This window comes from Saccopteryx bilineata, chromosome 2 (genome assembly GCF_036850765.1).
Source record: "Saccopteryx bilineata isolate mSacBil1 chromosome 2, mSacBil1_pri_phased_curated, whole genome shotgun sequence".
Classification (NCBI taxonomy): Eukaryota; Metazoa; Chordata; class Mammalia; order Chiroptera; family Emballonuridae; genus Saccopteryx; species Saccopteryx bilineata.
Genome location: NC_089491.1, coordinates 315,795,313 through 315,865,533, shown reverse-complemented (window position 1 = coordinate 315,865,533; position 70,221 = coordinate 315,795,313). Strand labels below are relative to the sequence as shown.

General features: G+C 46.9%; 4 protein-coding genes across 7 annotated transcripts; all 4 read right to left on the bottom strand.

Moving 5' to 3' along the window:
• Positions 1-17,936: 17,936 nt before the first annotated feature.
• Positions 17,937-21,826, bottom strand: S100A5 (S100 calcium binding protein A5). The gene is made up of 3 exons (XM_066255206.1): positions 21,786-21,826; positions 19,898-20,049; positions 17,937-18,219 (listed from the first exon to the last, which is right to left on the bottom strand). The coding sequence occupies exons 2-3, from the start codon at positions 20,033-20,035 to the stop codon at positions 18,076-18,078; spliced, it is 282 nt and encodes a 93-aa protein (XP_066111303.1). The 5' UTR covers positions 20,036-20,049; positions 21,786-21,826; the 3' UTR covers positions 17,937-18,075.
• Positions 21,827-23,941: 2,115 nt separating this feature from the next.
• LOC136323371 (protein S100-A4) lies at positions 23,942-26,109 on the bottom strand. Its single transcript, XM_066255205.1, has 3 exons — positions 26,037-26,109; positions 25,015-25,170; positions 23,942-24,236 (listed from the first exon to the last, which is right to left on the bottom strand). Exons 2-3 carry the CDS (start codon positions 25,153-25,155, stop codon positions 24,072-24,074), a joined length of 306 nt encoding a protein of 101 aa, XP_066111302.1. The 5' UTR covers positions 25,156-25,170; positions 26,037-26,109; the 3' UTR covers positions 23,942-24,071.
• Positions 26,110-27,608: 1,499 nt separating this feature from the next.
• S100A3 (S100 calcium binding protein A3) lies at positions 27,609-30,251 on the bottom strand. 2 transcript variants are annotated; one of them, XM_066255204.1, is made up of 3 exons: positions 30,189-30,251; positions 28,406-28,551; positions 27,609-27,965 (listed from the first exon to the last, which is right to left on the bottom strand). In XM_066255204.1, the coding sequence occupies exons 2-3, from the start codon at positions 28,544-28,546 to the stop codon at positions 27,801-27,803; spliced, it is 306 nt and encodes a 101-aa protein (XP_066111301.1). In that variant the 5' UTR covers positions 28,547-28,551; positions 30,189-30,251; the 3' UTR covers positions 27,609-27,800. The 2 variants fall into 2 exon arrangements, with proteins under 2 accessions (XP_066111301.1, XP_066111300.1); XM_066255203.1 differs by having other exon boundaries at positions 30,080-30,201.
• A 15,473-nt stretch (positions 30,252-45,724) lies between these two features.
• LOC136326316 (protein S100-A2) lies at positions 45,725-49,142 on the bottom strand. Of its 3 annotated transcripts, none has more exons than XM_066262091.1 (3): positions 48,991-49,142; positions 47,445-47,598; positions 45,725-46,167 (listed from the first exon to the last, which is right to left on the bottom strand). In XM_066262091.1, the coding sequence occupies exons 2-3, from the start codon at positions 47,583-47,585 to the stop codon at positions 46,015-46,017; spliced, it is 294 nt and encodes a 97-aa protein (XP_066118188.1). In that variant the 5' UTR covers positions 47,586-47,598; positions 48,991-49,142; the 3' UTR covers positions 45,725-46,014. The 3 variants fall into 3 exon arrangements, with proteins under 3 accessions (XP_066118188.1, XP_066118187.1, XP_066118189.1); XM_066262090.1 differs by lacking the exon at positions 48,991-49,142 and adding an exon at positions 48,662-48,682; XM_066262092.1 differs by lacking the exon at positions 48,991-49,142 and adding an exon at positions 47,791-47,812.
• Positions 49,143-70,221: the final 21,079 nt, after the last annotated feature.

Genomic DNA, 70,221 nt, shown 5'->3' with positions numbered 1-70,221 from the left:
CTGGAAGGAGCCGGGTTTGAGGCAACAACTCATTGCATTCAGCCAATAATAAGAGACGAACCAGACTGAGTATATAAGCATTTCTTTAATTCAGAAATACTGGTACCCTGGAAGGCAGGGGAGTCCAGTCCACAAAGCTGCCTTAATACTCTCTTGGTGCTGGCAGGTTTTATAGGGTTCAGGGAAAAAGAAAAAGTAAAAAATCCATGCAGTTAGTCACGTAACAATATGCAGGAGGTGGGTGTTCAGCTGCAGAAACATCTCCTCTGCAAGTTCTTCTGATGTAGCACAGGCCTAATCAGCATGATCCTATCTGGTGTCCTTAGTAGATCTTTAAGATAGCATAGGTCTGGTGTCTCCCAGGAACAGCTGGGACCTGGCACCTGTGGAACCATCTGCCTCTGGGAATTATCTGTGGGAAAAAAAAACCTCCCTGTTTTCTTAGGATACAAAGTAAAGATTTAAGATGGTGAACTAAGTTTAAATTAATTTATAGGCCTTAAATTTTCACAGTAAATCCTGTGGCTAGGCTTTTATAAACAACTATTGTGATTTAAACTCCCCTCATAGTCAGGTCCCTCACCAATGTAAGCTTTCCCTGACATTCCTGCAAAGGTAAATTTTTTACTACATTTCAAAGTAAAGGCCAGGAAGCCTTTAAGAGAGATGAGTAAGCAGATTAACTATTTACTAACCCATACGTATCTCTTATTCATTACAACTAAAAGACTACATATTAACAAAGCCAAATTTCTCACTTTGGGGCTCTCCTATCACATTGTACTCTATTAATTGTACAATATTATTATGTCTGAAAAACAATGTACATGCCTTAATTTAAAATACTTTAAGCCGCCTGACCAGGCAGTGGCGCAGTGGATAGAGCATCGAACTGGGATGCAGAGGACCCAGGTTCGAGACCCCCGAGGTCACCAGCTTGAGCGTAGGCTCATCTTGTTTGTGCAAAAGCTCACCAGCTTGTACTCAAGGTCGCTGGCTTGACTCAGTCTGCTGAAGGCCCACAGTTAGGGCACATATGAGAGAGCAATCTATGAACAACTAAGGTATTGCAACACACAATGAAAAACTAATGATTGATATTTCTCATCTCTCCGTGCCTGTCTGTCCCTGTCTATCCCTCTTTTCTGACTCTCTGTCTGTGTAAAAATAAAATAAAATATAAATAAATAAAATACTTTAAGCCCTGGTCAGTTAACTCGGTTAGAGCATCATCCAGAAACACCAGGGTTGCAGGTTTCATCCCCAGTCAGGGCACATACTAAGTTGAACAACAAATGAAAGCTCTCTCTCTCTATCTCCCTTCCTCTTTCACCCTGAAATCAATCAACTAAAAAGAAAAGAACATTTAAAAATAAATAAAATAAAATACTTTATTGCTTCATTTTCAGAGAGATGCATCTTTACAAATTGTAGATCAGTCTATCCACAGTAGACAGAGCCTCGACATGTGTTGGCAGGTTCACTTGGAATGAAAAAGAGCTAACGAAGTAAAGGACACCAAATTCCTGGGATTCCTTTGTCTACTTTAAAGACCAGTAAGAAGTTGTTACAAAATGCAATTTTTTTCTTCTCTTAAAAAAATATTCAGTGAACTTTTGCCTGACCTGTGGTGGCACAGTGGATGGATATAGGGTCAACCTGAAATGCTGAGATCACTATTTCGAAACCCTGGGCTTGCCCAGTCACGGCACATACAACAAGCAACCAATAAACAACTAAAGTGAAGCAATTATAAGTTGATGCTACTTTCTCCCCCTGCCACTCCTCTCTCTGTAAAATCAATAAATAAAATCTTTAAAAAGTAAAAAGATTCAGTGAACTTTTAAAATAAATTCTTTTACAAAAGATTTTTTAAAAATAAAATGTTCTACTGCTAAAAAATGCTAACCATCATCTGAACCTTCAGTGAATTTTAGTCTTTTTTGCTGGTAGAAGGTCTTACCCTCAATTTGTAAAAAATGCAGAAAAATGAGGTATGCCTATACTGGACATTCTTCAACATCCCATTGAGCACTAGTGTACTATGGTTCTTCAGATCTATGGCCTCTTTCTGGGAAGGCAATTGGGCTATGCATTTATGAGATATCTTATTGTAGCTATGAAATCCATTAAAACCAAGTATCAAAGTAAACTGAAATGACTGCCTCTGAATTGCTATGGATAAGAAGTTTCCCAGGGCAGAGAATGGATCTCATCCATCACAGCCGCCAAAGCAATGAAGTTAGTTCCTGGCACACAAAAGGCACTCTCTGAGTACATACTTGTTGAATGAAAGGATAAATAATGGCAGAATAGGGACTCTGGCCAACCAGAAACAGCTCAAAATGCTGTGTAAAATATGAAAACCCTTTTAAAATGTATCAGTAAACAAGCAATTTAGTAAGAAATATTTATAGGTTAAATCTAAATAAAAATAAGAATTATCAACAAATATAAAACAAATTCTAAACCTGTAAGAATTTTTATGAGTTTGTCTGAGCCAAACTGTTGACAATTGCCAGGAAGCAAAGTCTTAAAGGATTGAGAAAGTGCTCCGGAAAAAGACAGGTCCACCACTTATTTTAGACATCCGAGTCAAAGGGAAAGACATAAGGAGGTTACATGACATTGATTGGTGATAGGTTAGGGAGGTGGGAAAAAGCAAAGCGGGGAAATCTCTGGGATTGGGTAAAAAGTAAAACTGTACATGTTGAAACTTCTTTTACAGAGGGAGGAACAGCATTGCAGAGTGGGAAAGAAAGGATAAAATTTTTAATATATTTTTCTGGAATAATTGTTTATCTATGAGAAAAAATTAGATTTGACTCCTTCATCACATTATAAACAAACTGTAAGGCTAGTAGCCATGGCCACCATCACAGCCACCCGACCCATGTAGGTTCACATTAGATTCATACAGATGGTAATGAAACAATGGAGCCAAGAACTGGTGGGCCATCATCTTTAATCCTAGCTTGCAACCGGCGGGCAAGTAAAAACACACACTGGGCTCCAAAACTCACTCATTCAGCGCTCACAAAGCTACTGACTTATCCGAGTTTCCTAGAATCAAAGGTTTCTAGCTCACCAGACTTATTCACCTCTGTTCCCCATCTCCTTCCTTCTCCCTGCACAAACTGGCTTCTCACTCAGCACTCCACCATCTTGGCTGCTTCTCCTGGCCTCCTCCATGTGACCTTTCTCTGCTCTCCTCTCTAATGCTAACCTCAGGAACCGAGAGAGAACAAGCTTCTGGTTTGCCCCCACTTTATAGTATAGATTCAAAACCTTTAATCCAATATACAAACAAGGAAGTCTCTGATACAAAGTCAATTATCTGAGGCATAACGGGATTCCTCATGAGAGTGTACCACCCCACATCAAAAAAGTTGGGCCTGACCAGGCGGTGGCGCAGTGGATAGAGCTTCGGACTGGAATGCCAAGGACCCAGGTTCAAGACCCCGAGGTCGCCAGCTTGAGCACAGGCTCATCTGGTTTGAGCAAAAACTCACCAGCTTGGACCCAAGGTCACTGGCTCTAGCAAGGGGATATTCAGTCTGCTGAAGGCCCACAGTCAAGACACATGTGAGAAAGCAACCAATGAACAATTAAGGTGTCGCAATGTGCAGCGAAAAGCTAATAATTGATGCTTCTTATCTCTCTGTTCCTTTCTGTCTGTCCCTGTCTATCCCTCCCTCTGACTCTCTCTCTCTCTGTCTCTGTAAAAAAAAAAAAAAAAAAAGGTAGGAAAGGCTTAGTCCCAAAACCAAGCCCCAGGCTACAAGGATCCTGCCTGCACACAGCCTGCCCCCAACACACATTAATATATATAATCACTCCCACTCCCATCCCAAGCAAGAAGGGCAACCAATACCATCACCTGGGCAACAGGCTTCCATGTGGGCAGCGCCATCTTTAACAAAGTGAGCATAATATATTTTATCTGCCTGCCATCGCCCAGGTGATATTAATGTGTGTTGGGGGCAGGCTGTGGGCAGGCAGGATCCTTGTAGCCTGGGGCTTGGTTTTAGGATTAAGCCTTTCCCACCCTTTTTGATGTGGGGTGGTACAATCCCATCATGCCTCAGATAAGTGACTTTGTAGTAGAGACTTCCCTATTTTGTATATTGGATTAAAGGTTTTGATTTCTACACTATAAAATGGGGGCAGAACAGGAGCTTGCTCTCTTGGTTCCTGGGATTAGCATTAGAGCAGAGAGGAGAGCAGAGAAAGGCCACGTGGAGGAGGCCAGCAGAAGCAGCGAAGATGGCAGAGTGTTGAGTGAGAAGCCAGTTTGTGCAGTTTGTGCAGGGAGAAGGAAGGAGATGGGAAACAGAGGTGAATAAGGCTGGTGAGGTAGAGATCTTTGATTCTAGGAAACTCGGATAAGTCAGTAGCTTTGTGAGCACTGAATGTGAGTGGGTTTTGGAGCCCAGTGTGTGTTTTTTACTTGCCCACCAGGTGCAAGTTAGGATTAAAGATGATGGCCCACCAGTTCTTGGCTTCGTCATTTTTTTACTGACTGTCCGAATCCAATACGAACCTGCATGGGCCAGGCGGCTGTGATAGTGGCCACGGCCACTGGCTTTACACTGCCCCACACAAACATATGGTGTCATTTCATTATATGAAACCCACAATAATGCAAAACCACCTATTGTTTAGAGATGAAAATATATATAGTAAAAATCATTAAAGAGAGAAGAAATGAGGAATGCAACATGCGATCCCACTGAGAGGGAAGGAGATGGGACAGAGAAGACAATCAGAGGGTTTTTGTTTTGTTTTGTTTTTGTATTTTTCTGAAGTTGGAAATGGGGAGGCAGTCAGACAGACTCCTGCCTGCGCCCGACCGGGATCCACCCGGCATGCCCACCAGAGGGCGATGCTCCATCCATCTGGGCCGTTGCTCTGTTACAACCAGAACCATTCTAGCACCTGAGGCAGAGGCCATAGATCCATCCCCAGCACCCAGGGCCAACTTTGCTCCAATGGAGCCCTGGCTGCAGGAGGAGAAGAGAGAGACAGAGAGGAAGGAGAGGGGGAGGGGTGGAGAAGCAGATGGACTCTTCTCCTGTGTTCCCTGGCCAGGAATCGAACCCAGGACTCCTACACGCCAGGCCAACACTCTATCACTGAGCCAACAGGCCAAGGCTGACAATCAGAGGTTTGAAAGATAATGGTAATGTTCATCTCTTAAACTGGATAGGTTTTGTGTTGTTACTTTTAAATCTTAGACATGTTATATAAATCATTTTGTACACTCTCAATATGTAATTAAAACATGTAAGAGGCCTGACCAGGTGGTGACTCAGTAGATAGAGCATCGGACTGGGATGTGGAGGACCCAGGTTCTAGACCCCAAGGTCACCAGCTTGAGCGCGGGCTCATCTGGTTTGAGCAAAAAAAGCTCACCAGCTTGGACCCAAGGTCGCTGGCTTGAGCAAGGGTTTACTCAGTCTGCTGTGGCCCCACTGTCAAAGAACATATGAGAAAGCAATCAATGAACAGCTAAAGTGCCACAACGAGAAACCGATCATTGATGCTTCTCATCTCTCTGCGTTCCTGTCTGTCTGTCCTTATCTATCCCTCTCTCTGACTCTCTCTCTCTCTCTCTCTGTCTTTGTAAAAAAAAAATGTAAGAGAAAAAGATGAAGAAGAAGTGGTCAAAGTTTGTCATGATGAGATAAGCACCAGTGAACTGACAAGCAGATGGAGCATTCCTAGTTCTGTTCCATGATCCTTCCTAACTTACAGTTTGCCCTGGATAGAGGCACTCCTTTTTCTGTAACTTCATCTTTTCACTTTTGAATGGGGTTAATAACACATACCAGACATAAATCTTTTCAGGATCAGAAAAGACAATGGTAATGAAAGTGCCTTATAAGAGTAAAAGTGCCATGCAAATGTAAAGTGGCATTGTTGACAGATTTGCTTGTCAGAGAACAAAAAGTTACATTCTGTGACTCAGTCCTAAATACCTCTTACTGGAACCCAACCCAGTTTTACTGGAACCCAACCCAGTTTACAGAAATTCTGGCCCAGCATGAGGTGCAGCTGTTTCAACTTCCCAGGTGTCAAGGTGACTAGGTTATAGATAAGATTAATGTCAACCTGACCTGGCAGTGGCGAAGTGGATGTCGGTCTGGAATGCGGAAGACCCAGGTTCAAGACCTCAAGATCGCCAGCTTGAGCGCGGGCTCATTTGGTTTGAGCAAAGCTCACCAGCTTGGACCCAAGATCACTGGCTCGAGCAAGGGGCTACTTGGTCTGCTGAAGGCCCGCGGTCAAGGCACTTATGAGAAAGCAATCAATGAAGAATTAAGGTGTTGCAATGTGCAACAAAATACTTATGATTGATGCTTCTCATCTCTCTCTGTTCCTGTCTATCCCTCTCTCTGACTTTGTCTCTGTAAAAAAAGAAAGAAAAAAAAAGATTAATGTCAATTATGCACAGCAAGGGAACAGGAAGCCTCAGCTAGGGGAATGGGAAAGCAGAGCCATCCGCACTGTCCCACTTGCTGGTTAATTGGACTACCTGGACCAACCTCAGGATGCCATGCCCTCAGCTCACATCTGAACCTCCCCCTCTCCTCTAAGCCCAGACCCTGCTTTACAGAGTGAGCTCAAAGGGTTCACGTCCAACTTCACAACAGCTGGAGGCAAATGCAATAAAAAATGACCAATCTGTGCTCCTCTTCCAATCCCACCCTTTGACAGCTGCACTCTCCAGATTCCACTATAAATGTTGCTTCCTCCCATCCCCCCAAAATTCCCCTTAAAAATCATACCATTCAAGTCAACAATAGATTTGCCATTTGTTCAGGGTTTTGTTTTATTGTTTAAATCCATGCTCCTGGCCCTGGCCGGTTGGCTCAGCGTAGAGCGTCGGCCCGGCGTGCAGGGGACCCGGGTTCAATTCCCGGCCAGGGCACATAGGAGAAGCGCCCATCTGCTTCTCCACCCCTCCCCCTCTCCTTCCTCTCTGTCTCTCTCTTCCCCTCCCGCAGCCAAGGCTCCATTGGAGCAAAGATGGCCCGGGCGCTGGGGATGGCTCCTTGGCCTCTGCCCCAGGTGCTAGACTGGCTCTGGTCGCGGCAGAGCGACACCCCGGAGGGGCAGAGCATCACCCCCTGGTGAGCAGAGCATCACCCCCTGGTGGGCAGAGCATCGCCCCTGGTGGGCGTGCCGGGTGGATCCCGGTCAGGCACATGCAGGAGTCTGTCTCTCCCTGTTTCCAGCTTCAGAAAAATACAAAAAAAAAAAAAAAATCCATGCTCCTGTTCCCTTCCACTACTGTGGATGCTCCTGGTTATTGAACAGGGGGACTGTGCGCGTTTGACTCTTTTCAAATGTTGTAAAGTACCATACCTCACTTCCATGGGTTTATGTAGAGACACCAAGTCCAGATGAATTTTGAAGGGTTTTATTAAAAGGAGGAGATTTCTTAATATGTCAGCTGCATATGACTAACACAGGGCATTGCAGACCCAAATCGTGCGTGCCAATACATTTCAGAGGCCGGTTATATAACCTTTGATCACATACAGTTGGGGGGAGCATGACATCATGACATAATTATTAACAAGCTGTTGGGCAGATAAAATATATTATGCTCATTTTGTTAAAGATGGCACTGCCCACGTGGAAGCCCATCGCCCAGGTGATATTAATGTGTGTTGGGGGCAGGCTGTGGGCAGGCAGGATCCTTGTAGCCTGGGACTTGGTTTTAGGGCTAAGCCTTTCTCACCCTTTTTGATGTAGGGTGGTGCACTCTCATGAGGAATCCCATTATGCCTCAGATAAGTGACTTTGTTTGGAGGTTCTAGCAGGGGAGTGCAGCACTCATATACCCTTGACCGAAGAATGGTCCTATCCTCTAGCGGGGAAGGTCGTCCTCTTCGACCAAGCACACAGCTTCAGGAGGGACACACATGGAGCGGTGAGGGAGGAAGGGGACACCCACCTAGCCAGCCAGTTAAGCCGAATCAACCCTGGCGATCAATGGGGTGACAGATGTCGCAGCCAGATCACCCTCACATCCTCAGATAAGTGACTTTGTATCAGAGACTTCCTTGTTTGTATATTGGATTAAAGGTTTTGATTTCTACACTATAAAATGGGGCTGACCGGGAGCATGCTCTCTCGGTTCCTGAGATTAGCATTAGAGAGGAGAGCAGAGAAAGGCCACATGGAGGAAGCCAGGAGAAGCAGCCAAGATGGTGGAGTGCTGAGTGAGAAAGCAGTTTGTGCAGAGTTTGTGCAGGGAGAAGGAAGGAGATGGGGAACAGAGGTGAATAAGTCTGGTGAGCTGGAAACCGTTGATTCTAGGAAACTCGGATAAGTCAGTGGCTTTGTGATCACTGAATGAGTGGGTTTTGAAGCCCGGTGTGTGTTTTTACTTGCCTGCCAGGTGCAAGCTAGGATTAAAGATGATGGCCCACCAGTTCTTGGCTCCATTGTTTCATTACCTTCTGTCTGAATCTAATGTGAACCTGCCTAGGCCAGGTGGCTGTGATGGTGGCCATGCCTACTGGCTTTACATTTGGCATAGTCGGCAGGATTTGATACAGATGAGTATGGAGCCACCACCACCTTTGAGTGGTGGAGTAGAGGGCTGGCTGCTGTTATGGTTCCCCATGGCTGTTCTTTTGGGGACTGTAGGCTGGCTGACTTTTACAGCCATGCATGAGGAAACTGAGAGCTCTGTGGAAGAGGTTGTCTGGGACCTGCAAACCAAGCAGTTTAAGGAGCTGGAGCAAGTGTGGGAGAAAGAGATGCCGATCCTGGAGTTGGAGCAAGCACCAGAGAAGGAGGCCGACCAGGTTCGTGAGATTCACTTGGAAATACTGCAGCTGCTGGAGGAGGAATCACAGGTTCGTGAGTTTCAGCTTGCCCTGGATATAATGGAGAGCCAGCAGTGGTGGGAGGCCGGGGCTGAGGCCGGAGCTGGAGCTGCAAGACCTGCTGTGCAGAAGGCGGCGATGGCCTGGAGCTCAAGCGCAGCGGCCCGGGGCTTGAGCCTGGCAGCGGAAGCTGGTGTTTTCAGTTCCTCCTTGGAGGATGAGGAGAATCAGGCTGGAGTTGTGACCTGCAGTCTCCAGAAGGTGAGAGGCCAGCAGCAAGGAGTATCTATTATACCCCTGGTAGGTCTGCAATTTTGGGACATAGGGGTGAATGCCATCATGCTCTCCGGAGCAGAGATGAAAATGCTGACTACCATTGCCACATGTTCCTCTTTGGGACAGTGTAAGACCTGCCAGGATGGCAGGGATGAGGGGGGAGGCTGAGGCCCCATGTGCGTGGACTGATTCCTGGACTATGACCGGGGTGGGCACTGGCTTCTTTGTTAGGTGGACTTACGGATTTTGGACAATGTGAAATACCCTGATGGGCTTGGGGGCCGGCTTTGCTGGAAGCACTCCCCTGCCCTGGGAAGCTTTTCTCATGGCTAGAAAGAAGGCCGAGGACATTTTGCGCTTTTGGCAAAGTGCTCAGAGAGTGGTGAAGTGTACCTCTGTAATTATTGAAATTGTATAATTTGTTATGTTGTTGTAATTTGTGTAATGTGCCTAATTTCCTTGCACAGGGATGCCGGTGGTGTAGATCATGGGTAGTAAAGTGAGCATAGGGATGGATTTTTGGGCAGATAAAATATATTATGCTCACTTTGTTAAAGATGGCACTGCCCACATGGAAGCCTATTGCCCAGGTGATATTAATGTGTGTTGGGGGTGGGCTGTGGGCAGGCAAGAATCCTTGTAGCCTGGGGCTTGGTTTTAGGACTAAGCCTTTCCCATCCTTTTTGATGTAGGGTGGTGCACTCTCATGAGGAATCCCATTATGCCTCAGATAAATGACTTTGTATCAGAGACTTCCTTGTTTGTATATTGGATTAAAGGTTTTGATTTCTACACTATAAAATGGGGCAGACTGGGAGCTTGCTCTCTCGGTTCCTGAGATTAGCATTAAAGGAGAGAGCAGAGAGGAGAGCAGAGAGAGGCCACGTGGAGGAGGCCAGAAGAAGCAGCCAAGATGGCGGAACGTTGAGTGAGAAGCCAGTTAGTGCAGAGTTTGTGCAGGGAGAAGGAAGGAGATGGGGAACAGAGGTGAATATGTCTGGTGAGCTAGAAACCTTTGATTCTAGGAAACTCAGATAAGTCAGTAACTTTGTGAGCACTGAATGTGAGTGGGTTTTGGAGCCCAGTGTGTGTTTTACTTGCCCGCTGGGTGCAAGCTAAGGTTAAAGATGATGGCCCACCAGTTTTTGTCTCCTTTGTTTCTTTACAGACTGTCCGAATCCAATGCGAACCTGCATGGGCCAGGTGGCTGTGATGGTGGCCCTGGCTACTGGTTTTACAGTAATACAATCAAGGACATTTACAAATCTTCAGTGTCTGTCTCCCCTCCTTTGCTTGGAGGTATGTTACTTTCAGAATTCCAGGAAGGGAGGAAGAGCCAAAATCAATGTAGGGTGATATGTAAATTTTGTCTCTTATTGAAGGAGGAAAGAAGTTCCTCAGACAACCTTTATTCTATAGTTAAAACCTAATGACCCATTGTCCTTGTATGTCAGGAAGCTTCTACATTCTTCTCCCTCCCCTCCCCAAGGAAAGGATGGGACAGAAAACCTGACCTTTCTTCCTCAAATATCAATATTAATTTTGCAACTTTTTGGTACCTTACCACACAACCTCTTGGCTTGTTCACTCACCAGATCCCTGGAAATGAGGGGGCAATGGCATTCTCTGAGCCCTGGCGGCAGTGGGTCTTTGCCCACAGAAACCCCTCCTCCCTCTTTGTCCAAAAATCTTCTCAGCTCTGAAAGCGAGGGAGGGGAAGGGCAGGCTTCAGATTTTATTTGTCTTTGCAAACAACCTTCCTTTTGTTGACTTGTTCATCATAGGTGTGGTTTAGATGTAGTTGAGTTGCTTTATTTGGAGGTTGACTGCTGGAAGCCAAAAGATTATTCTGCTGACATTCCCTGGACATCCAAGTCCTAGCTTCCTCTTCACAGAAAGGTCTCCTTGATGGCTAGGGTTGTGGTGCCACCACCATTGACCCCACCCTATGCCTTTAAGAAAACCAATCCCAATTCTCCCCACAGCATCCTGTTTTCTGACCACATGAGGGCGCTTGCTCCATGCCCCAAATTACTAGCCACTGCGGAACAGGAGGAGGTACTTTCCCAAAGGGAGTTGAATAGAACTAAGGCTTGGAAACGGCTGTGCAGACCAGAACCTCTTGCCCTATGTTGGTCAAATAAGTTTGTAAATATGATATACATGTTTGCTCGCTCATAGTTTGCATTGGGTGTGGGGACAGGCTATAAGCAGGCAAGGTCCTTCCTTATAGCCTAAGGCTTAGTTTTAAGCCTAAGATTTTCCACCCTTTTAATCCTAAAATTTTCTCAGAACTAAGCTTTTCCCACACCCTGGACTGTTGCATGATGTGGGGTGGTGCACTCTCATGAGGAATCTCATTATGCCTCAGATAAGTGACTTTGTATCAGATTGGATTAAAGGTTTTGATTTCTACACTATAAAATGAGGCAGAGGAGCCCATACTGGAGGAGAGCAGAGAAAGGCCACCTGGAGGAGAGGAGAAGCAGCCAAGATGGCAGAATACTGAAGGAGAAGCCAGTTTGTGCAGAGAGAAGGAGATGGAGAACAGAGGTGAATAAGGCTGGTAAGGTAGAAACCTTTGATTCTAGGAAACTCAGATAAGTCAGTGGCTTTGGGAGCCCTGAATGGAAAGGGTGCAAGCTAGGATTAAAAGGTAATGGCCCACCAGTTCTTGGCTTCGTTGTTTCAATACCATCTATCCGAATCAAATGCGAACCTGCATGGGACAGACGGCTGTGTTGGTAACTGTGGCTACTGGCCTTATACCCTAGGTTCCTTCCTCTTGTCCAACCATGCAAGTTTTTACTCCCTGCAGGCCAGAAGAGACAACTAGGGAAGGAAGGACTTCAAAAGGTGATGCTTCCAGCCAGTGGTGGGATTCAATTGGTTTGCACTGGTTCAGCAGAACCAATACTTAATTTTTTGTTGAGCTTGGCAAACCGATTCTTAAAATGGCACTTGTCATCAAGGTTCTCTCTAAGGTGGGGACCTGGGCAGCCGCCCAATGTGGAAATCACAAATTTACATTCCTTACTCTTTTTTTGTTTTGTTTTGTTTTGTTTTTTGTATTTTTCCAAAGTGAGAAGCCAGGAGGCAGACAGACAGACTCTTGCATGTGCCTTACCGGGATCCACCGAGCATGCCCACCAGGGGGTGATGCTCTGCCCATCTGGGGTGTTGCTCCATTGTGGCCAGAGCCATTCCAGCACCTAAAGCAGAGGCCATGGAGCCATCCTTAGTGCCTGGGCCAACTTTATTCCAATGGAGCCTTGGCTGCAGGAAGGTGTTGGGCCAATAAGTTTGTGATCTGTATTTTCTGTTTTTGTTCACTTTGTTAAAGATGGCCTGCTGCTCACATGATGATGCTCTCACGTGATACAGCTGATGTTGGGATCCATGGGAGTCCAAAATACCAGAATAACAGGCTTTATTGAAAGGAAGAAAGGAACCCTGCCGGACACTTCTCCCAGGGAGAAGACCACTGGTTTCAGACTAGGGGCAAATTATATAGTGTTTGGGAGAGCCTGAGGGGATACTGAGGCAAAAGTTCTGGTATGTCCGGAATGCTCCTCCTTGGGGGGCTTGTCAGCTTCTTGGAATTCCTCTGCCTCAGGAGCAATAGTCCAGTAAGGGTGAGGTCTGACAGATAAGCGGAACATTAAGAAGGCAGTTTGGAATTCACGTATCTATCAGCTGATTCTTTTCATGCTTGGGAAGGGGCTTGGTTATGCTTGAGACTTGTTTGGAGGTTCTAGCAGGGGAGCGCAGCTACTCGTATACCCTTGACCGAAGAACAGTCCTCTCCTCTAGCGGGAAGGTCGTCCTCTTCGACCGAGCGTGCAGCTTCGGGAAGGACACACATGGAGCAGTGAGGGAGGAAGGGGACATCCGCCTAGCCAGCCAGATCAGTTGAATCAACCCTGGTGATCAATGGGGTGACAGATGTCGCAGCCAGATCGTCCTCACATCCTGGTTATGCTAATGTGTTCTGGGGGAGGGCTTTTGTGCCAAAACATTTTAAAAGGAGGAGCTAGAAGGCCATTTTGAGAGAGAGACCACGTTGTTGTAAAGAAGAGAAGACTATGTTGTTTCAAGCAAGAGAGGCTACATGGTTGGAGGAGAGGAGACAGTCAAGATGGCCGGGTGCTGAAGGAGAAGCCAGTTTGTGCGGAGAGAAGGGAGATAGGGAACCAGAGAGTATAAGACTGGTGGGGGGGTTTTGATTCTAGGAAAACTTGGATGTGTCAGTAGCTTTATGAGCACTGAATAAGTGGGGTTTGGAGCCCAGTGTGTTTGGGTTTGCTTACTTGCCAAGTGCAAGCTAGGAATAAAGGTAACGGCCCACCAGTCCTTGGCTCCCTTGTTTCATTACAGTCTGTCCAGATCAAATGCAAACCTGCATGAACCGGGCAGCTGTGATGGAGGCTGCAACTACTGGCTTTAAAGAAGAAAAGAGAGAGATAGAGAGAGGAAGGAGAAGGGGAAGGGTGGAGAAGCAGCAGGTGGGTGCTTCTCCTGTGTGCCCTGACTAGGAATCAAACCCGGGATTTCCACACACCAGGCCAATGCTCTACCGCTGACCCAACCAGCCATGGCTCTTACTCTTTTTTTTTTTTTTTTTTTTAATATTTTATTTATTGATTTTTTTTAGAGAGAGAGGAGTGAGAGAGAGAGACAGAGAGAGAGAGACAGAGAGAGAAAAGGGGTAGGAGCAGGAAGCATCAACTCCCATATGTGCCTTGACCAGGCAATACCCAAGGTTTCGAACTGGCAACCTCAGTGTTCCAGGTCGACGCTTTATCCCACTGCGCCACTACAGGTCAGGCCGGCTCTTACTCTTTTTTAATATTCATCTGCACAACAGCATATTCTAAGTACCCATTAGTAATGGTCATTCTGTCCATAAGTAAAAAAAAATTGCAACTGAGATTACCAGTCAAGAAGCAATATGGAAATATCTTAAATAACAGTTTTACTGAGTTTTGACAGATATTATTTATATTTTTTCACTAATATTTTAAAACTCTTTTATATAACATAATCTAGTTTTGTGTACCTCTTTTATTGTTCTTATTTAAGTATTAAATGCATTAAATAACAAACTACCTTTTCATATATTCTGGGGGGGGGGTACATATATTTAAAATGGCCATTACGGCAGAGAACCAGTTGTTAAATTATTCAAATCTCACCATTTCTTCCAGCCTTTTCCTCATCTCCACCCCATGGAGGAAGATCTACTTCCACAAAACTGGGCCCCCAGGGAAGTAGGGAGGTAAGAGTGGGAAGGAGGACATGGTCCTCCTCTGAGGTCCCCAGACCCTGAAGAGAAACTTGCCTGGTTCAGACTAAGCCTGGAGGGCACAAAACTCTGACAAATGCTCCACAGTCTACCCCTTTGCCCCACCCTCATTGCCTGCCTAGAAACACTAAAGCAAACAACAGACTCATACAATTAGTCCCCCTTCCTGCTGCCGCCTGGGAGTCAGTCCTGGCTCCAGGGAGTAAACTGGGTGATTCTTTCTGCTGAGGTTGCAGGGATGGGCAGGGCTCAATGTTGACAGAAAGGCTAGAAGCTGCAGTTTGCCCAGACCCAGGGACCCCCACCCTGCCCCATGGTGTGTGGATACGTCATGATTCATGTTTGTGCAGCTGCCAGCTCCTCAGAACATCACCTTGACACAAAGGACCCTGTCCCTGAATGCAGGGACAGACTCCTAGAGTATGTCTCCCACCCTGGAATAGGGCATGGACATCTTCAGTGAACTCAGTCATCCTCAGTGGTCCCAGATAGAACACGCCCAGGCCAGGCTTTGGGTATGCTAGTTGCGCCCTCTCCGCCTCCACTTCACTGTGGTGAGAAAGTGGACTGGCCCCAGCCCAGGGCCTTTCTGGTCTTCCCTTCTCACCGCACCCAAAGCAAAACATGTCTTGAGAACCCTCCTAGGACTATCTCTGCTGCACTCTGAACCCATCACAGCCTGGCTCAAGCACCATTTCCCTTTCCAAGCCCATCCCAGAACCCTCTCTATGGGGGACCACTTGAGCCTTTCCTTAAGATGGCTTCATCCTGAGAAGACAGCTTTTCTAATTCACATTAAGCCACCTTATGAGCTAGCAGTGTCCTTGTCAGAGTTGGATGCACCATCTTGCGGACCTACCCACCAGCTCTGCAAGCCTCGTGAGTCACTGAGTCACTCCCAGAGGAGACTGAGCAACCCTCTGCTGGCTGGTTATGGCACCAAGCAGAGAAGGAAAGAGAAATCATTGGAAGCCAGGACACTGGAGTAGATTTGACAAAAAAATCATTTCCCACCACAGGATTTAAGTTAGGCCAGCTAAAGGGTTTATTTTTTCCCAATTTATTTTAGCCACTGAAAACTTCATGGTAAAGCATAGACAAAGCCCCCAGGAATATGACATATTCTTAGAAGTTCACTACCTGGTCCTGGTTCTGGTCCAGGTCTGCTGTCAGCACTCCAATTTTGGGCTTCTGCAAGAGCTTCTAACATGTTAGAATGAGAAATCCAAACTGAGCCTAGGTTCTCTTCTTTTATATGTGGCTCAGGAAGTGCTCACTTGTCACCAAAGATCTGAGTACACCTTCGGTTTACTTGGTTCCTGCCCCCACTCAAGTGGAATAAATGACAGGCTGAGAGTATCCCCCACCCCCTTGGGGGAGTAGATCAACAAGCTCCTTATGGAGCAGGAACTAGGGCCCCAGAATTGTGGATAAATGTGAGTCAGATGCACTTGGCACCTCTCACATCCTAATCTTGCTTCTAAAGGGCTAAAGGTAGCAGGGCCTTCTCACTCACCCACAGCCCCAACAGCTCTGTCCCCACTACCCTCCACTCCCTTTGAATACCCAGCTTGAGCCACCTCAGGCACACACGTGACATTCAGAGACATCCGAGGGCTTGAAGGGGAAAGGGGAAGCAGATGCTAGGGCCAAGAGCTCAGTGGGCTGAGGGGGACCGGAGCTAAAGAGAAGAGGTGGTTCAAGGATTCTAGGAAGCAAATAGGACCACAGCTGAAAACTGTCCTCCAGGGGTTCCAAAGGAAGGAGGGAAGTGTGGCGTGGGGGGAGGGGAGGCTGCACGCCCAGCCCTACACGCACAGCCTCACAGGACCACACACTGCCTGCTGACACACCCTGGACGCACCCTCTCGCATCCCAGAGGAGTTTACCGCCATGGCCGCCGCCCCATCGCAAGCCTTAGCCGGAATCAGCCCACTACTGACTCCGCACAGACCTGCCCAGCCTGGAGCCGGCACAGTGGGCCGCGCCAGGGCAGCCGAGGGACCGCCAATCCGGCCAGAACTCACTCTGTAGTTGCAGCCAAGCGGAGGGGAGGGTGGAGGGCAGGCACTGAGGAGCCTGCTTTACAGCACCGGCGGGGGCGCCACGCGCCACCTCACGGTTTGCACACCTACCCTGCCCATTCAACTTTTCATGCCTCCTGCCTCCCGGCTATTCTGGGGGCAGGGGACACTAACGAGTGTGATAAGGTGCCGAGGAACTGTAAAACTTAGTATTTGCAACGCCATTTTAAAGAGGGAAAGTCAGGCTTCTTACCCCCTCCTTTCTGTAGAGAATAGAAAGAGAAGAATGCAGGAGCTGGGTCATCTGGTCATAGTTTAGCTAATTCGTAGAATTCTCGGAAAGGATGCTTGGGGCCACTTGCCACACAGAGCAAAGAAGACAGAATTTATCTAAAAACCTTAGAAAACAATGTTTATGTAACTTAATCAAGAATTCCTATACTCGGACTCACCCTAAAGTCATGAGAGTGACTAAACCTCTAGACAAAGGCATCACGAGCCCCTCCTTACCCACCTCAACTGGTATGTGATTTGGTCTATAAAATCAGCCACAGAATTGTAGGGACTTTCTACATGATTTGAGACTGTGCCTGGTGTAGCTAGCCGGATAATTAATAAACTCCTCAAAATTTCTTCTGTATCCTGTCTTAGTGTCTCTGTGTAACCGCGGATTAAAAGTACACTACTTTACAACACAGGAAGATGAAGGACCCAGTGGAGACTACTGCTCGTTTTGCCTGTAGTGGTGACATGTGACACACGGGGGAGGTGGCAGCAAGCCAGAGCGGTGTGTATATGTACATGTGTAGGGGGAAAAGGGTGCCCCCCAAAAGGGTGTTTGGGCTTAAACCGAAATGAAGGAGGGGATGTAGACAATCATCTCTTCTACAGGATATGATTTTGCTGGCTATGTGCCAGCAAAAATAAAATTCTACCACCACCCAACTCCCTTCCTCCCACATCTGGGATTGCACCTGAAGCTATTGGGTGAATGAGCCCAGCCTGTAAGAGTTAGTTCTTTACCCTCCACTGAAAGGTGATGGTTGGGGTGAGACTTGTGTCACTCATGGGGAAATGGAGCAGAGGGAAGGGGACTGACTGCCCAGTTTGCCCTTCTTATCGGTGTTGTCAGGGTGGCCTCCTGTGAGCTGGTGACAAGTCAAACTGGCTGTCCACCACTGCCCTCAGAAACCACACCCCAGCCACCCCCAGTTTCCTCACTCTCTAAGGGCTTCCACCCTTTGCTGCTTCTTGGCAGCATCCATGGAAGGCAAGCAAAAGCCTGGCCCCACTTGCCCATTTTCTAGAAGGACAAAACTAAGCCCGGATAAGCTCAGTGGCACCTGCAGTGAGAAAACCAGGGAAGGGAGTAGGAGCCCAGGACCTTCACACCCAGGGGCTCTCAATCTACTCCAGGAGAAGTTCTGCCTTGCCTCACCCCACCCCAGTCAACATGGCTAAACATCTGCAAAACCAGCCTCCAGACACCTGAAATGGAAAATCTTTATTTCCTCTGCTAAAAGGGAAAGCTGAAGCAGGGTCCCTCTGGGAGGGAGTGGAGGGCCCAGGGCCTCAGGGCATCTGTGAGAGGAGCTGCAAGGGCTGGGGCAGGAGCTGAGCCCAGTCATTTGTGGTCCTCCAGGAAGAAGTCATTGTAGGCCATGCACAGCGTGGTCAGGAATACCGAGTACTCCTTAAAGTCGATCTCCTGGTCGCTGTTTTTGTCAAGGCTCTTCATCAGGTCATCAATGCTGCTCTCCTGCATCTTCTTGGAGGGCCCAGGTAGAGAGGCAGGTCACCACCCCTCTCGGACCCATCCCACCACTGCAAGGGTGCCTCCCATCCTCTGGTCAACACTCTGAGCATCTCGACCCCCAGTCTCCCCCCAGCCCAAGGGGCCTGGCACCAAGCAGGGACACGAGGACCTGACACCTGAACTTAAATAAACTACAATAGGAAGGCAAAGCCGGCCTCTCTTTTCCTCACCACTTCCCACCACCCAAACAAATAATAATCCAAATTTTCTATAACACCTAATAGTAACTGCTTGGTGACAATGTGACATTGACAATGATCCCAGTCTGACTTATTCTGTCCCTATAAGGCAGGGGTCCCCAAACTTTTTACACAGGGGGCCAGTTCACTGTCCCTCAGACCATTGGAGGGCCGGACTATAAAAAAAACTATGAACAAATCCCTATGCACACTGCACATATCTTATTTTAAAGTAAAAAAAAAAAAAAAAACAAAAACGGGAACAAATATAATATTTAAAATAAAGAACAAGTAAATTTAAATCAACAAACTGACCAGTATTTCAATGGGAACTATGCTCCTCTCACTGACCACCAATGAAAGAGGTGCCCCTTCCGGAAGTGGGGCGGGGGCCGGATAAATGGCCTTAGGGGGCCACATGCGTCCCGCGGGCCGTAGTTTGGGGACCCCTGCTATAAGGGATAGTTGAGGATTAACCCAGACTACACATCCTTCCATGAAAGCAATGTGTTGGAGCTGAGAAACCACAGTTCCTGTCATCTGCTAGGAGAATGTGCAGGACAGCTATGTGGAGAGGCATGCCTGGCACCCAACTGTAATCTCTGTCTCATTCCCTGGCCTTTCAGCCCAGCTCCACAGAGAGAATGGAGACAGAGCCCTAGAGTAACACAGGCAGAAAATACAGACATCCTGCCCGCCCCTCCTCACTGCCCTCTAATTTTCCCACAGGAGACAAAATGTCAGGACATACAGAGATGGAAACAGCCTCTCTGTGATGCAATCCTTGTCCCCAGTCTGGGCTCCTGTTATAGCCAGGCCCTCCCCAGGGCCTCTGACCTCCTGTAATTAACCCCTACTGTACCTGTGGCCCCTCCCTCTGCCCTCATTAACTCCAGGATACAGGGAACCTGGCAGGAAGGCCAGAGAGCAGACCTGGTGACACCCACACCTGCTTCAGTCCCCTGCCCATAGGGCACACTAAAGAGAGCTTCTCTCTGGGGAGGCCCACTGGGGTTCAGGGTATGAAAGGAGAAGTATCTGGACAGAATTTTAAAGGAAAAGGGGAGAGTGATGCACAGGCCTGGCTGCAATTCCAGCTCAGCCTCTCGCGAGCTGTGTCCCCGGATAAGTTATATGATATATCTGAGCCTCCATTTTTTTTTTAACTGTAAAGCCTGACCAGGAAGGTGGTGCAGTGGATAGAGCATTGGACTTGGATGCGGAGGACCCAGGTTCAAAACCCAAGATCACCTGCATAAGCGTGATCTCAACCAGCTTGAGTGCGGGCTCACCACTTTGAGTGAGGGGTCACTGGCTTGATTGTGGGATCATAGACATGACCCCATGGTCCCTGGATTGAGTCCAAAGGTCACTCTTTTCCCTCTCCCTTCCCATGGTGCCCACAGGGAGCACTTGAACTTTGGGGAGTGGGGGACAGGAAAGTCACCTACCTCGCCAAGACACAGCTCCTTCTTGATCAGCTCCTTTAGTTCCTTTTTACTCAGAGTCAGTTTGCTGCCCTCCCTACCCGAATATTTGTGGAAAGTGGTGACCATAGTAGTCAGGGCCTTCTCAAGGGGGGTCTCCATGATGGTGTGCAACTCTGGAGGGGACAGTAGGGGGCAGGTCACGTTTCCTGGGAACCCAGACCTTCTGCTGCCCCTCTCACTAGCCCAGCTCCCAGACCCCTCCCTCAAGGACCAGAGACTAGAATCCATGATGAAACTGAAATCCACTAACAAGTGGATCCAAATGTGTCAAGACGGGTTTTAGCCTGACAGGTGGTGGTGCAGTGGACAGTGTCGCCCTGGGATGCTGAAGTCCCAAGTTCGAAATCCCAAGGTTGCCGACTTGAGCACAAACTCACCAACTTGAGCACAGGGTTGCTGGCTTGAACATGGGGTCATTGACATGGTCCCATGGTCAATGGCTTGAGCCCAAGGTCGTTGGCTTGAGCAAAGGGTCACTGGTTTGGCTAGAGCACCTCAAGTCAAGGCACGTATGAGAAGGAATCCATACATCTAAAGTGCCACAACTAAGAGTTGATGCTTATCTCTCTCCCTTCCTGTCTCTCTCTCTCTCTCTGCCCCACCCCTCATAAGATGGACAAGCCACTGAAGGAGACAAACATCCCCTGCTTAGGGGATGTTGAAAAGAGATCTAGGGACAGAGAGATGACAAGATGACCTCCCCAAAAGAAGAACTAGTAACAGATGATGAAGCAGATAAAGAGTCAGGATTTTCTCCCTTCTTATCCAACCTGAGCATTCATTTACAGAGGCAGTCCTCACCCTTGTCACCCTCCTTTGCCTGGCTGCCTGAACGTCCTGTTATTTGGGAAGTGTCCCATTATAGAAGTGAGGAACAAGGCACAGAGAGAGTCCAGAGGTTGGAGGAGGCTAGAGCTGGAATTGGGAGATAAGCTCTCAATAGGAAATAAAACAGAGGTGATTGGACTTGTCCAGCTGGTCTCCAGTCTCTGGAGAACTACACACACAGACTGGCCACAAGGCAGCAAGGCAGGTAGCTCACTGAAATCTCCAGTATCATTCTGAGAGCTGGATCCAGAGATTGCACTGGATGGGGCCTTCTAGTCCATAACCACAGCTGCAAGAGGCAGTCGGAGTGCCTGTGACTCAGACTTGAAAACCACTTCCCCCTCCGGGAGGAAGGAGACAACACCCAAGAAATTGGCAGTTGCAGGTAAATCTGTGCAGAGTCCAGGGCAAGGTGGAAGACTCTGCTGGCTCTCACCTTCAGCACAAAGACCACCCCACGATTCTTTTATTTTTAATATGTATTTTTTAAATTTTTATTTATTTATTCATTTTAGGGAGGAGAAGAAAGAGGGGAGAGAGAGAAAGAGAGAGAGAAGGGAGGCAGGAAGCATCAACTCCCATATGTGTTTTGACCAGACAAGCCCAGCGTTTCAAACCGGTGACCTCAGCGTTTCAGGTTGACTCTTTATCCACTGCACCACCACAGGTCAGGCCACCCCACGATTCTTAAACTGGACCTATCATTCACCTCTCACCTCCCAAAACCTGGGCTTCTTCCCACCTCCCAGAGACAGCCAGGACTACAATGGAGGCAAGGGCCTCTGAGCAATGGCAGCAACATCCTGGCTGGTTCCAATCCTTACCTCTACTCCCAGAGCCCTTTCTCAGGAAATGCTAAAAGCCACAGTTCAAATTCCCTGCCCTCTCCTCACTGAGCACATGCCCACTCATTGAATTGGGCCTTCCTTGTGGAGATCACCACAGCTTGTCACCCTCTGGCCTCATCACCCAGCTTGTGCCACCATATAGAAAAGCAGGGAGATCAGAAAAAAGGACTTACCACGGAAGGAGCGAGCCAGAGAACCCACGTAGCAGAAACAAGCTCCCTCCCTCTGCTCTCTGCCTTTATTCCCTCTCTCCAGTCCCCAGGAAATCAGAGGAGGGGCAGGACCAATGAGAAGGGACCAGGGACCTGAGGAGACTCAGGTCAGAGCCTCCTGGGACAGGGCTGGGGGAAAATCCTTTTTGCCAATGTCACCTTCCTATTTCCAAATGTAGAGAGGACAGGGCACACTGAGCCCACCATGGTATAAACATCTTCAATGCTGGAAGCTTCGTTTCTCCAACCAAAAAACAGAATTCACCATCTGATGAATCAAGAGGGCAGAAGAAGAGAAGCCAGGCTGTCCTAGAAAGGAGACCCAGGAGGTGTGGGCCAGACACAGGGTATCTCCCATGCCCTAGGCCACTGTGCACCTGGGCTTTACCCCCACCAAGAGCAGAGAAGATGCACCTACAGATGGGAATTGGGGGAAGATGTTTCTTGCCAAGGGCATGATCCAGGTCATTTGTTAGCTAGTATGGAGCCTAAGGTTGTTAAAGGCTCTCAAATGAATGATTTCTTCCAAACCTCACTCAACATCATGGGAAAGAATTCTCATAGACTTTTGGACTGGAGGACTGAGAATCAGAGGTTGGAGAGGGGATCCAAGAAGGGTAGGTCCTGGTAATGAGGTAGAGTTTTTGGTTAGGGGGAACAGGTTCCACGTGCTGTAATGAATGGGGTAGGGGTCAGGGAGCGTTTCTTTATCCCAAGAGAAACTCATTGTTTTACCACCAACCAGTCCAAGTCTGAAAACAGAACCATAGGGCTTAGCACTGATGGCTGCTGAGCCCCACCCTAGCTTGTCTGTGTCCTCCCTGCTGGCCCCACTCCACTCCCACCCCCAGCTGGCAAAGCTAGAGAGGCAGCAGGGACTGGTTGCCTAGCAACAGGAGTTTCCAAAGTAGAGGGTGAAGCAGGAAAAGCTCAAGGGAGGCCCCTCCCAGGATGGTGGGCAGATTTGGGCAGGGCAGAGGGCAGACCGAGAAGGGGCAAGAGGCAAACTTTTTCCTGGACCAAATTCTCTAGTCACACTCTGAGGGAATATCTAAGTCACCTACCCCATTCTTCTGAAACATAAGAGAAAAACACAATGTGACGAGTAGAAAAAGAGAAAGCTTAATAGGTTAAGGGGACCAAACCCTCCCTGCCTCTGGACCTGCCCTCCACTCAGCTCTTCCTTAAAGGTCCCCACATCACCCAGCTGTGCCTGGAAAGCTCATCTCAGTCCCACCCACTGGAGGCTGGAGCCACTGGCCTTTAACCTAAGGAAAAGCAACATCATGCCTGATTTGGGGGGAGGGGTAGGGGGAAGGGAATGTCTCAATTTTGTTTATCAGATCATATGTCTGAAATTTCGTCTTCAAAATTATGACCACCTCCCACTCTCACCCTCATTCCCACCACAGCCACTGTCCACTCATCCCTTCCGAGGTCCTTTGTGCTCCTCTGAAGGAACGTGATTCCAAACCAATAACAGATCTCACTCATCCCAGTGCCTCTGGGGCAGAGACAGGACAGTATTCTCGGGCTATTGGTAAAGAAAGGCCTTGTCTCCTTCCACATCACCTCTCGGATCCGACCATGTCCAGGAAGGACTCATCCATCCCTGCGGGGTTTAAACCATTCGCTGGAAAGTGGTGGCAGGACAGGGCCTGGGCTGTAACTGTCAGGACTGAGCCCTCCTCCACATCCCACGCTAGCCTCCCCATGCCTTAGCCCATTCCCCCACCTCGCCCCAGGCCGCATAAACTCCATTCCAGACACCAGCTGGGAGCAGATATGACCTTCAACTGTCCCAGCCTCAGTCAGAGGTCCTGCCAGAGGAGAGGCAGGAGGGGCAAGTGCCCAGCTAAGATGCCACAATTGGGACATTCCAAGCTTTTGGGGAAGGGGCTTTATCTGCCTTTGGTCCCATCAGAGTCAACTCTGTCTGTCTCTCTCTCTCACACACATACACACACACACACACACACACTCACACACACACACACACAGAGTCACACCACATCCCTCCGCACCTCCACCAGTCTTCTTTCCACAAAACCCAGCTCAACTCCCAACACTCTCCACCTCTTCTCATGCCCCCAGTGTCTTTCAGACCATCAGCCTCATAGCTTCCAAGAATCTTTATTGAACTCGCTCAGAATCCTGCACATGTCTGGAAGAGCCAGGTGAGGTTTTGTGCCCAATGCACACAGGGAAGACCCCACCTGGCAGGCCCCCACTGAATCTGAGGAGCCTTCATTTCTTCCGGGGTTGCTTATCAGGGAAACCCTCAAAGAACTCGTTGCACATCATGGCAATGCAGGAGAGGAAGACACAGTACTCCTGGAAGTCCACCTCGTTGTCCTTGTTGTTGTCCAAGTTGCTCATCAGCTTCTGGAACGCTGCTTCATCTGTCCGTTTCTGCAGGGGGTAAAGGCAGGTAGACACTGGAACCCCAGGAGACAGAGCTGCGAGTAGACCAGGCTTCTACCTGCAGATAGGGCTCAGCCCCTCCTGGAGGGCCAGCTTTGGGACTCCAGCCCTTGCGGCTAAGCTAGGGTAAGAGGTGGGTTACTTGCAGGTATGGAAATATGGGTACCAGGATGCAACTGGAAAAGGGAACCACATTTCCCCCGAGGTCTTTTTAAGAATTCAATTAGATAGTAGTCATGAAAGCAATATGTAAACTGCATAAAGTTTGATACAAGATGGAAGCTGTGACTGATCAGGGGAAATAGGTGTGTGTCTCCATAACTGTGTCTTCACATCTAAAGCCAAATAGAAACTCAAAAATTGTTCTTTGCTGGAGTAATAGTGGACCACCCAGGTTCGCAGATCTCAGCTTTGCACACTGACTACCTTGGGAAGTTGCTTAGCCTCTCTGAGCTTTAGTTGCCCTTCAGTTAAGTTGTGCAAAGCCCCTGGCCAACAGTCTGGTCCGAACTCACCTGTTCATTCTCAGCCACCTTTCTGCTGGGCAACGGGAAGTGAATGGTCGGGACCCACCCTGCCTCTGCCCCCCCACAACCCCCTCCTCCCCACAACCAGTGTAAGCTCTCTGCCCCAACTTCCCCAACTCAGTGATAGATGCCAGCTGTAGCCACTGCTCTGCAGAAAGACTGATGCCTCCCAGGGCCCTAACCCATCTCCGTGGGGCATGTCCCATGGTGGGACTCATCCCCAGGCCATAGTCACTCACCCCCAGGAAGCTGGGCAGCTCCCGGGTTAGCAGCTCCTTTAGCTCTGACTTGTTGAGCTTGAATTTGTCACCTTCCTTGCCCGAGTACTTGTGAAAGGTGGACACCATCGCGTCCAGGGCCTTCTCCAGGGGGGATGCCATGATGACAGTTGAGATCTGGGGGCGGGGGTCACAGAGGCACCCTTACTTTCCCCACCCCAGATATATAATTAGAACGTCCTACCTAATTCTCATCACTCAAGGAGCACTTGGTGAAATACTGCTGCTACCTTAGGGGAAGCCCGAAAAGGTGGGCTAGTGAAGGGGGCGCTGGCACAGCTCCTGGCAGGGAGGGTGTGCACAGTGGGAAACAGGTGCTTCGTCAGCAAATACTTGAGGACCCACTGCACGGGCTCTGGATTTCAGGCAGCAAGCTGCCGGGGCCCCACTCAATCCGTTGGTCCCACAGCCAAGCCCAGAGCAGCCCGCCCAGCACATTCTTCTCCCTCCCAGCGTTGGGCGAGGCTGCTGGAAGCCTGCCCAAAAGCCTGTAGCGGAAAACACCAGCGGTCTCGCTTAGGGAGGGGCAGGGTGAGATGACAGAGGCAGGGATGCCGAGAGGCTCCCTTGGGCTGGGCTGCTGTGTGCTGGGCAGAGGCTCACGGGACGCTACCAGACAAAAGCCCACAGTTGCCTTCTGACTTCACTTTGCTTCCCACACTGGAGTATGCACACACAGGCTTGTGCAAGCTAGCGAACACAAGCCAATATGCACACCCACAGGTCACATGCACACCAAACATACTACAGCAATAAAACATACTCTATAGCTCAAATTCATCCACGACATGCATCTTTCTGTCTGTTTTCTCTCTCTTGCACTTGTCTGGGTGCACACACACACACATACCACCCCAGAGCCTCCCCACTGGAATCTCACATCTGGACCCATTTAGCACATCTGGCCCCCACCGGCCTCCCCTTTTTCTCCCCTGAGCCTCAGCCCAACACCCCTTGCATGCCAGTCAGTGACCACAACTCACCAGTCCAAGAGAGAGGAAGCGCTGAGTAGAGAGGGTTGGGGAAACAGGAAGAATGGGGAAAGCTCAGCGGTCTGACCTATTTATACCCCAGTCAAGCCCTGCCCATGGCAGGGGATGGGGGAGAGCAGGAGACAGCCCTCCTGCCTGGGCCAATGTGGTGCATGCCAGCGCCCCCTTCACTGACCCAGCCTGGAAACCCAGCTTCCTGCTCTAGGGAGCCAAAGATAGATAATAGGAGACCCCCAGTGGGCACAGGCCAGGACCTGAATTGGCACCCCCCAAGACACACAGCTCAGCTTGAGTTTTATGCATAGCAGTCTATGCGGGGGATGTGGGGATCAGGGAGCAAATGGTCCCCCACAGCAGCTAAGAAAGGGGATTCAGGTGTGGTGGGTGATGGATGGGCAATTTCCCTGGACATGTGACTGCCCAGGAACTAAGGGAGGAGACCCCAGGCTCAGAGCTTGGGACTGCTCACATGTCTTTCTCCCCTCCCCAAAGGGCTGTCTGCCATGCTGAGTGAGGCCCAGGGCAGGAGCTGAAGGTCGGGGAAGAGGAACAGGCTACACTCAAGGGAGGCATGAGGACCACTCAAGCTCGTCAGTGGAGAAGGGTCCTGGGTGAGGTAGTGATGGAGTAGGGAGTCAGGCGTGGCGATTCAGGAGTGGATTGAAGTTACCAGGAGTAGGAGGGACAGGGAAGGTCTCAGAAGCGGGAGTTTAGAGCTGAGTGGGTGGCAGGAATGAAAAGTGGGGAGGCACAAAATAGGGGCATTAGGGACCAGGGTTAACCTCTTAGGGTGGAGTGTGCATTCAAGGATTTAGTGAGGGTCAAAAGTGGGGGGTTAAGACCTTCAGGTGGCTGTGGTTTCAGGGATGGGGTCTGCTCCAAGGTCTCCCCTTTCCACTTCAATGCAAAGTTACCCCTCCCTGGCTGAGACAACGCCCTAATCAGACTTCAGGCACCCGAATCCTATTAGCGCCGCACTCTGGGCTCCCATAGCCCGGGGCAGGGAACAAACCCATCCAGCCCCCATGGCCCCACCCTCACTCAGAACATCCTGTCATGAGGACTGAGTTCCATCCCCAGGGAACCTCAGGCTGCCCTCTCTCCTCCACAGTCCAAAGCAGCTTCTACCTCCAAGACCCCAGAAAGGGAGAGAGGGACCCCAGTCTCCCCTGGACATCGTCCTTGTGTAGATCCCATCCCCTCCCTCTGGACTGTTGAGACTATTTTATTTCTGCAAGATCTGAAACTGTCCTCCGCCTCCTGTTCTCCGGTGGAAAAGGCCAGGGAGAAGCGAGGCTGTCAGTGGATTCTGCCCCAAGGCTCTGGCTGTCCACTTGGAAGAACCAAACCAAGCCCAGTGACACCAGTTGTTTATTAGGAGTTGAACAGGCCTGTTCCTGTTGTGGTCTCATGCATGCACACACTCTAATGAGCCCGGACAGCCTCAAAGCAGATCCCCACCCAAGCCCATCCTGGGTCACTGTAGGGAGGCGTCCCGGGCCGCTGCAGGGGGGCAGAGGGTGGCTGCTTTACATGTCACTAGCTGTGATCCTAGGAAGAGGACCCCACATGTGCCCTCCCCCATGGGCAAAATGGTTTTAAGTTATCAAGGGAGACCTGGAGACTCCCCATGGAGAGGGTGCGGGAGAGAAGGAAGTGGGGTGTAGCAACATGCTCAGGACCACCTCAAGGCAGAGATGGAGCGGATCTGAGCAGACCCCTGCCCGCAGGCAGCTCCACCTGCCTGAGCAAAGGCTACTGGGAGCAGGGTGGCTCCGGAGGGCAGTCCTTGAAGTAGTCATGACAGTAGGTGCAGAGGCAGGCAAGCGAGCGCACGTACTCCACAAAGTCCACTTCGCAATCCTTGTTGGTGTCCAGGACACTCATGAATTTATTGTAGTCACATTCCCGAAACTCTGTCTGTGGAGAGGATGGGTAGGGTGGGTAGGGGGCAGGTTGAAGAGGGCTGAACAACTCACACACACACGTACTGTCCCCCCTCCACTCTTGGGTGATCTCACTCATCCCAACCAGCATCCCTTCTGGAGGTCAACCTCACCTACCTGCCCTGACAACTCATATGCCAATCCCCCTCCCAAATCCTCCTTCTGGGCCATTTACTGCACACCCACTAGGGCTCCTGAGTGCCCCCGTGTGGTAGGCATCCTTCAGAGTGCTCTCCCGCCACCCTCCCCACGGCCCTGCAAGGCAGCCTGTGTGATGAGGAAACTGAGACCCCCGCCTTGGCAGTTCCCTTCCCAGCACCCCCTCCCAGGGGGCTAGCCTCCCCCTCCTGCTGCCCTAGGCTCAGAGCTTGTCCAAGCAGTTCTTCCCCACAGGGGGGCACCCCAGGTGCTCACCGGCATCCAGGTGGGCAGCTCCTTCTGTAGCAGCTCCTTGAGCTCTGCCTGGCAGAGTTTGTGCTTGTCCCCACAGCGCCCCGCATATTCCTGGAAGGTGCACACAATGGCAGCCACCGCCTGCTCCAGAGGTCTAGCCATCCTCACTGTCAGAGAACAGGGATGTGACCCACAGCACAAGCCCACATCACCTCCATGCAACTCTACCCTCTATGTTTCCAAGACCGTCCCCAGACCTGTTTTCATCTCCCAGGCTTCTGGTCCCACGAGGCTCTCTTCCTCTGAGCAGCCCCCCATCTCATCAGTGCCACCTAATCTATGGTATTTTCCTACTGCCCCTTGCCCTACTCTGTTACTTTCCTGAACAGAGGTCTCCTGACATCAATTTCTCCAACATCATGGCAAAGTCCATGGGGTATCCCTGAGGAGTCCCTGATTCTCTCTACCTTTTCCAGGAAGGACTCGGTTCCACCCTGCACTACTTCAGGGCATACAGCCCTTGGTCCTGGAAGCCTTTTTCCCTTCAGGACCCCAGAGCTTTTGTAGGAATTGCTCAAAGCGATCCCTGTCCCCATGCTCCCTGTCCTTGGGCCCTTGGAGAAACTGGACATTCTCAGGAAGGGTCAGGTCTGAGAAGGACCCCTACCTCCTCACCAACCCTCCACATCCCTCCTCCCCTGACTCAGAAGCATTTCCTGCATCCAAAGGAAATGCTTCTAGAATACCCCCTCCCTCTCACTAGCTGTGCAACCCTGGATGAGCCGTTTGTTTACCCTGTCTGGGCCTCAGGTACCTTACCTCTAAAGTGGGGTCAATCACATCTCACAGGCTTAAACAGAGAGCCAGTTCAGGTATTTACCTATCTCTAATTTGCCCTATCTGAGGCCATCCCCCTGACCTCTGGGGGTCTTGAGACAGAACGTTCTGCATAGGGCTACCCTGTTCTGTTAGAGGGGAACTCCTCCTGGAATTTCCCCCCACCCCATTCCACTGGCCCTCTTTCACTGTACTCATGGGAGGACACCTCCAGCTTAGTGAAACCATAAGGCAACCAGAAAGGAAAATGTTGTTTTCATATGAGCCCAATGACTCATTCCTGGGTCTCCCAAGAGATGGGAGTCTTGCAACACAAAGGAACCAGAGCCAAGCCTCTCCCCGTAATGATCCCCCTTCTGCTGGGCCTTACAAAGCAAACTGCCAGCAAATGGTTGTGGCTACGGGGGAGGAGGCAGAAATGGGGAATGAGGCCAAGCACCCCCAAGGTCTAACTCTTTGTCATAGCCCAGGATTGAAGCAGGGTGTCCACATTCCCAGGAGAGGAAAGGACGATGAGCCCAAGGAATAAGGAATCTCAGAGGTGCTCAGCTGCCCTCCTGGGCCTCTGCCAGCCTGCCTGGCGCCACCACTGCTGCTTTTCCAGAAGATTGGTGCCTGGAAACTGAAGGGAATCCTCTCTTCCCCATGCAGCCTGGTCTGTCTCAACCCACTGGCAGGAAAGAAGGAAGGAAACAAGAGAAAGAGGAAGGAGCTAACTGAGGGTATCACCAATGCTTTTAGCCCATTGCACCACCCCAGGGCTAGACCTCAGCTGTGCACACCCCCAAACCCAAACTTCCCAACAGCCCTTCACTGTACAAGGGAACCCCTGGGTCCACTTTTTCTGACTCCCCTCACCTCATCAGACCCTGCTGTGGTGACATCTCCAGTCCCATGCCCAGACCCTGTGCCAGGAGACAGACCCTGAGTCGCCATCCAGAGCAGGACCCAAGCAGCTGGCACTTACCACAGGTGTTGGCGTGTCAACTGTAGGACCATAGAGGCAGCATATCCCTATTTGTAGTCTGCCAAGGAGGAAGGGAGCAATTATAAGGAAGCCCAAGTAGGTCAAGCTGAGGGTGCCCCCAGGGGCTCCCTTGCTTCCTTCCCTGGAAGCCCTATTACACGCTTACCCACCCACCTACCCATGCTTCATCAAAAGCCCAGTCTGGGCCTCAGACACCACCCCCCTTCATTCCCACTCTGCCCTCCCCCGGGCTGGGAACTGGGACAGCTTCCCACCTGTCTCCTTCTGGGCTAGCTCATCACATCCATCACCTATACTTCAATCTAACAGGTACCAGAGAAAGCGAAGTGGGAACAGACAAAGAACCCCTGTGCCAGAGGGGATCTTGGAGCATCTGGTTAAGCCCTTCATTTATAAGTGAGAAGATGAAGGCCATGGACACCCCCTTCCCTGATGATCTCCATCTTACTTTGCATTTGGTTGCTTTCGGCTGGTAACTGCTCACTTCCCTGAGGAGATCATCTGTAGGATGTGTTGGGAAGGAAAAGAATTTATTTTACCCTTTTAGGTTCTTTGGCTGGTCTAATAATCAAATTAACATAAAATAGCTTAACAAGAGAAAAATATTTTAATTTTGTACATACTGGGAGCTGCGTAAAAATATGGGACCCACAGGTGGTCAGACAAGTGGGGTTCATATGCTATTCTGAACTAAGGAGAAAGGGGTTCAGGTCTGGGACTTCGAAGAGGAGAAAGGAAATTCATGTGGAGATGGAAAAACAAATATTTGCTGGGCCAGGAAGAGACGATGAGACACAATGAGGACTGTCTCCAAGCCTTGCTGAATCTCCCCTTCTACACCTTGCCCACATTCTTTGCAGATTTTCTGGTGATAGTGCTCTTCCTGGACCAGGTCCTTTATCTAAATTCTTTTAGGCAGCTAAGGGGGATGTAAAAGCTCTTCCTGACACTTTTGGACCTCAATTTCTTCAGCTCAGCTCCAGTAACCCACATGCTAGGGTGGTACATTCTGGGGATACTCATTCTGAACCCCTACAGATGTCTTTGAAGCACAAGAAGAAGGTGTGTTGCTTAGAGAGCCACTTGCAGCTGTCTAAGCTAGTTCTGTCTCACATACGCCCCCACATAATACTGTGGATGAACGTGGACTGCAGAGCCCTGCATGCACTACCTGTGGCTACAGCTCCTCAAGCCTAGCTCCTGCCTTCCACAGCTCCATTCGGCACCACTGTTCCTTGCAGTTCCGTGAGGTGCGGTAGGTTTCCTCTGGCTTTTAGTTTAATGTGTAGCCCTTTAGGGTCCCAGCATAATGGAGAGGTGTCCCCCTTGTCTCCCCTCCTCTGGTGAACCCCGGGCTTTACCTCTGTCTCCTTCACTCCGCCAGCCATCAGAACCAAACATCGCTTCGGCAGCTTGGACAACGCCTTCGGGGCACAAGGGGCGCAGGTGCCCTGCTCGCTCCCTGGAGTCGGCTTGCACTTAGATTTTGCTTTCTTCATTTCTTACTGCTTTGTCAGCACTTAAATACTTGAAAAAATGTTTTTCTTTAATTCTATGTGGCATTCCTTGTTGTTGTTTTTAGCTAGAGCAGGCAGATTATCATTCGACTAGAAGTGGAAATACCTTTTGAAGGGATTCAGAGCAGGCCTCCCCAAGATGTGCCACTCGGGCATGTGCCTTATTTTGAGCTGACGGCAAGAGAGACCCTGTGGGTTTACGAGAAACTTTTACCTCTCCCTTAAAGAATTTAAATTAGGGGCTTTGTTTATAATAAGAGTTATCGCCAGAAATAACTTTTATGACCTATTTATATGGCGCTACAAACATCTAATTACTTAACACCTACTCTTTTTATCATCCCACCAATGACCCCTCACCCCGGAAGCCCCTCACCTCCTCCTGGCCTCATCTTTAGTTCAAAATGTCATGTACATCTCATTTTAACTTTTTGTCTCTGAAACTTTCATGTATGTGGGGCCTCTGACTCACTCATGTATGTGGGGTTTCCATGCGTGCGTACGTACATAATTAAATGTGCATATTTTCTTTTGTCAATCTGTTTCATGTCAATTTAATTATTAGACCAGCTGGAAGAACCTAGAAGGGTACAGGAAAGTTTCTTCCTCTCCACACTTCATATCTCTTCTCCATTCCCTCCCTCATCTCTGAACCTGAGAGACCCCTTCCCATTTCACGGAAAGAAAACCCAAGACCCAGAAGAGAGTGGGAGGGGGAAGAGAGGTCATCTCTCAGGCCTCTGAAGAACCCCAATGCTCATGGAGGCAGCCAGAGAAATAATAATGCCTTGAGCTCATCCCAGGCCCACAGCACCCAAACCTTGCCTGAGCCATCATCTCCTTGAAGACTCAGACCCTGTGGGTGAGGAGAGTGAGCAACAGGGAGCTTAGGGCAGGCTGTAATTAGCCCTGTTTTATAGGCAAAGAATTATGGGGAGTAGGGCACAGAAGTGGGAGCGAGTGGACCAGCAATTAACTCAGTTCTAGGTCAAGTACTTATTCTCACCCTTGATATCCCAGCTTCGTCACCGGTCACCTCCCGGAAGCAAGTCACCCCTCACCCCTGCCCCAGCCTCATATTCCTCATCTGTCAATGATTGAGGATAATGATGGTAACCACTTTATAGGATGCTGTGGGGCTTAAATGAGTTAATATATACGAAGTTCATAGATAAGTGGTGCCCAGTGCATGGTAGGGGCATAAATGTGAACTGAGAGGTAGGTACTTGCCCAAGGTCACATAACTAATCAGTGACAAGGTTAAGTGCTATTTATTATTTATAGAAATATTTAGAGACACCTGTCCAAGGCATTGAGGATATAGCCATAAATAAAACAGACCAAGTCCCTGCTCTGTGAGGATGACAATTGAGTGGAGAGAACAGATAATAACAAATACATGCATGATAGACTGTAAATAGATGAAAGGCCAGGGAGAACAATAGGCAGAGCTAAGGGGGAAAAAATGGTGATGGGGCCTGGGGAACTTCATATGAGTGCTCAGAGCAGAGTGGGCCACCTGGCTCCCAAGCTCCATTCTGATCGCCCACCCTTTCAGGTTTCTCAGCCAGGAGGTGTCACCTCTGCTTGCTCAGGGGAAGAAGCTGAGACTTCCAGACAGGAACAGGTGGGGGCAGGGGGGACAAAAAGAGGGGTCTGAGTACTGGTATTTGGTGTTGGAAGGCCATCATGGAAAAAACCCTTGGTCAGACCCTAATTCCAAGCTCCACAAATCCTCTTACCACCTAACTTCGAGCACATCCTTTACCTGATTTGGGCTTTAACTTCCTTCTCTCCAAAATGACTTGGGAAGATTTCTACATCAAGACTCTGATGTCAAAAGTGCCCTCTATCACTTGCTGTTATTGTAGACACTATCAGGGCAGAGGTCTCTGAGTCTAACTCAACAGTCACACGCTGTCCCTCGATGGAGGCATCAGGGAGAAGGAAGGTGGAGGGAGAGAACCAGGCCCTCTACACCAGGTCCTTTTGTCCAGCCTTCTTTCCCCACACAGGAGGAGGTAAAGCTTCCCAAGTTCTTGCTTTCCAAGTTCTTCTCACAGTGAATGGACTCTTCCTGTCCTGTTAGAAGTTTTGCCCAGTGCCCACCCTGAATCCCCCTTTCTACAATTGTTCCAAGCGCACATCACACAAACTGCCCCTCCGAGGCCCTGACAGGGATCAGTCTTCCTCTCCCAGCCCCACTGTCCACACTGTCTACTCAATTCTATAAGCTTGGCAGAGCCCTACCCTTGGCCTCTCAACAGACTTCTCCTCCAGGTGAGCTGTGGAGCTGACCACTGAGAAGCACACTGCAGGGGCAAGGGTGGGTCTCTCCCCGCAGGAGCAGTGCAAGAGTGTGAGGGGTGAGAGCAGGTGCTGTCTGGTCTGGCAGGACTTCATACAGCACTGACCTTCTCCCTGTCCCCACCTCTCACTGCCTCTGCCCCAGTCATCACCACCATAGCCTTACGAAGACCTCCCCAGGAACTGCCTTGCCCCCTACAGGTCAGTCTAGTTCTGCACCTCAGAAAGAAAGATGAAGAGTCCCCGAACACCTGAATGTTCATGTGCTTATGTAAAGTGACCAATTTTTTTACAATGAAAAGGAGGACAAAAATAAATTGAAGAAAACAATATAGTAAATAAAAGAAACATTTTATTCATTGCAACAATAATACACTGTAATATGATAAATGCATAATAAGAACATTTGTAATATTTTATATTGTAATTATACTTACATGTCTTAATTTTTAATAATTGTAAGAAAAAAGTACTCATTTAGATAATATTATCTATATGAGTGCTTTTCTATTGAATGACTATTTTTTGTCAATGTATCATCTTGTAACAATATATTGGAAATATCTGAACAAGAAATATCCTTCATATTGAATATTACAGCAAGTGCTGCAGCTCGATTTCTTGCTTGTCCAAAAATCATTAGCAATTGAAAAAAACTCTTTCAACTGCTGCGTTAGTTCCAGGGCAGCACAATATAAATTGAACAAGAATAAATAAATTTTCACATGAAATATGTTCATTTTTGAAATGGCTGAATATTTCCACCCATCTTTTATCAACTTTGATGTGTTCATTTTCCCATTGTATTGTTTTTTCAGAATTTAAATATACATTCAGTCTTCTAATTTCTTCAAAGAGACAACTGTCATCTATTTTGATGTCTGGCATTTCTATAGATAAAAACTCAAGACAAGATTCAATATCTGTCCAATATACTTGCGATGAAGTCAAAAAACACCATTAAAAACTTATTTCCCATGATGTTTGTTTCAGACCATTCTTCAATATATTGAAAACATGTCTGGTAAAAATTCTGCACTTCTTTGATAAACTTTTCTGTTATGGCTGGCTTTGATTCCTCTAAGTCTGACAATTTTTTTTTTATAATTAAAGGAAGAAATTTTTCTTCAAAACGAGATTTATATTGAAGGATAAAGTCACTCAAAATAAGACTAACTTCCATAGCTGAAATGTGTTCACCTTCAATCTTTTGAATCATTTTGTGAAAAATAGATGCTTGATTATGTACAAAATACATTAATATCTCAGATATTTTATTATTGAAAAACAATTCCAGGATTTTAGGACATTTGTCTAAACTTAAAAAATATGAACAGAGAGGCTCAAATAATTGTAGAGCACGCTCTATAGCAGGTGTTAAAGCAAGCATCTAACTTTTGAGTATCCTAAAAGTTTTTTGTATTCAGCATTTGCTTCCCCCAAAATTGTTTTAAGGTAGCAACAAGAATGGTAAAACAACTAAAATGCAAATAAATTGTAGTTATTATTACTTCTACATCAATTGGCATGGCACATGATGCTGTGTTGATTTGACAAAATATGTGCATTACAACCTATTCCTAGTGTTTTCTTTTGGAGTAACTCTTGTAATTGTACATACACAGTATTCACCCCTTTGTATCTTTGCCCATCAAAATTTGTATTTGTATTTATCAGCTGTTAGTGCAACAACTTTGGATTTCAAATTGTTTTCATTTATTACTCTGCATAGATGGTTTGACAAAATTTTAGAAGTTTCACCCTGAATGGATTCTAAATTTAAAATTTTTATTTGAAAGCCCTTGGTAACATTAAAATATCTTATTATTATTGGATACAATTTAATTTCATTATGATTTGATGCATCAGATAAAATCATTACAAATGCTGCAATTTTCAAGTCTTCTGTAAGTATTTTGTCACAGTAATTTTTAAATACTGATTTCAAAACAGCCTCGCGTTTTGTCCTGGCACATGAAAATTTTGCATTGCGAAACTTTTTCAATAGTTTAGTTGTACAATCCATACTACAAAAACGTTGGTTGTGAATTATAGTATGAAATGCAAGTGTTGCCTCCATTGCAGCCAACTGTTTTTTATCTTCAGAATAATTTGAAGTTTATTTATTATTTATTTTATTTATTTTTGATGACAGAGACAGAGAGAGGGACAGATAGAAATAGACAGATAGGAAGGCAGAGAGATGAGAAGCATCAATTCTTTGTTGTGGCACCTTAGTTGTTTATTGATTGATTTCTCATATGTGCCTTGACTGGGGGGGCTACAGCAGACCGAGTGACCCCTTGCTCAAGCCAGCAAGCTTGAGCTCAAGCTGGTGAGCCTTGCTCAAACCAGCTGAGCCCGCGCTCAAGCTGGCGACCTTGGGGTCTCAAACCTGCATCCTCTGCATCCCAGTCCAACACTCTATCCACTGCGCCACCACCTGGTCAGGCCTGAATAATTTGAAGTTTTAAAAAACTTGTTACTTTACAACTGGAAGCTGATGCATCTAATAATTGCTTATGTTTGTTGGTGGTCAAGTGTTTCGTTATCGCTGCTCTACCCCCAACTGCAATACAAAATTCTCTGCTGCAAACATTGCAGAAAACAATGGTATCTTTCAGACATTGATAAGAGTGTGGTGGTTACGGGGGGGGGGGGGGCACAAAGAAAACTAGATAGAAGGTGACGGAGGACAATCTGACTTTGGGTGATGGGTATGCAACATAATTGATTGACAAGATAACCTGGACATGTTTTCTTTGAACATATGTACCCTGATTTATTTATGTCACCCTAGTAAAATTAATTTAAAAAAAAAACAATGGTATCTTTCTTTGATATGAGGAATGGAAATTCCTTTTTCAATTTATCATTGAAATGGCATTTTCTCTTTGTTTGACTTTTCCATCCCGTAAATGAAATTTAAAATTAAAAATAAAATATAGAGCTACACAAATGATGCAAGCACATTAGGAACTGAAAACATTACATCATGGTAGGCAAATTTTTTGGAAACTAAATTAACAAAACTAAATATCAAACAAAACCGCTAATTTGGAGTAATATTTAGGTGTATTTATCATTTTCTAATTAAAAATGTCTATTTCATGCAACTATTTAATCAAAATGTGTTATTAATAGATATTGTTTGAGGTTAGATTTCCACTTTAAAACTCGAATTTTGGGAAAATACTTGTAAATAAAATTATACGTATTTAGAAATTATTAAATAGATAATGAATTAATAAAATATGAATTGTGCTTACCTGTCTATGACTGAATATTTACTGAGAAAGAAATAATCGTGAGCCTGACCTGTAGTGGCACAGTGGATAAAGCGTCAATCCAGAATGCTGAAGTTGCTGGTTCAAAACCCTGAGCTTGCCTGGTCAAGGCACATATGGGAGTTGATGCTTCCTGCTCCTCCCCACCTTCTCTTTTCTCTCTATTTCTCTCTCTCTCTCTCTCTCTCGCTCTCGCTCTCTCTCGCTCTCTCTCTGTCTCTCCTCTCCCAGATGAATAAATAAAATCTTTGAAAAAAATAAAAAAGAAATAATCGTGAGTCTACAATGTCATATGTGCCATGTTGTGTTTCAGTAAGAAGTACATAAAGCCATTTGTGCGCTCGGTAAATCGCATGCTCTCTCAAGGTCTCCATGCAGAGCGCATGCGTCTCATAATCGCATCTCACCACACTGTACTGATCCTTGATGAATCATCATGTCAAACACAAATACGTCACTTAACATGCAATGGATCGACTCTGCATCGATTGAATACAGACATTTACAAATTAGTTTTCCAATATCAAAAAAGGAGGACATGTAGGAGGACACTTTTGGAGGGAGGATGGAACTTACAAACAAAGGACTGTCCTCCCTAAAGGAGGACGATTGGTCACCTTAGTTATGCCAAAAGGACCTAAACCTGAGAGACAGGGCGACACGTGAGGCCAATGAATGTTTTCAAAGTGATTCACCTCCTTTCTCATCATCTGAGCCAGGTATAGGGAAAGTATGGGAAGGGGTGTTTGATTCCTGGAGTTGGAGCCAGTAAGGCCTTTGCTCCAGAATTGGGGGATAGAGGTAGGGAAATCTGAAATGGGGTCAAAAAGAGCCTGTGGGGCTTAGACCTACTACTTCTTTTGACTGCCAAGCCAATGTCCAATTGTGCCCATTTTCCAGATGGGAGCAGTGAGTTGGTGAGGAGATCAAGTGCTCTAAAGACAGGAGCATAGGAAGACTTATTTTATTCATCCCCCTGTCTCAGAACCCACCTTTGCCTTAAGTCTCTCTTTCTTTAGAGGGTCAATAAGCTACCAAGGGTAGACCCAAAAAACCAAAAGCCAAAGTGGCAGTAGGACCCAGTGGGAGGTGAAATATGTGTACGTGAGGCTCTCCTCCCGATCACAATCCCAGTGGTAAAGGAGAGAGAACCTGGCCAACAGTCCTGAAAACAGTGCCATTTTCTAGACCCTCCTACTCTCTGCCTTGGCACAGACATGTGGGAAGAGAGACAAGACAAGGGAAGATTGTTGAAACTAGCTAAGAAGTCTGACATTTGTGAGATTGTCAAATGTACAGATGGAAAAGAAACTAGTTCTGTTCACTCCCTAGCCAGCTGGGGCAGCTCCAGAGACAGCCGCTGAGGCCAATCTCCACCAGCCAAAACAGCCCCAGGACCTGGAACTGAGCCCCACCAGAGTCTGGAATCCATGGTGAACAATCAGACTACAATAGTGCTACCACCAGCAAGTGGACCTTGTTCCCTGTTGATCCTGAGCATCTGGACTCTGCTCACCCAGGGTCCCCTTCCCCTGAAACAAAACCAAAGCTTTGGAGATGGCTGGGGTAAGAAGAGGAAGGCCCAGACTACCACCCCCAGGTCACATAGGAGTGTGACCTTTTCTCAGAGACCTGGGTCAAGTCCCAGCCCTGCTCCTTACTTAACCTCCCCCAGACCTTATTTCCTCCTCTGTGAAGTACAGAAACTAAAGGCATATCCTTCATCTAATTGTTGAGAAGTCAATGAGAGAGTGCTCGAAAAGGCCCAGCACCAAGCTTGGCTAAAGGGAGTGCTCCATGAGTTGCAGGTGCTCTTCCCCCTTGGTTTCCTTTTCTGTAACAGGGCCTAATGATATCTCCTCCCAGGGTCACCACGCCGTTGAATGACAATGTGCACCATGAGAGCTTTGAGAACTGCTGTGGGGCCCTGGCCGGTGACTCAGTGGATAGAGCATCAGCCCAGCATATGGACTCCCCAGTTCAATTCCCGGTCAGGGCACACAGGAGAAGTGACCATCTGCTTCTCTCCCCCTCCCTCTCCCTTTTCTCTCCCTCTTCCCCTCCTGCAACCAGTGCCTCAGCTGGTTCAAGCATGGCACCGGAAGCTGAGGATAGCTCAGTTGGTCCCAGCATCGGCCTCAGGTGATAAAAATAGCTCCGTTGATTAAACCATGAGCCCCAGATGGGGTTGCCAGGTAGATCCTGGTCAGGGCACATGCGGGAGTCAGCCTTACTGTCTCCCGTCCCTCACCTAAAAAAAAACACAAAGAAAGAGAGAGAGAACTGTTGTGGAAGTATTACTTACCATTATCATGATTCCTTCACCTGTATTCACTGGCTCCCTTTCCTACAGGATATTAGAAAAGTGGGCTTCTTACTTTTTATTGCTAGAGCCTGCCTGGTCTTGCCTCACCATTCCCAGACATGCAGTTTAGGCAGAACAGCAAGAGAGACAAACAAGATGTCCCAGCAACTTCTCACTCGCTTTTTCTCCATCTCTGGGGAGCGCTAGTCTTAGCTACTCTGCAAGTGCTTCCCAAGCATCAGAGTTTCCCAGGGAAGTAAGAAAACAATTCAGTAAAATATTGTCAATTGTTTGTCAACTATTCATCCACTCTTTCCTTATTACTAAAATTAATTTTTTCTTTCAAAGTGTCAACATGCCCAGCTAAAAATATTTGGTTGCAGCTGGGACTACTCATTTTACATAGTTAAGGTCAAAGAGACATAAGTGGAAATACTTGAGGAGAGCACTTCTTATGTAATAAATACTCTCTTTTAAATCTTTTTTGAGGTTTCCATAAAGGGTCTTGCCTCATTTTTACCATGTGACCCTTGTCATCGGCAGGGCCCTGGATTTGATCTTTGCCTTGTGGTCATTTATTACTTTGAGAGCCATTTACTAGCTGTAAAGACTGTCCTAGACCCCCTATATTTTCTCTAAACTCTGCTCAAGAACTAAACAGTTCTGCCCTGGCCGGATAGTAAGGAGAAAAACAAAAGAGAAAACTTTTTTTCTGTCTTCCAGCTTGGAATTTGAATGGTGAGACCTGGAGGTATAGCAGCCATATTGTGATCATTCAGCAATAAGCATGAGGGGGAAAGCATATATGCTCTAGATTACAGGGCAAAAAGTGAAGAGACACTGAGTGTCAGATGGCATTTCTGGGACCCTGAACCGATCCTGAACTGCCTACCCTAGACTTCTTGCTATGTAGGACAAGTAAAGCCACTATTATTAACCAGGTTTAGAAAACATTTTTATATCTGAAAGTGGAGCCCTCAAGTAGAAGAATCTAAAATATGGAATTGGCTAAGTGGAGGAGAGAAGGCAGTGAGATATGAGGACTTGATTGTGTAGGCTGGAAAGTCAGAGATCTTTGTTATGAAATGAGAAAACATTTGGTCAAATTGTCCCCTAATATATATTGGGGTGCAGTCCAAATGGTGTCGTGAAAGAAGAAGTGATAGGAAAAGTTTAAAAAGTTAGCATGAGCAAGATCCTTGCATCTTTCATCAAAAGCCTGCGAGAGTAAGATGCTGCCATTACAAAAACCTAAAGCAGGGCCTGACCAGGAGGTGGCGCAGTGGACAGAGCGTCAAACTAGGATGTGGAAGACCCAGGTTCGAGACCCTGAGGTTGCCAGCTTGCGCACAGGCTCATCTGGTTTGAGCAAAGTTCACCAGCTTGAGCCCAAGGTCACTGGCTCAAGCAAGGAGTCACTCGGTCTGCTTGTAGCCCCCCAGGTCAAGGCACATATGAGAAATCAATCAATGAACAACTAAGGAACCGCAACAAAGAATTGATGTTTCTCATCTCTCTCCCTTCTTGTCTGTCGGTCCCTATCTGTCCCTCTCTCTGACTCTGTCTCTGCCACAAAAAAATAAATAAATAAACCTAGGAGAAGTTTAAAAAAAAGAAAACCTAAAACAGGTATCATTGACTTTGGGGTCAGGCAATGAATGAAAGCTAGAATTACCTCAAAGAGGTTGTTAGTAATTGTTTGAAGGGCAGTGAATTGTGACTGGAAGTTGAAGAAATAGCAAATCCCATTATGCAGTGGTACAATATCTGGAAACACTACTCTCTGTGTTAATGAGAAAACTATAAAGGGCTTCTAATAAAAACAGAAAAGGGTATCAAACGAGCACATGATTCTGGCTAAGGAAATTTTTAGACAGACTATTGGAAGTTCCAGTTGGTTTCTTCTGGATGCTAATAATAAAATATGAAAAGAAAATAATGAATTATAAAAAGAACTGTTCAATTTTTTTTTTTTTTTTTTTTATAGACAGAGAAGAAGGGAGAAAGAGAGAGAGAGAGACAGGGACATAGATCCTATGTACCCTGACGGGATTGACTGGCAACCTCCATGAACACTCTAATCAGCTGAGCTATCTGGCCACCTTAAAATTGTTCAGTTTTTGAGAAGAATTTAGAGGAAATACAGAGGGCCCAGAGCATTCTATTCATCCAGTAAATGACTCTCAAAATAATAAATGACCACAGGGCAAAGATCAAATCCAGGGCCCTGCCAATAATAAAGGTCTCATGGTAAAACATGAGGCAAGACCCTTTATGAAAACCTCAAAAAGATTTAAAGGCAGGTCTCACAAATCTTCGTAAACAACATGGCATCTAATAATTTCAGAAGTGTGCCTTGTGGACCTTATCAGACAGGAGAGCCTTTAAGGATCGTAAAGGCCTAACTGATGCAGTGGATAGAGTGTCAACCTGGGACGTTGAGGTCCCAGGTTCAAGACTCTGAGGTCACCAGCTTGAGCATGGGCTCATCCAGCTTGAGCATGGATTTATCAACATGATCCTGGGGCCACTGGCTTGAGCCCAAGGTCACTGAATTGAGTAAGGGGTCACTGGCTCAGCTTGGGTTCTCTTGTCAAGACACATATGAGAAACTAATCAATGAACAATTAAAGTGACACTACTACAAACTGATGATTCTCATCTCTCTCCATTCCTGTCTATCTCTCTTTCTTTCTCTTTAAAAAAAAAAAAAAAAAAAAAGACTGATAAGGGCATTTTCTCACCACACCCTGATTCTCAATCTAAGATAGAAGAGGGCTAGTCTCAAAGAGGTGGTTTTTGTCTAAGTAAGGGAATTATAAGTTAATAAATAAGAAGCCCGCCCTGGCCGGTTGGCTCAGCGGTAGAGCGTCGGCCTAGCGTGCGGAGGACCCGGGTTCGATTCCCGGCCAGAGCACACAGGAGAAGCGCCCATTTGCTTCTCCACCCCTCCGCAGCGCTTTCCTCTCTGTCTCTCTCTTCCCCTCCCGCAGCCAAGGCTCCATTGGAGCAAAGATGGCCCGGGCGCTGGGGATGGCTCTGTGGCCTCTGCCTCAGGCGCTAGAGTGGCTCTGGTCGCAACATGGCGACGCCCAGGATGGGCAGAGCATCGCCCCCTGGTGGGCGTGCCGGGTGGATCCCGGTCGGGCGCATGCGGGAGTCTGTCTGTCTCTCCCTGTTTCCAGCTTCAGAAAAATGAAAAAAAAAAAAAAAAAAAAAAAGAAGCCCACATTTTTTAAAAGAATTATATGATCTTGGACTGAAAGGGACAGAAACAGCTCAAAAAAAAAAGAAGCTTTGGGTCTTCAATTTTCTATGGGCAAGAAGTAAACACAGACATTTCTGATGGAAAAGAAAAAGTTAGCTCAGAAAATAAAACCAAAAGCTCAGAGGGTAAAGCAAGAACCATATATAGGGAGAAGAGCTAAACCCTAACCAAGAATCTGGTGACGTGTTTGACTCTATTTCAGAATTACTGTAGACCAATGACTACTTTGTACCTCTAATCCACCACCACCCAAATTATGATATATAATCTCCAAAGATAATTGCAATCTATTTCACCTTAAGAGATGGAGTCTAATTCTCCTCCCCTTGAATATGGACCAGCCTTAATGACTTGCTTGGTCAATAGAATGCAACAGAAGTGATATGATGGGATTTCTGAGATAAGATAGACCTTAAGAAACCTTATTTGGGCCTCTTGAGATACTCACTTTGGGGTCCCTCCCTCTCAGAACCAAGTTCTGAAAAGCCCAAGCCACATGGAGCGAGGTCATGGGCCGGCATTCCAGATGACAGTCCTGGCTGAGCTCCCAGCTGACAACCAGCACCAATTCCCAGGTATATTGAGTGTGCAAACTCAGAAGTTGAGTTCATTTGAATTTTCAGATGACTTCAGCCCCCACTTCCATCTGTAACCACATGAGAGATCTCAAATGGGAACCCCATCAACTGATCCCAGTCTAGTCACAGCACCTTGAGAGATAATAAGTTTACATTTTAATTCATCAAGTTGGGGTTGTTTGTTATGCAACAATAGGTAACCAGAACAGCATCTTTGAGTCACTGAGCCAAACCTGAATTGTATACACTAGACTTCTTACCTGAGGCATTTAAATGTCAATTTATTTAAGCCACTGTTACTGAGGTTTCTTGTAATTTATTGTACAACTGAATATATTCCTAACTGGTAGAGAATTTGGTAACTAAAAGTGAGGTTCAGCCTGACCAGGAGGTGGTGCAGTGAATAGAGAGTCGGACTGGGATGTGGAGGACCCAGGTTCAAGACCCCGAGGTCGCCCGCCAGCTTGAGCACAGGCTCATCTGGTTTGAGCAAAGCTCACCAGTTTGAGCCCAAGGTCACTGGCTCGAGCAAGGGGTTACTCGGTCTGCTGAAGGCCCACGGTCAAGGCACATGTGAGAAATCAATCAATGAACAACTAAGGAGGCGCAATAAAGAATTGATGCTTCTCATCTCTCTCCGTTCCTGTCTGTCTGTCCCTATCTGTTCCTCTCTCTGATTCTCTCTGTCTCTGCCAAAATAAAATAAAATAAAAAAATAAAACTGAGATTCATAAAAAAGAAAGAAAAAATAATAACCTAAACTGTGGAATTGGATAAAGAGAAAAGAATAAAATATGAGGACCTGCCTGACCGGGCGGTGGCGCAGTGGATAGAGCGTCGGACTGGGATGCGGAAGACCCAGGTTCGAGACCCCAAGGTCTCCAGCCTGAGCGAGTCCTCATCTGGTTTGAGCAAAAGCTCACCAGCTTGAGCCCAAGGTCGCTGGCTCGAGCAAGGGGTTACTCGGTCTGCTGAAGGCCCGCGGTCAAGGCACATATGAGAATGCAATCAATGAACAATTGAGGTGTTGCAATGCGCAAAGAAAAACTAATGATTGATGCTTCTCATCTCTCCATTCCTGTCTGTCTGTCCCTGTCTATCCCTCTCTCTGACTCCCTCTCTGTCTCTGTAAAAAAAAAAAAAAAAAAAAAAAAAAAAAAAAAAAAAAAAAAATGAGGACCTAGGCCTTGGCTGAGTAGCTCAACTGGTTAAAGTATCATCCCAATAAGTCAAGGTTGTGTGTTTGCTCCCCAATCAAAGCGCATATAAGAATTAACCAATGGGCCCTGGCCGGTTTGCTCAGTGGTAGAGCATTGGCCTGGTATGTGGAAGTCTCAGGTTCAATTACCGGTCAGGGCACACAGGAGAAGCACCCATCTGCTTCTCCACCCTTCCCCCTCTCCTTCTTTTCTATCTTTCTCTTTCCCTCCCACAGCCAAGGCTCCATTGAGCAAAGTTGGCCTGGGCGCTGAGGACAGCTCCATGGCCTCCACCTCAGATGCTAGAATGGCTCTGGCCTTAACAGAGCAATGCCCCAGATGGGCAGAGCATCACCACCTGGTGGGCATGCCAGGTGCATCCCAGTCAGGCACATGCAGGAGTCTGTCTGACTACCTCCCTGCTTCTAACTTTGGAAAAATACCAAAAAAAAAAAAAAAAAATCAACCAACAAATGTATAAATAAGTGGAACAACAAATTGATATTTGTCTCTCCCTTCCTCTGCCTCTAAAATCAATATTTTTTTAAAAAAAATTAATTACGAAGACCTAGTCTTTGCAAACTGGAAAGTTAGTGATGTTGTTATGAGAGGGCATACTATCATCCTAGGGCACAATTTTAGGAGAAATGGTAGGAAAAAATGAGAATGTTAATATGACTTAGCTCCTAGTAGCTTTCAGCATAGACCAACAGGGGAGGAATGAACTCTAGAGCTAGCCAGTCTGAAAGCAGGCATAAAAAGAGCTACAGCTTTGCTGAAAACAGGGATGCTGCCTATGGCCTGCAATTGTTTAAGAAGGCCTTAATACAAAGCTTTGCTGGTTGATTAGACTAACTTATATCTCTTGAGCAGATCCTGATACAACTGGCTGCTCACAGTATTGAATGTCAAAAATGTCAAAGTCTGCGCTTTGTTCTGAGATTATATCTTTCTTTCTTTGTTGGAAATTTTCTTTTTTATGAAATGATAGTGATGGTAAATGGGATTTGCCTTTTTAAATATCTTTATTTGGAAAAAAAGAACTGTTAGCAAATTATCTCAATTTCTAAATCTTTATTGGTATTTGAAACCTCAAAATGTGGGATCTAAGGTAGAGCTCTGGCCTTGGGAAATCTTCCGGAAGGTAAGTCAGGCCCCAGAAGAGGGTCAGATTAGGAGGCCTTCAGTTTTCAGCACTCCAACTGGGCCAGCCAAGTTACAGGGCATCAATGAACAACTAAATTATTATCAACAGACAAAAAAGTTTACTGAGTACAAAATTAAAAAGGATAGAAAGTCCTCCTGGGCCCAAGGCACTCATGGCAAGAAGCTGAGAGCTCTGCTTCAGGGCTGGTGTGAGAAGCCTTGGAAGAAGTCATTGCACATGATAGTGATGAGGGCCAGGAAAACAGAATACTCCTGGAAGTCCAACTCTTGGTCGCTGTTCTCATCCAGGTCACCCATCAGCTTCTTCAGGCCCTCCTCATCCACCTTCTCCTGAAAGCAGAGAGAGTGGGGTCATCGCCAGGTTGCTCTCCACCTTAAACACACACTCCCTGGGCAGAGCCCAGCTCTCCTGGACCTGGTAGGCAATGGGCGGAGAGCCCCTGGGAGCTACTGAGAGACCCCAAGAGTGAGGACAGATAGATGTTCACTGGTGACAGCCTCCAGCTCTTCCTGTTGGAAGCAGGGAGCACACAGGCACCCCCTAAGCACAGGATCAGCTCTACTCCCCGCATAAACCCAGAGAAGTGTGCATCACAACTCCCATTTTGCTGGTGAAGAAACTAAAGCTTTCTGGAGCCACCCCACTCTCTATCACCAGCAAGGTGAATTCAGAAAAGGTAAACTCATTTTATTTATTTTTATTTTATTTACTTTATTTTATTATTTTTAGATGAGATGAGGGGAGACAGTGAGGCAGATTCTTGCATGCGCCCCAACCAAGATCTACCTGGCAACCCCATGTGGAGTCAATGCTCATACGGAGCTGTTTTTAGCACCTGAGCCCAATGTGCTCCCACAGAGCCATCCTCAGCACTCTGGGCCACACTCAAACCAATAGAGCCACTGGCTGTGGGAGAGGAAGAGTGAGAGAAGGGGGAGCAGGGAGAAGCAGATGGTCCCTTCTCCTGTGTGCCCTGACAAGGAATCAAACCCAGGACATCCATATGCCAGGCTGATGCTCTATCCACTGAGCCACCAGCCAGGGCCAAGGCAAACTCTTTTTAAATTCCAGCCAAGACAAAGCCAAATTTTTAAAGTTTGACCAAACAAATTTTTAAAGGAAAGAAAGACATGCCTCATAGATTCAGAGCCTGTGAGACTTGACTTTGGGATTATCTAGTAGTAGGTATAGGGAAGACAAGGAGCAAATTGAAAGCTGAAGGCATTTATTTCTCTACAAATGTCTCAGGGTGTGTGTCTTAGCTGGACCTTCCTCCCCCAACACACCTTAATTTAGCATATAAGTGTAAAAAATGAGAGAGAAAGAGGTGTGGTCTTGGACTAGGTGCTTCCCCTCTGGGCCCTGGTTTGCTCAACTCTCTGATGAGGGGATTGAACGGACTTCGAAGGCACTGACTATGAAGCATGTCCATTTTCTGGAAAGCTGCAGAGAACAGCCTGTAATAGGGCTTTCACATGTGGACCTCACTCCCACTCCACTGAGGCCATGAAGGGCCCGGCCCCACCCAGAAGTGGGAAGAAGAGATTTAACAAGTGCTCCACATCCACACACCAGGACCCTCCCACCCTAAGCCGGCCCCACTCACCCCTACAAAGCTGGGCAGCTCCTTTTGCAGAAGGTCCTTCATCTCCCCCTTACTCAGCTTGAACTTATCACCTTCTTTGCCAGAGTATTTGTGGAAGGTAGCAACCATCACAGCCATCGCCTGCTCCAGGGGACTGGCCATCTTTGATCTGGGGCTAAAGGGGTGACAGGTAATGGAGACTTCTCAGTCCAGCATGCAGGCTCCACATCTGTCCTTGTGCCCAAACTGCCTCTCCAAATCCCTCTCTGAATGGGAAAGCAGGGGCCACATTGACCCCTCAGACTGTGGCTCCCTGGGCAGGGGCCACACCTCTACCCCACACTGAATGCAGATGCTAAACTTTAACCTGCGTTTGGAAGTCACCAAGGGCAGGGCCTCATGTCTCCGCTGATCACCTACAGGGTATATCCCTGAGAGCAAGGCTCTGCCTTTGAGTGTCTGTAAGAAGGGAAATGACAGGGCAACCAAAGTCCCATTTGGCTCCTCCCCACACCAGTGGACTCTGTGCCAGGACTGGGGTGACACAGCAACTCCATGGGTAAGTTAGTGGGGGCTGGTGGGTTAGGGCAGTAACCCTGGCTAAGCCTATGGGTACAAGGTTTCCCAAGGAGTCATTACCTCCTCAGACTGGGGCTGTTAAGGCCAAAGAATATCACTCTAAATGAAAGCCCCTAGTGCAGGGATGTTTACTTCCTCAGACGAGGGGCTCTCAGAGAGTAGGGAATACGTCTTTCTTCATATTGAAGGCCCCAGAGTCAGGGTTCTGGCTCTTTGCAGACAGGGAATGAATACCCTCTGCACCAGAAAGAATTCTATTGAGTTGGGAATTAAAGGAATTAAATGTCCAGTGCCCTGGGATCAGGGTGAAATCTGGGGACAGAGGGACAGACCTCAGCAATTATCCTTCCGAAGGCCCTGCCTCTTGAAAGGCTCAGACCAGCCCAAGGGGTTAGACAGGTTCCAGGATTAAGCCTGAGGAGCTGGTGACAGAGGCAAGAATAACCCCGGCCCATCCTGCCAGCCTGCAATGGGGCAGGAGGGAGAAGGCAGGAAGCTGCAGGGGTCAGAGCTATGCTGCTACTCAGAGCAGACACCCTTAAGGACCATACACTTGAGATCCCTGGTCCTGCCAGAATCCAGGACTTGGCAAAAAATAAATAAAAATAATAATATAAAACAAATTCAGGATTCTTGTTAAAACACCCACACACACATACCTCATACTTTTAGGCCCAAACTCCCAGGAAGGGCCTCTAGACTGAGACACCCAGACTGAGAGGCCCCCAGAGGGGTCCCAGACTAATACCCAAGAGAATGCCTCTGAGTAACTACTAAGCTGAGATCTCACAGAGGAACTGGGGGGAAACCCTTACACTGACACTTCACAGAAGGTCCCCCAAATGGGATAGATGCAGAGATGTCCCAGGCTGATCTACCAAGGAAACCAGAAGAGAAAACTGTGGAGAAAAAGATCAGGACAAAGGGACAAAGGCAGAGACTGTGGGGCTCCTCCCCACCCAGCCCTCAGCAGGACAGAGGTACTCACCAGACCAGATGGCAGAGAGAGACTCAGAAAGGAAAGCAAAGGGCTGGGTGGGGATTTATATGCCAGCTTCACTGGTCTCAAACTTGGCATTTTCAGGAAACCATACCTGTCCTAACCTGATCCACCAAAGCCTGGCTTCCAACCACCCCCAACCCCTCCCATCTGTTCCCCTCCCTATCGAGACTGCCACCTCCGCGAACTGGAGGAGAATTCTAGGCCCAAACGGCAGCCCCTGGGCCCACTCCAGCCACAGGAGGAGTGGGAGCTGTCATGAGGAAGGGGCAGCCTGGGCCCAGGGTGAGGGGAGGCAGCCATTGTTTGTGGGGCCTGGAGACTCTTGCCAGGTCTTGTTTTCATGGCATGCCAATGAGTCACAACTCATTTGTGTGTCACAGTCTGCAGACACACACTGGGATTTCACAGGCCTGAGAGAGAGAGAGAGAGAGAGAGAGAGAGAGAGAGAGAGAGAGAAGGAGGGAGAGAGTTCAAAGCGGTCTGAAACCGCTCTTATAAAACTGGGAGCCAGAAAAGGCGTGTGGTGAGAGAATGTCAGGAAGAGGAGGGTAGGGCTGACTTCATGGACTGGGGGTAAACAAAGTTACTTTTAACAGCCACCACCAGAATACCTGTTAATGAGGTAATGAGGAAAGCGAGTATGCTTAAAAATACCTTGAAAGGCCCACTTTAGGTAGGAAAAGTTCTGGAAGAAGGCAAAAAAAGCAATGCAAGATGAAGATAGCTCTGCTTATAATTAGAGTCGAGTGAGCAATAGTTTGTCTGGAGTGTAAGGAAGCCCTGAGCTGAAACAGAACAGAAAATTTGGGCCTACTCTTCTCCAGCCTGGGGGATGGGTAGGTGAGGAGGGGCAGGACAGCTTTCTAAGCGTGGAGGCCAGTCCTAGGGCAGAGTCAACAGACTGAAGCCCTGGCTCACACTGTCCTCACAGGTGGTACCTACACCCAAAGAAAGGTGAACACTGTGAACATGCAGAACCCGGACAAGCGTGAGAGTTCCTGCCGCAGAGCAAAATTCACACTACCCTTCTCAGGCTCACCTCGCCAGCTGCTCTTGGTCTATCCCCAACCCAATCTGGGCACCGCCCTTCCTGCAGGCCCAGCTCCCCTCCCTCCTCCAGATGTCCAGCAGCTTCTTCCCCTCCCCCAGCCCCCACCCTCCCCCCCCAGTCCTAGGTGACTCACAGTGGTGCAGGCCCAGATGCCTAAACAGTGACTCCTTCACACCCACACTGCCCTCCTCCCCTAGGGATGGGGTTGTGGGAGGAAACCCCAACCCTGCCTTCAAGGAGAGTGCTGATACAGAGACTCTTTAGTGGCCCACCCCAGGGAACTCTGCGTTATGGCACTACAGAGAAGTTCAGACTGAGAACTGACTAGAATCAGACATGAAGCCAGACTAGTCTCTTCCTCACTTTGGGACTTGGGAACCACCTGAGCACCATAGATGAAGTCAGACCTTAGAGCTCCAATGTCCTCTTCTACACCTTTGCACACCACCCAGTGTCCCCTCCCCCTAAGACACTTGAATCATCCATGCCCTTCCCCACCAAAATCTATTTCACATAGAGCTTGGAATAAAAATCCTTCACCCTGAGTGTAAAGACCAATGGGGTGTTGGGAATGAGTAAAGAAAACAACATGGAGTCAATAAAGCTAAGCTGACTTAGAATGGATTCTCTATAGTCAACCTGAAAAAACTGGTTCAGACCAACTGGGCATGAGAAATAGATTTTATTTTACTTTAGCTAGACTGAAGACTTAAACTTTTGAACTTTCCAATTGTGCATCAATGCCTAGAATAAATTCCTACAGTTTGCCTTCTGAAGTACTTAAGAAAGAATGAAAAACTTAGGGGAAAATGTTCACATATCTAGACCACCTGACATCCATTATCCAGACCATGGAACATCTGGAAGCTTATTATAACAGACCAATCCAGAGGCTAAGAATGCAGGACTGATTGTTCTCAAGAATGTGTTTTTTCCTATAAGAACTACCAGCTTTTCATTCTTTTCCAGAACATTCTTGTTTTTGCCTAGTTGTGTTTTAGATTTGCAAACCCTAAGACCTTTGAATAAATCTTTGACATTTATTTCTAGCCCAAGCCTCTCAACTCCTTCATGCTCATCAATAGGTGCTATGCATTGCTTTTCTAAGTAGTTCTTCCTTTTTTGTGTGTGACAAAGACAGAGAGGGACAGACAGACAGGAAGGGAGAGAGATGAGGTGCATCAATTCTTCATTGTAGCACCTTAGTTGTTCATTGATTGCTTTCTCATATGTTCCTCGACCAGTGGGCTACAGCAGACTGAGTGACTGTAGGTCAAATAACTTTGCAAATATGATGTTTATGTTTGCTCGTTTATAGTTTGCATTGGGTGTGGGAGACAAGCTATAAGCTGGCAAGGTCCTTATAGCCTAAGGTTTAGTTTTAAGACTAAGCCTTTCCCACCCTTTTAATACTAAGATTTTTTCAACATCCTTCTAATATTTATACTAAGATCTTCTCAAAACTAAGCTTTTCCCCACACCCTTGACTGTTGCATGATGTGAGGTGGTGCACTCTTATGAGGAATCCCATTATGCCTCAGATAAGTGGCTTCGTATCAGAGACTTCCTTGTTTGTATATTGGCTTAAAGGCTTTAATTTCTACACAATAAAATAAAACAGACCAGGGGCGCGCTCTCTCTCTCTCTCTCTCTCTCTCTCTCCTGTTCCTGCCATCAGCATTGCAGAGGCCTCCCTGATCCCTTGCCCTCTATGGGAAAAGCAGAAAACCTGCTTTTCCCTTAGCTTTTCTTGTGGCTGGCCTGTCTTGGTGAGACACCAATAAACAGAATGGCCCACCATCCTCCAACTCCACCATTTCTTTACCATCTGCCTGAATTCAATGAGAACCTGCATGTAAATGGCCACGATGGAGGCCCCTGACCATACAGTGACCTTTTGCTCAAGTCAGCAACCTTGGGATCAAGCTGGTGAGCTGTGCTCAGACCAGATGCGCCCATGCTCAAGCCAGTGACATCAGGTTTCAAACCTGGGTCCCCTGGGTCCCAATCCAACGCTCTATCCACTGTGCCACCACCTGGTCAGGCAGTAGTTCTTTCATTTTAACTAAAGATTTTAGCAGATGCCTCTCCTGCTCTGTAGAGGCCCTGAATAGGAACATAGAATAGGAACAGAGTTCAGTGCCCTGAGGCAAAAGCCACAGTGGCTTTATTAACAAAAACACTGAATGTTATACTGTGCTGAACACAGCAAAATAGGGATAGAATTAGCAATTCTGATTAATCAATAGGTGGGGACATTTGAGCTACTTCCCTGCCCTTTAATCTGCTCTAAAAAAGTTCCCCTTCCTGATTTCCTCATTCTCTTCTCTGCTTCCTCATTCTTCTCCCTGCTTCTATTTGTGTATATTAATAAATAGCTGGAAGGATTGGGGGTCAGGGCTGTCCCATGAAACCTGTATAGGGGATTGTGAGGCAGTCTCCCTGTTGGGCAGATAAAATATATTATGCTCACTTTGTTAAAGATGGCGCTGCCCACTTGGAAGCAGTCGCCCAGGTGATATTAATGTGTGTTGGAGGCGGGCTGTGGGCAGGCAGGATCCCTGTAGCCTGCGGCTTGGTTTTAGGACTAAGCCTTTCCCACCCTTTTTGATGTGGGGTGGTGCAATCCCATCATGCCTCAGATAAGTGACTTTGTATTAGAGACTTCCCTATTTTGTATATTGGATTAAAGGTTTTGATTTCTACACTATAAAATGGGGCAGACTGGGAGCTTGCTCTCTCTGTTCCTGAGATTAGCATTAGAGGAGAGAGCAGAGTGGAGAGCAGAGAAAGGCCACGTGGAAGAGGCCAGGAGAAGCAGCCAAGATGGCGGAGTGATGAGTGAGAGGCCAGTTTGTGCAGAGTTTGTGCAGGGAGAAGGAAGGAGATGGGGAACAGAGGTGAGTAAGTCTGGTGAGCTAGAAATCTTTGATTCTAGGAAACTCGGATAAGTCAGTAGCTTTGTGAGCACTGATGGGAGTGAGTTTTGGAGCCCAGTGTGTGTTTTTTACTTGCCCGCCGGGTGCAAGCTAGGATTAAAGATGATGGCCCACCAGTTTTTGGCTCCTTTGTTTCTTTACCGACTGTTCGAATCCAATGTGAACCTGCATGGGCCAGGCGGCTGTGATAGTGGCTGTGGATACTGGCTTTACATTCCCCCAGCTCCCTCAGCGCACTCCATGTGGTCTCCAAGAAGGGTACCAAACGACAGTGCTCAGAAATTGCAGTGTTGTCTCCCTGGCTCTTCTACAAAGCCCAGCAGTGAGGTGTTCAGGCTCTGATCCCTCTCCTGCTTTCCAACCTCCCCTGCATATACGCTAACTGCCTTGTTCATTGTGCACCTGGGGTGGCCAAGACCCTTTGCTTATGCTGATCTCCCAGCTCAGAATGTGCAGAGGGATGCTGTAGAAATCCCACCTATCCTTCAAATGCCACTTATATAGCACCTACTTCGTGAAGCCTTCCTCAGACCCAGCCAGATTCCATCTGTCCCTGCTCTGTCTCTTACAAAGCACTCCTTTTGTCCTTGAGTGTTTAGAGCATTCTGCTTTAGATTGAATCACTTGTATACATGTCTCCTCTTGCCTTCACCCCCACATGGTGACTCCATGGGTGAGGACTGGGTCTTATTCATTTCTGCATGAGTAAAGGGTCTCTTCCACACCAGGTGCTAACCAATGTTTATGATTACTGAGTGGCAACGGTGGAGGGGGGGGAGCACGAAGGGTGGTATTTAGGAGGCTGAAGGCCTTCTCACCTTCTCAAGTTTTTCTACCAAGTCATAACTTCTCCTCTGGATCCCAGGAGGAGAACTGAGACACTGAGTTGGAAAACAAGCTCAGAGAGCTACAAATCCCTGAGGAGTGACTGCAGGAAACATCTCACTCCGGGGACCCAATGAGCAAATTCCCCATCAGGGAAAGATGAAGACAGGAAGGAGAAACACAGAGGCAGTCAGATAGAAACTGGGAGAAATATCAGAGAAAAATAGTCACAGAAACAAAGGAAATGTGAGGAAGAAGGAAATAAGATGAGAGAGACAGAGGAGCAGAGCCACTGATTACTAAGAGTCCCACTGTTGGGCAGATAAAATATATTAGGCTCACTTTGTTAAAGATGGCACTGCCCACGTGGATGCCCATCGCCCAGGTGATATTAATGTGTATTGGGGGTGGGCTGTGGGCAGGCAGGATCCTTGTAGCCTGGGGCTTGGTTTTAGAAGTAAGCCTTTCCCACCCTTTTTGATGTGGGGTGGTGCACTCTCATGAGGAATCCCATTATGCCTTAGATAAGTGACTTTGTATTAGAGACTTACCTATTTTGTATATTGGATTAAAGGTTTTGATTTCTACACTATAAAATGGGGGCAGACCAGGAGTTTGCTCTCTTTGGGTTCCTGAGATTATCATTAGAGCAGAGAAAGGCCATGTGGAGGAGAGGAGAGAGGCAGCCAAGATGTCAGAGTGCTAAAGGAGAAGCCAGTTTGTGCAGAGTTTGTGCAGGGAGAAGGAGATGGGGAACAGAGGTGAATAAGTCTGGTGAGCTAGAAACCTTTGATTCTAGGAAACTCAGATAAGTCAGTAGCTTTGTGAGCACTGAATGAGTGGGTTTTGGAGCGCAGTGTGTGTTTTTACTTGCCCACCGCGTGCAAGCTAGGATTAAAGATGATGGCCCACCAGTTCTTGGCTCTGTTGTTTCATTACCATCTGTCCTAATCCAATGCGAACCTGCATATGAATGGCCACGATGGCGGCTCCTGGCTTTACACCCACCTAGAGACCTGTCCCTAACCTAGGCACTGAGGCCAGATGGTGCCCCTCACATGGTCATATGCCTGAGACCAAAAATCTCATTAATTCGCCACTAACTTGCTATGTTATCTTGAGCCACTCCCTGACCCTCAGCAGAACAGGAGGATTGTATAGAACCAACCCTAGAATCCAGTCCTCTTCTTGATTTTTTACTTCTTCATGAAGGTGGAGAAAACAGGACACAGACGGGCAGTGTGCACATTCCTGGCAGTGACTCTGCCCATGCCCTGACTAAGAAGTTGGGTCCTTAAGTACTGTCCCACAGAGAGAGAGAGAGAGAAAGACAGACAGACAGACACGGGGTAGTGGGGATGTCCACCACTAGCGGTTGGGTTTTACCTTCCTGGTTTGTGCCCCCTAATGGTTGACACATGTCATTACAGACTGGTCTCTCCCTGCTCTCTCTTTCCCTTCCTCTTGTTCTGGTTGACCAGCCCTTGCCATGCCCTGCTCCTGACTCATACAGGAGGAAGCAGTGCTGATTCATCTACAAGGAGCCTTCCCACACCCATACCCCTCACATATGCCTCACATCTACGGTGTTTCCTGGACAGTCCCTGCTGAGCAGCCCAGGTGGACTTCTGGAAGTAAGCCAAATGCCCGGAAGCTATTTTAAGAGCCTTTGGACAGGGCAGAAACTTGGCTGCCTCCTAGCCTCCTGCTTGCCCCTCACTGCCCTCTACATGTCCAATCAGTTGATCTATTGCCTTGGCTTCTACATATCAGTCAGCGTTGTCCACAATGCCTATGATTCTATAGTATCACCTTGTCCCTGGATACTACAAGCATAGCTGGACTCTCCTCCCTACTCTAACTTTGTTCCCCACTCTGACCCCTTTTAAGCTCTGCTACCAGGGTGATCTTAAAATTCAAACTTGAGCACATCATTCCCCAGGTGAAAACACTGAGTGAACCCCCATAACTTTCAGGAAAATGTTACTGGGCGTGGCACAAGTTCCTTGGTATGAAACTTCACTGATGCAATATGCCAGCTCATCTGTGCCTTCGAACCCTGCCTATGCCATTCATTCTCTTGGAAAGCCCTTCCTCAGGTTGTAATCCCTATCAATCTCCTAACCACCTTTCAAACTCAGCTTATATATCACCTCTGTACAGCCTCCCTGAATCTACTTCCCAGCCTTCCGCATACTAGAATGCAAGAGTGTGCATACCAGCATGCGCATATGCACGCACACACACAGTTAGGGCTTTCTCCAATGTCCTTTTGCAGCCCCTTGTCCAACACTCTATAACAACACCTTTTAAGTTTAAGATTCACAGATACAGAGAGCAGACTGGTGGTTGCCAGATTGGGGAGGGGGAACTGGGTGGACAGGGGAGATTGAGGGGTGCAAATTGGTAGTTGCAGGGTGATTACACAGATGTGGAATTTAGCGTGAGGAATGTAATCTATGGTATTGTAATAAACTGCGTGTGGTGGGTTCTGGAGTTATGGGGGATCACTTCGTGAGATTATATATATATATATATATATATATATATATATATATATATAGACACTGTGCTGTACACCTGAAACTAATATAGAATAATGTTGAATGCCAACTGTAATTGAAACATTAAAAAACATTTTTAAGTTTAACTGTGACTATTTATGTGTCCCACACCACACTGGGCTGCTGGGAGACAGATGTTAAATATTGTTCATTCCCATCGTCCCTGGTGCATGACACAGAGCAGGTGTTCAGTGAACGGCCAGAGGGGGGCACCAGTGCTATCCCGATTGCCACCATCCTTCTATACCACATTTCCAGACACAAGCCCTAAATTCTCTGTCCAGACCTTCTAAAAGCTCACTTGCTATATCCTATGGACTCAGCTCTTTCCAGTGGCACCAGAATTATTATTCTTGCCAATGGCAGGGTTTTGGGAAGGAAGCAATTTAACACCCCTCTCCTCAGAAGGGGGAGCCAATCCACTACTCTCTCCTTCTCTGAAGAAAGAGGGGCAGAGCACTGCCCTTTCTAGGCATGCTCTTTCTCAATCAGCCAGCCCCTACCCCTCCTTACCTCTCAGGTGACCCCACCACCTTGTGGGGCAGGGTGAAGTTGGGCAGCTACATTCTGCGATGAGGTGGGGAAGGTCAGTTCCAGACGCAGTAAGATTAGAATATAAACATCCTTTTGGCACCTGCCAGGCGATGGCACAGTGGATAGAGCGTCAGACTGGGATGCAGAGGACCCAGGTTCAAGACCCTGAGGTCGTCAGCTTGAGCACGACCTCATCTGGTTTGAGCAAAGCTCACCAGCTTGGACCCAAGGTCGCTGACTCGAGCAAGGGCTTACTCGGTCTGCTGAAGGCCCACTGTCAAGGCACATATGACAAAGCAATCAATGAACAACTAAGATGTCGCAACAAAAAACTAATGATTGATGCTTCTCATCTCTCTCTGTTCCTGTCTGTCTGTCCCTATCTATCCCTCTCTCTATCTCTGTATAAAAAAAAATAAAAAAATAAAATAAAATAAAAAGATCCTTTTGGCTTCAGATCCAAAATTACATTCTCTGGTCCACAGCTGAGATTTGGGGATTTTATCAGAAATCAAAAGGGAGAGGAGTGTGAACAATCAGCACCCTCAGAAACCTCATTACTCAGGCCTCCTTTTCTTGGTCCTTCTGTTGCCATTTACACCATTACCAAGGGTCATTCCTTAGAAAATCTGGTCAAGAACAAACCACTTCTTGTGCCTCCAACATCTGCTCACCCCCACCACCATTCGTGTCATGAAAGCAGGTTCACAGGAGCACAGCCACTCTGGGCATCCCCTGCACTGCTAGACCTCACATATGGGGACTTGCCTCTCTGACTCACAACTTCTCATAGAAACTCAGTGTACAGAGGCCTGTGGTTCTTGAGGTCTGACAATTGACTCAGGAGCTCAGGACACTTCCACCCTAGCCTGCAGACTCCTCACAGTCTCCCACAGCCTGGAAGCCAGCTGCTGTCACAGCAAACATTCAGGCCTGGGTGTCAGGCTGACTTGGGCCTGAAGCTTGGTGCTCCCATTTGCTAGAATGGAGGAACAAGGATGGAAAATATTACTTGGTAAAACCGGTGCTAATATCCCTGGCCGGTTGGCTCAGCGGTAGAGCATCGGCCTGGCGTGCAGGGGACCCGGGTTCGATTCCTGGCCAGGGCACATAGGAGAAGCGCCCATTTGCTTCTCCACCCCTCCCCTTCCTCTCTGTCTCTCTCTTCCTCTCCCGCAGCCAAGGCTCCATTGGAGCAAAGATGGCCCAGACGCTGGGGATGGCTCCTTGGCCTCTGCCCCAGGCTCTAGAGTGGCTCTGGTCACAGCAGAGCGACGCCCCGAATGGGCAGAGCATCGCCCCCTGGTGGGCAGAGCGCCCCCCCCTGGTGGGCGTGCCGGGTGGATCCCGGTCGGGCGCATGCGGGAGTCTGTCTGACTGTCTCTCCCCGTTTCCAGCTTCAGAAAAATACCAAAAAAAAAAAAAAAAAAACGGTGCTAATAGAAATCAACATAAAATGGAGTGCTTGACCATCATCCCATAAACACTCAACTTGAGAGATATGTTCTGATGTGTCTTGATAATCTCAGGGAACTTTGAAAATCTCAGAAAGGGACTAAGGCCAGTTTCAAAAAAGAAAGGTGACTCAGGAAAGTGAGCAGTCATTTTAAAAAGTATAGGGTATTACTCATGAGGAAGTGGTTTAAAGTCACATTTTAAGAGATCAACATGCAATTCTAGAAAATGGGTATTGCAGAGAAGTTAAGATGCTGGATTCTGAGTTTGGCTCTTGACTCTCTCATGTTATAGTTTTTATTATTATCAATATTATTATTATTATTATTATTATTATTATTTCAGGTGAAAGGAAGGGAGATAGATTCTTGCATATGCCCCTACCGGGATCCACCCAGTAACCCCGTTTGGGGCCAGTGCTCTAGTACAGAGCTATTGTAATCATCTGAGGCTGACACGCCCAGAGCCACACTCAAACCAATTGAGCCACTAGCTGCATGAGGGGAGGAGGGAGAGAAAAGGAGAGGAGGGGAAAGGAGATGGTCCCTTCTCCTGTGTGCCCTCACTGGGAATTGAACCTGGGACATCCATAAGCCAGGCCAATGCTCTCTCTACCCACTGAGCCACCAGCCAGGACCTTCTAGTTTTATTAATCAAGATCTCTCAGCTATAAGAAACAAAAGAATTTCAACAAAAAGCCCACTAAAGCCAGAAAAAGAAAAAAGGATGTGTTGTGTTACACAATTGGTAAGGTCACTTTGATCATTCACTGGATCAATGAACCATAGCCCTGGGGGCTAGTACAGACAACTCAACACCACCCATCCTTCCATCCTTCCGTCCATCTATCCATCCCTCTCTCATCACTGTTTGTCTCTCTTTGCATGTTGGCTTTACTCTTACTGTACGAGGCCCTCTCTCTAATGAGAAACATGGTCATAGACTGTGTCAGCTTTATAAACCCAGTGCTCATACAGCCCGGGAAGCACCTTGATTGGTCTGGTCATGAACCAACCCCTGTTTCCAGGAAGTCGGGATGTTACGATTGACCAGTGTGGGTTATATACTCAGCCTATGGTTAAGGGCCTCTTACCAAAAGAAGAAAGCAAGTTATTGCAGTCACTATACTAGCCAAATGACCTTACAAATGTTATTTAACCTCCCTTTAAGCACCAGTTTGCTCTTTTATAACATGAGGATACTATCACTCACCTTACAGATCAAATGAGATAAGACATGCAAAGTATATAGTGAGCACTTTAACGTATGTTATTAGATACAAAAGTAGAAGAAACCATGACACACAGTGAGATCGCACATCTTTGCTGAGATGAGGCTGTCTGACATGTCAGCATATTTAAAACATGATCAAACCCCACACATCCACTAAAACACAAGGACAATACTCTACTCAATATTTATTTGTCCTTTGAGCCTCATGTTGTCATCTGCTAACATCAAGTGTTGACATTTTAGAAAAAAAATTATTTTAAAAACTTCTAAATTGAAAAAAAGTCTGTTCATCTGCTTCATTCTTTCTCCTAGCTTGGAAATAATCATATCTTTCCCATTATAGTAATTGGTAACACACTTAGGTCCAGCTTAAATGGTGGAGTTTGGTAATGACCCAGCCTGATCTAGCTCAATGCCTCTCCACACCCCACTTCACAGATAAGGATATAGATTCCCTGCATGGCGCAGGTACACGCATGATCACCCCAGCTTACTCGTGCAGCCCTTTCAGATCCTTCATTTCTAGTCAGCCCAGCTCTCTATCTACTAATCCATCTCTGCTTTGCATTTAGATTGTCGAAGGGACTTTCCTTCTGGCAAGAAATTAAGCTAATTTCTGAAATATTTGGGTTTACCATGCAGTCAATAAGAAAGAACAAGAACCAGTCTCAGAACAAGGTCATCCTTAAGTGCGATGGTAAAAAATGACTTTCTGAATCTGCCCAGCTTTTGGCCAGATAAACATCGTCCAAGAATGGGAGAGGACACCAGGCAGGTAAGAGTGAAAACACTAAAATTTAGTGAGTGTTTACTCTGGGCAGACATTATTCTAAGTACTCTATATACATTACCTAATTTAATCTGCCCAACCACCTTTTAATGTGGGCAATGTCTATGATTCATAGATCAGGAAACAGAAGCTCAAGGAATTAAGTGTAGGACCAGGATTTGAACTCAGTTATCCTGCCTACAGAGCACCACTCCTCAATCACTTTGACAGCTACTTTTTCACCCTAAGTTCCTTCTCTGGCCACTTCTTTGGTGCCTCCTCCTCTCCCCACTCCTGCTGGTATGCCTGTCTCCTATCCTTTTCTCTCTTGATTGCTTCCCTCTGAATCCTTTCCCTCTCTCCCTGTCTCAGAGCACTACCATCCCCTCAATTTAAAGAGCTCCTAACATCAAAGGGTTTGAATTTGCAATCAGTCAGCTCCAGCCTTAAGCTCTCACTGCTCTGCCAATCGCCATTAGTTCAGGTCCCAATCTACCTCATCTCGGCCTTGCTCTGTTGAACCCCAGACCTGGCCAAGCAGCCTTGCCAGCCACAAGTGCTCACCAAGTGCTGCTGAGTTTTCCTCGTGGCCTCCCCTAGCCAGACAGAACTTTCCTCTCCGCGCCTGTCCTTACGGCCTCATCCCAGCTGTCCTGATAGCAACCTCCTGACCAGTCTCTTGCTGGACTTCAGTCTCTCCCTTCCTCATTCATTATCACAGCTGTCCATTTTGTCAGCCACTTGCTCAAGAACCTTCTGGATCTCTCTACTGACCACCTCATCAATTAAACTCTTCACTCTCAAGGATAGAACTCTCCAATTCATTCTTAATTCATATATTCAACAAATGTTTATTAGCATTAACAAGGCATTGGGCCCTGGGATACATTGGTGAATAAAACAGACATATTTTCTGCCCTGATAGAGCATATAATCAGTGGGTAAAACAGGAAATGAATGTATAATTACAGGTTGTAGTAAGTGCTATGAATAAAAACATATGGGCACAATGACTGAGAATTACCTCCTGGGTAGGGTGCTCAGAAAAGGGCCTGCTAAGAAAGAGACCTTTCATCTGAGACCTGAAGGATGAGGAGTTACCCTCACAAGGAGTGGAGGGTAAGCATTTCAGGCAGCAGCCCAAAAATGGGGAGGAGTTTGAGGTGTGAAAGAAGTGCAAGAAGAACCATGTGGGTGGGGCAGAAACAGTGAGGAAGAAAATGGCATGTGATGCAATTGGAGAGGTTAGGAAGGCCATATCAAGCAGAGCCTTATAGGCCAGGGTAAGGTGTCTGGGTTTTATTCTAAGTACAACAGGAAACCATTGGAGGATTTTAAGTAATGGAATAACATAATCTAATTTAAGCCTTAAAATGACTCTGGGAAACTCTCAATGAAAGATGGCAGAGCCTGACCAGGCAATGGTGCAGTGGATAGAGCGTTGGACTGGGATACAGAGAACCTAGGTATGAAACCCCAAGGTCATTGCCTTGAGCAAGGGGTCATTTGGTCTGCTGTAGCCCCCCCCCCCCCCCCCCCGTCAAGGCACATATGAGAAAGCAATCAATGAACAACTAAGGTGCTGCAACAAAGAATTGATGCTTCTCATCTCTCTCCATTCCTGTTTGTCCCTATTTGTCTCTCTCTCTGTCTCTGTCACACACACACACACACACACACACACACACACACATAGTAATAATAATAAAATAAAAAGATGACAGAATACAGGTATTTTTTTGTTTCCCCACTCTAAAACCTCACTAAGAAGAATCAAACAAAACAAAATGTAGAGAGACAAAAAGACAATGTGTAATGAAACTGATATAACTCCAAGCCATAAATTATAAAGGACACCTGTCAAAAACAGTTTCATGTGGATCTGATCAAGGGTATTACATGACAACAGAGGCATGATGCCCAAACCCTTGGGCAGAACATCCAAGAGGGGTATTGTATGGCCGGGGGCTGCCATCGTGGCCATTCACATGCAGGTTCGCATTGAATTCAGGCAGACGGTAAAGAAATTGCAAAGTTGGCCTAACCTGTGGTGGCGCAGTGGATAAAGCGTCGACCTGGAAATGCTGAGGTCGCCGGTTCAAAACCCTGGGCTTGCCTGGTCAAGGCACATATGGGAGTTGATGCTTCCAGCTCCTCCCCCCTTCTCTCTCTCTCTCTGTCTCTCTCTCCTCTCTCTCCCTCTCTGTCTCTCTCTCCTCTCTAAAAATGAATAAATAAATAAAAAAAAAAAAAAAAAAAGAAATTGCAAAGTTGGAGGATGGTGAGCCACTCTGTTTATTGGTGTCTCACCAAGACAGGCAATCCACAAGAAAAGCCAAGGGAAAAGCAGAAAATCTGCTTTTCCCATAGAGGACAAAGGGTCAGGGAGGCCTCTGCAATGCTGATAGCAGGAACCGAGAGAGAGCAAGAGCCCCTGGTCTGCCTCATTTTATAGTATAGAAAATTAAAGCCTGTTGTAGTAATATAATGTTATAATTATTAAATATATAGAAATATAAAAAACAAAAATATGGAAGATATATAAATAAAAGTAATTAAAATATAATATTAAAAATAATTAAGACAATTAAATAAAATTATGCTGTCTGGATAGGAATTAATATAGTGGGTGCAGATGTGATAAACAGACTCTGACTTTCCAGTAGGGCCCAGTTAGTGAAGTTATAAATAGATAAGAAATGGCTTGGTGTCATAACTTTGTAAGTTAACATAAATAAGAACATCTTAAAAAGTGGTTTGATGTAACATTTCAGTAGATTAACATAAAAGAGGTTCCCTGCAAGGAACTCCCAAAAAGGTGGTTTGAGGTGATAATCCTGTAGATTGACACCTGTTAGAAGGCATTGGCCAGAAAAGGTACTAAAGCTGAGGGGCCCCCTGCCACGGTAGTTGCCCAGACTCCAACGTGAACGTGAACTGTCTCCACACCTATCTGAACAAAGACAGCCGAGAGGAGCATGCCAACAAGGTTCCCTTAAGCTGTACCCAGGCATCCCAAAAGGATTTGTGAGTAATAAATTGCCTGTGTGATTATTGCAATTAACTCTGTGTGTCGGTCATGTCTTTCCTCCGGTGGCAGTTAGTGTTAGCACTGATTAATAGCATCCTCATAGCCGCCTCAAGAGTAGTCGATAAGCAGGAGTGTCCCACTGCACAGAAAAGTTGAATCAGGGATACCTGATAGACGTAGAACTTGGGCCCTACTAGGAAAAAACCTTTAAGCGAATACACAAATAAGGAAGTCTGATACAAAGCCACTTATCTGAGGCATAAATGGGATTCCTCATAAGAGTGCACCACCTCCTATCATGCAACAGTCAAGGGTGTAGGGAAAAGCTTAGTTTTGAGAAGACCTTAGTATTAGAAGGGAGGAAAAGGCTTAGTCTTGAAACTAAGCCTTAGGCTATAATGACTTTGCCAGCTTACAGCCTGTCTCCCACACTCAAAGCGAGAAAACATATACATCATATTTACAAATTTATTTGACCAACAGGTATCCAATGTGCTTTTAATTTAGAGAGAGACAGACAGAGACAGAGAGAAAGGGAGAGAGATGATGTAAAGCCAGTAGCCACGGCCACCATCACAGCCGCCTGGCCCATGCAGATTCACATTTGATTCAGACAGACGGTAATGAAACAATAGAGCCAAGAACTGGTGGGCTATTAGCTTTAATCCAACTTTGCACCTGGCAGGCAAGAAATATACACAGTGGGAGGCCCTGGCCGGTTGGTTCAGTGGTAGAACGTCGGCCTGGCGTGCAAGAGTCCCGGGTTCGATTCCCGGCCAGGGCACACAGGAGAAGCACCCATCTGCTTCTCCACCCCTTCCCCTCTCCTTTCTTCTCTCTCTTCCCCTCCCGCAGCCAAGGCTCCATTGGAGCAAAGTTGGCCCGGGTGCTGAGGATGGCTCTGTGGCCTCTGCCTCAGGCGCTAGAATGGCTCTGGTTGCAACAGAGCAACACCCCAGATGAGCAGAGCATCGCCCCCTGGCAGGCATGCCAGGTGGATCCCGGTCGGGCGCATGCAGGAGTCTGTTTGACTGCATCCCCATTTCCAACTTCAGAAAAATACAAAAAGAAAAAAACAATACACACAGTGGGAAAACACTTCCTTTTCCATTCAAGGCTCCCAAAGCCACTGACTTATCCGAGTTTCCTAGAATTAAAGGTTTCTAGCTCACAGCCTTATTCACCTGTTCCCATCTCCTTCTCTCTGCACAAACTGGCTTCTCCTTCAGCACCCCGCCATCTTGGCTGCCTCTCCTCTCCTCCACATGGCCTTTCTCTGCTCTCCTTTCTCTGCTCTCCTAGAACGTAATCACTCTTTCCCTAGAACAATGTGATCTCTCTTCCTTTTAAAACCTTTTGGCACAGAAGCCCTCCCCCAACACATATTAACATAATCACGCCCATCCCAAGCAAAAAGGGCAACTAATATAATCACCTGGGTGACAGGCTTCCACTTGGGCAGTGCCATCTTTAACAAAATGAGCATAATATATTTTATCTGTCCAACAGATGAGAAGCATCAACTCATAGTTGCTGCACTTTAGTTGTTTATTGACTGCTGCTCATACGTGCCTTGACTTGGGGACTTCAACCAAGTCGGTGAACCCTTGCTCAAGTCAATGACCTTGAGCTCAACCCAGCAGCCAAGGGGTCATGTCTATGATCCCAAGCTCAAGTCTGCAACCTCAGGGTTTTGAACCTGGATACTCAGTGATAGATAAAATTGTTATTCAGCCACCATCTTTCTTTTTTTTTTTTTTTTTTTTTTTTTTTTTTTAGAGGCAGAGATAGACAGGGACAGACAGACAGGAACAGAGAGAGATGAGAAGCATCAATCATCAGTTTCTCGTTGCGCCTTGCGACTTCTTAGTTGTTCATTGATTGCTTTCTCACACGTGCCTTGACCACGGGCCTTCAGCAGACCGAGTAACCCCCTGCTGGAGCCAGCGACCTTGGGTCCAAGCTGGCGAGCTCTTTGCTCAAGCCAGATGAGCCCGCGCGCGACCTCTGGGGTCTCGAACCTGGGTACTTCCGCATCCCAGTCCAACGCTCTATCCACTGCGCCACTGCCTGGTCAGGCTCAGCCACCATCTTTCTTAAGAACAATGCAGGCCTGAAGGAGGAAGAAGGACTTGCCTACTTAGTAATCTGGTCTAGACCTCCTTTGCAGCTGGATGCTGATAAGGGACGATTGGATTAGGGTGCAAACAATTTTGAGGAACTATGGTGCCACTCCAAACCACAAAGAGAAGAAGCAATCTTGCAGCTGCCTTTGTCCAAGGCCCTTTGACAAATCCATATAGCCTCTACCCCATTCCTCCCTCAGGACTGACACCCTTTGTTGGTCTCAGCCTGCCTGCACCCAGGTGTTTTTAAAATTTTTTTTTGAACACACTAGCCTTGTGTTTTTGGTTCAGCCCATGGTTTCTGACTTTCACTCAGCATCCCAGGTTGATGCTCTATCCACTGTGCCCCTACTTGGTCAGGCATACGTGCTTTTAATTTAAAGCATTAATATCTGAGGCTGAGGAGAGACCTCCTTCTAGAGACTTAGTTTGACACCTAAGGACAGTGTAAGGCCAGGAGCCGCCATCGTGACCATTCACATGCAGGTTCCCATTGGATTCGGACAGTCGGCAAAGAAACAGCAGAGCCAAAAACTGGTGGGCCATAGTCTTTAATTCTAGCTTTGCACCCGGCGGGCAAGTAAAAATACACACTGGGCTCCAAAACCCAGTCACATTCAGTGCTCACAAAGCTACTGACTTATCCGAGTTTCCTAGAATCAAAGGTTTCTAGCTCACCAGACTTATTCACCTCTGTTTCCCATCTCCTTCCTTATCCCAGATACAAACTCTACACAAACTGGCATCTCACTCAGCACTCCGCCATCTTGGCTGCTTCTCCTGGCCTCCTCCACGTGGCCTTTCTCTGCTCTCCTCTGCTCTCTCTTCTAATCTCAGGAACCAAGAGCCAACTCTCGTTCCGCCCTCATTTTATATTGTAGCTTCACAAACTCTAATCCAATATACAAAGTAGGGAAGTCCCTAATACAAAGTCACTTCTCTGAGGCATGATTGGATTGTACCACCCCACATCAAAAAGGGTGGGAAAGGCTTAATCCCAAAACCAAGTCCCAGGCTACAAGGATTTTCAACACACATTAATATCACCTGGGTGACGGCCTCCTTGTGTTATCTTTAACAAAGTGAGCATAATACACTTTATCCGCCCAACAGACAGTCAAGGAAGGAGTATCAAGAAGAAACTATGCTGGCATGACATTTCTATTGTCTTGTGACATGGCCTTGTGGATGAAAAAGGGGCCACATGCTGAACCTGATAAGCTCAGGCGAGGTTTGCATGGTGGCTCTGCTAACTTAGAGACTTAAAGTAACCACACAGAATGGTTTGAAATTAAAACTCTAATTAAAAGCAGTTCATGATGGGTAATCATGTCCTAAGTGTTGTAAAGTACCGTACCTCACTTCCATGGGTTTATGTAGAGACACCAAAGTCCAGATGAATTTTGAAGGTTTTATTAAAAGGAGGACATTTATTAATATGCCGGCCGCATATGACTAACATGGAGTATATCTGACCCAAATCGTGCAGCACCAAACGTATCTCAGAGGCTGGTTATATACCCTTTGACCACATACAGGTTGGGGGGGGGGCGGGGGCATGACAGTATGACACAATCATTAACAAGCTTATAGCATTTGTCTAGGGGATTTATAAAAACATTAAAACTTTCAAGGTAACACAATGGTGATGTCATTTTACATATTAAAATACATTCATAAACCTTTTAGTGTCTATCTTTCCTCCTTTGCCTAAAGGTACCCGTTAATCTCAGGATTCCAGGAAGGGAGGGAGAGCCAAAATCAATGTAGGGTGGTATGTAAATTCTGTCTCTTATTGAAAGGGAAAAAAAGTTCTTTAGATAATCTTAATCCTTTCAGAGAACTAAAACTAAATGACCCAGTTGTCCTTGTAAATCAGGAGACTTCTATATTCTTTTCCCTCCATTTTCCAAAGAAACGACAGAACAGAAAGCCTGACTTTTCCTTTTTTTTTTTTTTTTCCACAGAGACAGAGTCAGAGAGAGGGATAGATAAGGACAGACAGGAATGGAGAGAGATGAGAAGCATCAATCAGTACTTTTTCGTTGCGACACCTTAGTTGTTCATTGATTGCTTTCTCATATGCGCCTTGACCATGGGCCTTCAGCAGACCCAGTAACCCTTTGCTTGAGCCAGCGACCTTGGATCCAAGCTGGTGAACTTTTTTTTTTTTTTTTTTTTTTTTTTTTTTCTCAAGCCAGATGAGCACGCTTTCAAGCTGGCAACTTCGGGGTCTCAAACCTGGCTCTTGCGCATCCCAGTCTGATGCTCAATCCACTGCACCACTGCCTGGTCAGGCTGACTTTTCCTTTTAAAATAGTGTGGTCAATACTAAGTTTTACAGTTCTTTGGCACCTTACCACATAGGGAGGTATTTTTCTCTAACAAAGGTCAATGCTTACCTTAATCCAGCCTGTCTATTGTCTTTTACTATAACCTGCCTGATAACATACCTTTGAAATATAAGAATAATCTTTTTTTCTGGCCCCCTCAGGGTACAATCATCCCACCAGAGCAAAAATCACAAATCCCCTCTGTAAAGCCAGAAGCCAAGGCCAGGGCCACTATCACAACACCCTGACTCATGCAGGTTCGCATTGGATTCGGACAGTCGGTAAAGAAACAACAGAGCCAAGAACTGATGGGCTGTCATCTTTAATTCTAGCTTGCACCCGGTGGGCAAGTAAAAACACACTCTGGGCTCCAAAACCCACTCACATTCAGTGCTCACAAAGCTACTGACTTATCCGAGTTTCCTAGAATCAAAGGTTTCTAGCTCACCAGACTTATTCACCACTGTTCCCCATCTCCTTCCTTCTCCAGCGTCAAACTGCACAAACTGGCCTCTCACTCAATACTCCGCCATCTTGGCTGCTTCTCCTGGCCACTTGGCCTCTTTCTGCTCTCCTCTCTGCTCTCTCCTCTAATGATAATCTCAGGAACCAAGAGCACAAACTCTCGTTCTGCCCCCATTTTATATTGTAGCTTCACAACCTCTAATCCAATATACAAAATAGGGAAGTCTCTAATACAAAGTCACTTCTCTGAGGCATGATTGGATTGTACCACCCCACATCAAAAAGGGTGGGAAAGGCTTAATCCCAAAACCAAGCCCCAGGCTACAAGGATTCTCAACACACATTAATATCACCTGGGCGATGGCCTCACGTGGGCAGTGCCATTTTTAACAAAGTGAGCATAATATATTTTATATGCCCCACACCCTCATTGTTATTATTATCATGTTAATTGTTAACTGTTAACTATTTTATGCCTGCCTATATAAAAGAAGTTTTAGTATATACATTTTTACTTTTTATCCAATCCCAAAGATTTCCCAGTTTTACTTTTTCCCACTTCCCTAATCTGTCACTGTTGGGCAGATAAAATATATTATGCTCACTTTGTTAAAGATGGCGCTGCCCATGTGGAAGCCCGTCGCCCAGGTGATATTAATGTGTGTTGGGGGCAGGCTGTGGGCAGGCAGGATCCTTGTAGCCTGGGGCTTGGTTTTAGGGCTAAGCCTTTCCCACCCTTTTTGATGTGGGGCGGTACAATCCCATCATGCCTCAGATAAGTGACTTTGTATTAGAGACTTCCTTATTTGTATATTGGATTAAAGGTTTTGATTTCTACACTATAAAATGGGGGCAGAACGGGAGCTTACTCTCTCGGTTCCTGAGACTAGCATTAGAGAGGAGAGCAGAGAAAGGCCACGTGGAGGAGACGAGGAAAAGCAGCCAAGATGGCGGGGTGTTGAGTGAGAGGCCAGTTTGTGCAGAGTTTGTGCAGGGAGAAGGAAGGAGATGAGGAACAGAGGTGAATAAGTCTGGTGAGCTAGAAACCTTTGATTCTAGGAAAACTCGGATAAGTAAGTAGCTTTGTGAGCACTGAATGAGTGGGTTTTGGAGCCCAGTGTGTGTTTTTACTTGCCTGCCAGGTGCAAGCTAGGATTAAAGATGATGGCCCACCAGTTTTTGGCTCCATTGTTTCTTACCGACTGTCTGAATCCAATGCGAACCTGTATGGGCCAGGCGGCTGTGATAGTGGCCATGGATACTGGCTTTACAGTCACCAATCAATTTCATATAATCCCTTTATGTATTTCCCTTTAATCCTGACGTATGAAATGGAAAAAAAGTAATAAAACCATTTTGTGGAGCATTTTCTCATTCCTTTGAGACTTTGCTTCCTGGCAATCATCAACAATTTGGCTCAAATAAACTCATAAAAATTCTTACTGGTTTGAACGTTTCTTATGTTGACAGCATCCTATTCAAAGATGCCAACACAGGAAGCTGAGGTGAAACCAAAGAGGAAGCAGAGAATGACAGACCATAGGCTGCCAAGTTTTGCAATGATGCAACCCTGCCACGGACCAGCGCAACTCATAATTGTCCAGTTCCTGAGTGAGAACCACGCAGAATGAAAAAATAAACTCAGAGAAAAGAAGTATAGGATCAGGAGGTCTCTGCAAACTGGTGGAAAGCCCCAGCAAAGCAAAACCTCCTAGTCTCCCATACAAAGTCACATATCTGAGGCATAAACAGAAATCCTTCCAGGGTATAAACAGGAATTCTCTTAAGTCATAAATAGGAATCCCCCACTATGCATCACTGAAATCAACAGTCCAACAAAGGGTGAGAAGAAGAGCATGTAAATTGCCTCTAGCAACATAATCAAGCAAGT

Bases quoted from the DNA above. Each gene is read 5' to 3' on its own strand.
- S100A5 (XM_066255206.1), bottom strand. From the start codon at position 20,035: ATGGAGACCCCCCTTGAGAAGGCCCTGACTACTATGGTCACCACTTTC. The intron at 18,220-19,897 runs GTAGGTGACTTT...GGGCCCTCCAAG, and splicing joins AGGAGCTGTGTCTTGGCGAG to AAGATGCAGGAGAGCAGCAT.
- LOC136323371 (XM_066255205.1), bottom strand. From the start codon at position 25,155: ATGGCATCCCCCCTGGAGAAGGCCCTGGACGCGATGGTGTCCACCTTT. The intron at 24,237-25,014 runs GTGAGTGACTAT...TACCCCCTGCAG, and splicing joins AGCTGCCCAGCTTCCTGGGG to AAACGGACAGATGAAGCAGC.
- S100A3 (XM_066255204.1), bottom strand. From the start codon at position 28,546: ATGGCTAGACCTCTGGAGCAGGCGGTGGCTGCCATTGTGTGCACCTTC. The intron at 27,966-28,405 runs GTGAGCACCTGG...TCCTCTCCACAG, and splicing joins AGCTGCCCACCTGGATGCCG to ACAGAGTTTCGGGAATGTGA.
- LOC136326316 (XM_066262090.1), bottom strand. The intron at 46,168-47,444 runs GTGAGTGGGGCC...CTCTGCTTTCAG, and splicing joins AGCTGCCCAGCTTTGTAGGG to GAGAAGGTGGATGAGGAGGG.